The sequence below is a fragment of the Melanostigma gelatinosum genome, assembly GCF_949748355.1.
Source record: "Melanostigma gelatinosum genome assembly, chromosome: 23".
Lineage (NCBI taxonomy): Eukaryota > Metazoa > Chordata > Actinopteri > Perciformes > Zoarcidae > Melanostigma > Melanostigma gelatinosum.
The window spans coordinates 1,855,415-1,925,748 of NC_136656.1; the positions used below are offsets into that span (position 1 = coordinate 1,855,415).

General features: G+C 42.8%; 8 protein-coding genes and 1 pseudogene across 10 annotated transcripts in view; 4 read left to right on the forward strand and 5 right to left on the reverse strand.

Moving 5' to 3' along the window:
• LOC306796755 (guanine nucleotide-binding protein G(q) subunit alpha-like) overlaps positions 1-2,293 on the forward strand; it is a gene marked incomplete at both ends in the record, with an annotated part of 3,921 nt that extends 1,628 nt beyond the window's left edge. Inside the window, 5 exons of the mRNA XM_079295825.1 lie at positions 628-782; positions 970-1,098; positions 1,270-1,399; positions 1,712-1,865; positions 2,103-2,293. Coding sequence (XP_079151951.1) covers positions 628-782; positions 970-1,098; positions 1,270-1,399; positions 1,712-1,865; positions 2,103-2,293 — 759 coding nt within the window. The remainder of the gene's footprint in view (positions 1-627; positions 783-969; positions 1,099-1,269; positions 1,400-1,711; positions 1,866-2,102) is intronic.
• A 1,651-nt stretch (positions 2,294-3,944) lies between these two features.
• On the reverse strand, positions 3,945-10,200 carry LOC306796470 (myelin-oligodendrocyte glycoprotein-like). Its single transcript, XM_079295400.1, has 5 exons — positions 10,086-10,200; positions 6,001-6,378; positions 5,789-5,872; positions 5,560-5,660; positions 3,945-5,468 (listed from the first exon to the last, which is right to left on the reverse strand). The coding sequence occupies exons 1-5, from the start codon at positions 10,165-10,167 to the stop codon at positions 5,424-5,426; spliced, it is 690 nt and encodes a 229-aa protein (XP_079151526.1). The 5' UTR covers positions 10,168-10,200; the 3' UTR covers positions 3,945-5,423.
• Positions 10,201-11,691: 1,491 nt separating this feature from the next.
• On the forward strand, positions 11,692-15,442 carry LOC306796756 (low affinity immunoglobulin gamma Fc region receptor II-b-like; the record flags this gene model as incomplete). The annotated part of the gene is made up of 6 exons (XM_079295826.1): positions 11,692-11,722; positions 12,274-12,531; positions 13,254-13,496; positions 13,617-13,736; positions 14,364-14,435; positions 15,390-15,442. 6 exons carry the CDS (start codon positions 11,692-11,694, stop codon positions 15,440-15,442), a joined length of 777 nt encoding a protein of 258 aa, XP_079151952.1.
• A 2,149-nt stretch (positions 15,443-17,591) lies between these two features.
• LOC306796757 (uncharacterized protein) lies at positions 17,592-25,810 on the reverse strand. Its single transcript, XM_079295827.1, has 7 exons — positions 25,805-25,810; positions 25,061-25,689; positions 22,664-22,748; positions 21,957-22,205; positions 21,255-21,515; positions 19,052-19,228; positions 17,592-18,612 (listed from the first exon to the last, which is right to left on the reverse strand). The coding sequence occupies exons 2-7, from the start codon at positions 25,661-25,663 to the stop codon at positions 18,569-18,571; spliced, it is 1,419 nt and encodes a 472-aa protein (XP_079151953.1). The 5' UTR covers positions 25,664-25,689; positions 25,805-25,810; the 3' UTR covers positions 17,592-18,568.
• A 10,629-nt stretch (positions 25,811-36,439) lies between these two features.
• LOC306796221 (contactin-2-like) lies at positions 36,440-42,937 on the reverse strand. Its single transcript, XM_079295053.1, has 7 exons — positions 42,878-42,937; positions 42,172-42,420; positions 41,446-41,721; positions 39,106-39,447; positions 38,661-38,693; positions 37,909-37,997; positions 36,440-36,698 (listed from the first exon to the last, which is right to left on the reverse strand). Exons 1-6 carry the CDS (start codon positions 42,906-42,908, stop codon positions 37,912-37,914), a joined length of 1,017 nt encoding a protein of 338 aa, XP_079151179.1. The 5' UTR covers positions 42,909-42,937; the 3' UTR covers positions 36,440-36,698; positions 37,909-37,911.
• A 6,624-nt stretch (positions 42,938-49,561) lies between these two features.
• LOC306796758 lies at positions 49,562-50,312 on the reverse strand (annotated as a pseudogene). The gene is made up of 2 exons: positions 50,069-50,312; positions 49,562-49,651 (listed from the first exon to the last, which is right to left on the reverse strand). The product of its transcript is annotated as an uncharacterized misc_RNA (transcript).
• A 5,625-nt stretch (positions 50,313-55,937) lies between these two features.
• On the reverse strand, positions 55,938-60,936 carry LOC306796259 (uncharacterized protein). Its single transcript, XM_079295106.1, has 5 exons — positions 60,837-60,936; positions 58,665-59,006; positions 58,209-58,241; positions 57,457-57,545; positions 55,938-56,196 (listed from the first exon to the last, which is right to left on the reverse strand). The coding sequence occupies exons 1-4, from the start codon at positions 60,931-60,933 to the stop codon at positions 57,460-57,462; spliced, it is 558 nt and encodes a 185-aa protein (XP_079151232.1). The 5' UTR covers positions 60,934-60,936; the 3' UTR covers positions 55,938-56,196; positions 57,457-57,459.
• Positions 60,937-64,914: 3,978 nt separating this feature from the next.
• The window catches only part of LOC306796468 (uncharacterized protein), a 69,641-nt gene continuing 64,221 nt past the window's right edge, over positions 64,915-70,334 (forward strand). The window contains exon 1 of one of the 2 annotated variants that reach the window (XM_079295394.1): positions 64,915-64,985. The gene's annotated coding sequence lies outside the window, so the exon portion shown is untranslated. The other variant, XM_079295396.1, reaches the window with a different exon arrangement.
• The window catches only part of LOC306796373 (uncharacterized protein), a 3,324-nt gene continuing 1,264 nt past the window's right edge, over positions 68,275-70,334 (forward strand). Inside the window, exons 1-4 of the mRNA XM_079295256.1 lie at positions 68,275-68,384; positions 68,578-68,919; positions 69,332-69,364; positions 70,028-70,114. Of these exons, the coding sequence (XP_079151382.1) occupies positions 68,306-68,384; positions 68,578-68,919; positions 69,332-69,364; positions 70,028-70,114 (541 nt within the window). The 5' untranslated portion in view covers positions 68,275-68,305. The remainder of the gene's footprint in view (positions 68,385-68,577; positions 68,920-69,331; positions 69,365-70,027; positions 70,115-70,334) is intronic.

Consider the following 70,334-nt stretch of genomic DNA (forward strand, 5'->3'; position numbering starts at 1 on the left):
CTGCAGTCCTCAAACCAGCACAGGAAGCCCAACATACGTCACATCGACTGAGCCGCAGAGAGCACCGACAGCCTGATGACTCCTCATTGACCGCTCAATAACAGTGGAACTCATCCTGTCAGATCCAGATGACGGCTGCATGCAGCTTTCAGACCACGTTCAGACAGCTGAAGACGTCCCGTACGCGTCCTTCACTGTACGATGTCAGACTAATTGCCTACAATGTGGAGTTAAATATAACATCACAGACACATTCTACAAGATGTGCTGTTTGTGTTGAAACAGGAAGTGACTCATGTCTGGTTTCAGGACTCAACATGGGGTTAGGGTTACACTTCAGCCTCTTGTGGCCAAAATGAGTACTACAACAACATACACTTCTCTGTTCACGTGGCAACACTTTTCTCCTTACTCGTTTCACAGATTACATTTTTATTACACATTATCCTGCAAAACCTTGGTTTTCTCACACAAAAAAACTAATTCGTACTTCCTCTCAGGGCTTCCGTACCTTCATCATCTGTAACGTGATTTAAACCCGGTGACATCAACACGTCCCTGATCTTTCACAACACTACAATAGCACAAATATGACGTCATACATCCATCTGTATATCTGTCGTTCAGGCAAACGGCAGCATTGTCGGCGGCGTCGATGTGGTGCGGGTGACCACGTTAACCAGCCCTTACGTGGAGGCCATCCAGAGCCTGTGGACCGACCCGGGGATTCAGGAATGCTACAGTCTGAAGAGGAAATACCAGCTGTCAGACTCTGCTGAATAGTGAGTGTGAACAGAAGCCGTGACTCCTCAGACACTCAAAAATGCTCCAGTGCTTCATCTGCCTGCTGTCTGTTTAATGCACTCAGAAGGCTCAGTGTTGCTCCATTTAAGGTTGTTGACTGAAGTTTAAATTCTCCTCCCTCTGACCGCTTTCCATCTTCTTGACTCCGTCCTCCTGTTTCAACAGCTTCCTGAATGACGTACACAGAATTTCTGATGCTTCTTATCTGCCAACCCAGCAGGACGTCCTGCGGGTCAGGGTGCCCACCACGGGGATCCTAGAGTACCCCTTTGACCTGGAGAACGTGGGCTTCAGGCGAGTGTTTCAGGCCGTCGTCAGGTTTCATGAAGCAGATTTACCTTTGGGTAAAATGTGTCAGGTGTAGCATTAAAGCATGGCAGGGTTAGGGTTAGGGTTAGGCCCTAAACACCAGGAGTAATACTGTAAAGTGTTGATATGACGATGTGTTTGAATCTGTGGCTGCAGGATGGTGGATGTGGGCGGCCAGCGCTCGGAGAGGAGGAAGTGGATTCATTGTTTTGAGGCAGTCACTTCGATCATGTTCCTGGTGGCGATCAGCGAGTACGACCAGGTCCTCGTCGAGTCCACCAAAGAGGTGAGACGCCGACGAAATAAACTACCAGCTGATCTCCACCGATAAGGGATGTTGTGTCATTTAGAGCCAAAACGGTTTAGGTGGAGATGACGACCTAGAGTTCGAGTGGAGCACTCGTCTGGTTTCTCCTCCTGGACACACTGATAAACCTTTGAAGCAGTGCGCATAGTTCACCTGCAGGGGGCGCTCTTTAGTCACTCTGCTCAACAAAGTGAACCTCTCACACAGACGATCACTGCTGAAGTCCTGCTGCGTGACGCGATGTGTGACTCCATAGCTCTGCTCATGCTCAGGTGTTTGTGTGTCTCAAAGAACCGCATGGAGGAAAGCATGGCTTTGTTCCAGACCATCATAACCTCCGGGTGGTTCCACAAGTCCTCAGTCATGCTGTTCCTCAACAAGATAGATTTACTGGAGGAGAAAATCCTGCACTCGCATCTGGTCGACTACTTTCCTGAATACGATGGTGAGAGGAAGCGAAACATGCAGCCGAGCATGCTGGGACTTCTGTTTTGAGTATCTTATAGTCGTCTAATCAAACAGCTATCTGTTGTTGGTTCACTTAGAATTGATGAGTCTATAAAAGGGACACTAGGTATTATTTTTAAAGAAGAAAAGTTGAATAGTTCAGCAATAAAACAACCTGGTTTCAGAACATCAGCTGGTTTAATGTGCCGTCTCTGCCCTGGTCTCCTTCCACCAGGTCCCCAGAGGGACGTCAAGGCAGCGCAACAGTTCATCTTGGACAAGTTCGTCAGTCTCAACCCCAACGAGAAAAGAATCATCTACTCCCACTTCACCTGTGCCACCGACACCAACGACATTCGCTTCGTCTTCAGAGCGGTGAGGGACCACATCCTGTGCAGCTACCTGATGGACTACAGGTTCGCTTAAAGGAAGCCGGTGCTGCTGCTGGAGGTCATCGGCGGTGAACCTCACGCAGGACATTGAGAAGCTACAGAGCTTTCGATCAAAGGACCCTTTGAAGATGGATCGAGCTGTGATGAAGTGTCCTGATGAATTAAACTGCCTGAGTGAGGAGTCAGAGATCAAGAGGAGGATGGACATTGAACTGATTGCTGTGGTACAACAGGTAATGGCTACCGTTCATAATATATGTTGACAGCATGCATCAGTGGGGCCATTACGTGTGTCACTCCAACGATAAGGGACTTCTGTAGGTCTCAGACTACACAGCACGCCACCTTCACTACACGGAAACCCCACCTCACTACATGTGTAACATACTTTACTACCCAACACCACACTTTACTGCATTCACTCACACTTTACTGCATTCACTCACACTTTACTGCATTCACTCACACTTTACTGCATTCACTCACACTTCACTGCACCCTGTGAGATAACGTCCAGGATTAACAGTACTTTACACCAAAGTTTACAAGTACACAAAAAAAGTGTAAGTGGAGCACAATGTAGACAACAAACTTATACAATCAGCACCCTGTACCAATATCATATGATGTCATTCAATAGCAAATGAAGCTTTGAGATCAGACTTTGAGATCAGACATCGTGAATCAAAGATCCACAGATCTAAGAAAGAAAATCTGTTCTTGAATAAAAAGCATTTCCCCAAAAGGTTTGGTGTGATTTAAACATGTTTGAGGTTACCTACACAACCAACAGATGTCTAAAGAGTCGACTGTTCTGGTCGGATACACTCATCTCCAGAGTGTGCGGCTCTCTGTACAGAGATCGGCGTGTTAACACACACACACACACACACACACACACACACACACACACACACACACACACACACACACACACACACACACACACACACACACACACACACACACACACACACACACACACACACACACACACACACACACACACACACACACACACACACACACACACACACACACACACACACACACACACACACACACAGTTCCCAGCAACTGAGAAGGAAACTACGAAAACTTCCTGGATATTGAGGTGTGTTGTTGCAGTGTTTGTTCAAGTGCAAACTGTAACAGACACTGTTCATTTACTGCCACTAGACACCTTCACTCACTCTCTCCTGCAACAACTACGACGCATCAGTGATATGCATCAGTGATATGCATCAGTGATATGCATCACTGATGCATATCACTGATGCATATCACTGATGCATATCAGTGGAAACAGATCAGGAATCCAGGTTCAGGAGATGAACAATTCCCACTACAAAAAGGGAAACCAGAGTCCTTGAGCACACGGTCATACATGAGCACATGAACAGAGGTTTGTGAGATTTGCCGTGGACGGACAGACAGGCTCACAAACGCTTATTGGCGGAGATGATAAAGTAAAAACGTCGGCTTAAAAGACGAGGCACAGAGACGTTTACGCTGGTTCTTCTGTCGGCTAATATAAAGGTTGTAAATGTGTTGTATGAACTAATGCTTTGGTAAGTGTCTGACAGACCGGAGCGGTACGAGTTAAACTCCACCTTCATGCAAACAGACAGCAGATACATGAAACTCAACTCCAGTCGTTCTGTGTGTAAATAAATGTGGTTTATTCTGTTAACAGTCGAACACGAAACATTTCAGTGCAAATATTCTAAATACCTCGAGTACACTTGTTCTACATCACAGAAACAAACCACTGTTGAGTCACATTGTGTTTGGGACTCTTTATATTCAGCGTTTAAATAGAATAGTGAGGAAAAGCTGCCCTGCTTTCAGGAAGTCTTCAAACAACAGCCAGGGTGAGCTAGAGTCAGTCATCAGTCTAACATATCATCCTCAGAACAACACGTTCTAACACCATCACCTGTCTGAGCAGGCGGGGAAATAAATAACATTAAAAACACATTCTTCTTCACGCTGTGCTGCAGATGAGCAGCACCGTTAAAACAGCTCAGCTCGGGTTCAGTTACCAGGAAGTGCAGGACATGACAAGTTAGCATAACATCCAGAAATCACAATTTTAGAGGCTTAAAACAAGCTATAGATCCATCTACAGACACACGTTTGATATGTTTATATGAAGCGCTTGAAGAGATAAATAGTATGGTGAGGAAAAGGTGCCCTGCTCAGAGGCACTTTCAGGAAGTAGAGCGCTTCGTCTTCAAAAAACTGCAGTTTGAATTCTGCATTTTAAATAAGTGTCACACGTCGTCATTCTATATTTACTGGACGCATTTCTAACACACATGTCTGCATACATGAAGACGTGCAGCCTTGTGTTTCAGCGTTAGTATCAAATGAGGGATCATCAGATTATGCTAAGCTAACTGACGTTATTTACTCGTTCAGTCGAACACTAATGGCGTTACTTGTTGCATCAGGAGGTCTGTTGTTACTCTTGTGAACAGTAACCTTTAACTCTGACATCACGATTAATAAACATAAAGTCAGACAGTAATCCATCGGAGTGGTGCTTCCATCAATAGTTTGGCTTCTTTCTTCGTCTCCTGGAGGTGAAAAGTGATGGTGCTGCTGAACCGCGTGTCCACAGCTTAAAGAGGGTTTAGATCTCCGGCACAGGTTCTCTCCAGGATTCACTTCTTGTAACGTGTGCCGGAAGAAACATCCAGCAGGGGTCGCTCTTCAAATTCTCTTTTTTTAAACCCACGAAGAGCAGATTCCTCCAGCGTGTGATACAAAGTCAAACAGTCTTCTTCAAATCGGACTTACATCGTGAAGACCTCACCGATCCGGATCCATCGTGAAGACCTCACCGATCCGGATCCATCGTGAAGACCTCACCGATCCGGATCAATCGTGAAGACCTCACCGATCCGGATCCATCGTGAAGACCTCACCGATCCGGATCCATCGTGAAGACCTCACCGATCCGGATCCATCGTGAAGACCTCACCGATCCGGATCCATCGTGAAGACCTCACCGATCCGGATCCATCGTGAAGACCTCACCGATCCGGATCCATCCTGAAGACCTCACCGATCCGGATCCATCCTGAAGACCTCACCGATCCAGTCGGGTCCACGTGCTGCTCTGCATTAACTACCAACGTGCCTTTGAGCAAGGCGCCTCAGACCGTGAGTGGTTTGGTTGAAGCGACGTAATCATTCTGACGCTGTGGGAATAATTAACAAAAGTTGAATTATGAATCATAATATAAACTGATTTACTGAAGAAGAAGAAACAGAACGTTTTTGTTTTCTTACATTTTGTTTTTGACGGCGTTTCAGGAAACCGACTCCAGCGGCCAGGACCAGTGAGACGAAGACGACCAACGGGATCAGAACGTTTAGATGAAGCCGACCACCTGATGGTGAAACAAAGGAGACTCTAAATGGACATCATTTACTAAATAACTAGAGGTTGAAGTCTGGGTACCATCTCGACTCTATTAACGCTGAAGAGTCTTCATTCTCTCCTCAAAGGTTTTCTCACCTGCATCGGTCTCGTCGGTCTGATCTGGATCTGGGAGACTTTTGGTATAAAACTCCGTCGTCGAGGTTTTATCAGATTCTGGTGCTGAAAAAACACAAGATTAAAGAAAGAGGATTATAGTCGGCAGAAAGTGCTGACTAAACAATCCTTAAAGGTTCAAAGATCTTGAGCCTATAGAAAATACACAGAGAGACTCACACACACGTACTCACCAACAACGAGCTGGACCACCGACTGGTCCACTGGGCTGTTTAACTTGGGGATGAAACATCGGTATCTTCCTTGGTCGGCCAGCGTGACGTTGGAGATCTTGAGCGAGATGTTTCCGTCTTTCAGCTCGTCCGTGAACAGCGCCGTCCTCCTCACGTACGACCGGATCTTCATGTCTGGGATCTCTTGCCGCTGCCTGTAGAGGTGCACGTACTCCACCCGGCTCAGCGGATCCGCGGGGTCCGGCTTCAGGTCGGGCAACGACCACTCCACCGTCAGACCCTCCACGTTGAACTTAGGCTCCAGGTGGCACGGCAGGATGACGTCGTCGCCCAGGATGGCCACGATTGGCTGTCGTGACCCAATCACCTGAGGTTGATCTGGGAAAACACGGCGGAACGAGTTTGAACTACTTTATCTCAACTTCAGAACGACTCACCAGACTTCCAGGACTGAGAACATCAGACGCTTATTGTACTTCAGTATTTATATCACGGTTGAGTCTTTAAGAACCTTCTGGTGAGTGAGCAACAGTCCAAAACCCAAAGATACTCATTCAAATAGAGCTGCAGAGAAACAAACTACTAAGAAGCTTTTCTGCATGAATTGAAAACAGTTCAGATGATTCTCCGTCTGTTTCAGCTCTGTGTTTTTAGTGAAAATGAGGGATTGTGATTTTGCAGAGTCATGATGATTTAGTGACCACGAGTCATCACTTTGAGCAACATTGTGAGAACAACATCTGATTAAGAGGAACAAGACACATGACTGGAAAACATCAGCAGCGCGACCTTAGTGTGGTAATAAATAAATAAAAAATAAATAAAATCACAAGTTAACCCCGTGTTTCTACGGTGGCCCTGAACAGATGCTGTGTTATGGAACAATAGGAGCTTCATATATACACACACTTCCTGTTCCTGATAACAGTTTAACCGTCCTGCTTATCTGTTTGGATGAGTTCCCTAAATTTGTTTTTGAATTTGCTGACTTCCAAAACATGTCTCTACTTGTCCAATAGACAGATTTCAATACACAGACGCATATTAAAGTTATTCCTTCTGGAGAGGTCTAGACAGCTCCGTCAGGGTGCATTTCTGCTCTGAGTCACTTATTGAAGCAGCCATCATCAGTAAAAATGTTTACATCCACTTAAACATAGACAATGGCAGAAGTTCAGTCTTAGTGTTACTGGATCTCAGTGCTGCATTAGACACGGTCGGCCATGCCATACTCCTAGAAAGACTAAACATCTGGGTGGGACTCTCTGGCACAGCACTTAACTGGTTTGAATCCTACTTGAAGGACCGAGAATACTTTGTGTCTGTGGCTCATTACACATCAGAGCTGACTAAAATGACATGTGGTGTTCCCCAAGGTTCAATACTGGGGCCTCTTCTGTTCAACATCTACATGCTTCCACTAGCTCAGATTATGGAAAACAACAAAGTGTGTTATAATTATGCAGACGACACACAAATCTACATAACTATGTCACCAGGGGACTATAATCCCATACAAGGGCTGGGTAACTGCATTGAACAAACCAACATCTGGATGTGCCAGAATTTTCTTCAATTAAACAAAGATAAAACAGAAGTAATTGTTTTTGGTACCAAGGACGAACAATTGAAAATCACCGCTCAGCTTCAGTCACTGATGTTAAAACCCACAAACCAAGCCAGAAATCTAGATGTAGTTATGGATTCAGACCTCAACCTGAACAGCCATATCAAGACAATTACAAAATCAGCCTACTATCACCTGAAGAATATATCAAGGATTAGAGGACTTATGTCTCAACAGGATGTGTAAAACTTGTCCACGCATTTATCTTCAGCAGACTGGACTACTGTAACGGTGTGTTTACAGGTCTCTGTAAAAAGTCCGTCAGAAAGCTGCAGCTGATTCAGAACGCTGCAGCTCGAGTCCTCACTAAGACCAGGAGGGTGGATCACATCACTCCAGTTCTGAGGTCTTTGCACTGGCTTCCTGTCCAACAAAGAATTGACTTTAAAATCCTGCTGTTGGTTTACAAAGCACTGAATGGTTTAGGGCCAAAATACATCTCTGATCTGCTGCTACCTTATGAACCATCCCGACCCCTCAGGTCGTCTGGGACCGGTCTACTTTCTGTTCCCAGAGTCAGAACTAAACATGGAGAAGCAGCGTTCAGGTTTTCTGCTCCACATATCTGGAACAAAGTCCCAGAAAGCTGCAGGTCTGCTGAGACCCTCAGCTCATTTAAATCAAGATTGAAGACCTTTCTGTTTGCTGCTGCCTTTAATTGAACCACGTTCAATTCATATATTAATCAATTTCCTGCATTTCTGCATTTTACTACTGTATTTTATTTCTTGCACTGTTTTTTAACGTTTTAATGAATGTTCTTAATTGTTTTTAAATCTCCTTTTCTTTTGCCTTATGTTTTGATGCTTTTAATGGTTTTATGTGAAGCACTTTGAATTACCTTGTTGTTGAAATGTGCTATACAAATAAACTTGCCTTGCCTTGCCTTAAGAAAATGAAACTTAAAAACTGCAACTTTTCTCTTTCCTCGTGTTGTTCCGTTATAATGTCATTATTTAGTTTATTGTAATGCTGTTCAGCATTCCAACTGTTGTTCTTCGAATCTTTATTCAACTTCTTCTATTTCTTCCGACGCACCGCTTCTTCTCCTTCATTTTTTAAGCTACAGAAACCATTCAACGATCAAAATGTTCAGCTCTTTCACCAGAGGGGTGCTATGACTTTTCATATTTCTAACCTTTAAACTATTTGAATTATTAAGCTTTATATTGTCAATGGGATCTCTATGGAGAATATTTACAAATCCTCTTAAACTTCTTCAACTTTCAAATCCTTCAACTTCCTCATACTTTCAGCTACAGACACCATTTCAACTTTCAAATGTTGAGAAAACCCTCAACTATTGCCACGTGATTCAGCTTTTTGATATCTTTTAAACTTTTTGAACTGCAGCAATTTAACTTTTATGATTTTTCAGCCCTTTTCTGACTTTATAATGGGTGTGTATTGCGCAGCTTAGAGTGCGTGATGTCACCGCTAGAGTGAAGAGCAGCTTGAGATTCTTGTGGGAAAAACATTTGTATTTTGCCACTGTGTCCACAATCTTCACTCTTCATGCATAATGTCTGGATGGAGAAGTAGCTGATATTGTCCTTGTCGTAGAAAAATTACTGTGGAATCCCACAGATGCCAAACCAACTTTCTGCTCCATAGAGACCAATGTTAAATTTTGCATAAAAAAAACATCTTCCACAGAACACGGTACCCCATTTCTCTCTCTCTCTCTCTCTCGCCCCATGGATTAACTGTATTTACAAATGAATGCTCTTACTAATACTGAAACTACTGCTGCTGCTGATATAGCATTACTACTATAAATGTTGCTACTATTATCAATATTATTACTACCACTTTTACTTATACGACAACTGCTACTAATGCTACTAAAAGTAGTAATCCTATTACAGCTGTTACTATGACTACTGATACTACTTCTAATTACTAATACTTCTACTACTAATAATACTTCTAACTTCGACTACAAATATCACCACTACTAGTACTTATTCTAATGCTACTAATACTTCTGCTAATCATACTTCTACTACTACAAATATCAACACTGACGAATTTATTTAAGCCACAGAAACTGTTCAAATATCAAAATGTTCAGCTCTTTCAGGAGTATTCATATTTGTAACTTTTTGAATTATTAAGCTTTTTGCAATTTGTTTTTGAATTGGATATCTATTTTCAGCAATTCTAGTTATTATTGATTTCAGACGTTACGTTGCGATTAATTTAGCAAAATGTAACATTTTGCTAAATTATTCGTGGCATATCCGTGAATCAGTGGGTAAATAGTTTGTTTTATTGTAACATGCTTCATTCCGTTATTATAAATGAAATATATAGAAAGAGACAATCCCATTGATAGTCCTGTTAAGTTCTGTTGTCGGTTCGTTGCAGTTTAACGGGACTGAGAGGCTGATAAACAGACGGAAACACAGACACATGATATCTCCTAAAGAATGAAGAGAACAAACCCGGAGCTCACCTCTTAAAGCCGTGTTACCGGGAACAAAGAGCGTGAAGAGAGAACACGTCCAGAGGAGCGCGGAGCCGCGGAGGTGACGCATAAAAGCAGCCGGTAGAAGCGCGAGGAGCCGGTAGTGAGCTCCAGCGGAGCCGCGAGTCTGAGTACTGAGGCCGTGTGTGTGCGACAGCTCCTCATATTCCACTACTGACGCAGTGTGCGGTGTACGTTTTCCATGACGTCATGGCGCAAACGACGCACGTTGGACAGTTGCCAGGTTTCACCCTTTGCTTTACGATGCAACACACCTCCAAGCTCATAAAACAAAAGATGAATCTCATGAGTAATCATCACGTGACTGTTAAAAATAAACAGAACTGTGATATAAATACAAGTAGATACATACATGTGAGTACATATGAATATATTTATAAAGTATGTGAATTGTAAACAAATGAATAAGTGTTGATTGGGTAATAAAATGTGATATATTCATATATTTACGACAGAGACTTCCTCTTATTGTCTGTTTACACGATGCTTTATAAATACAGCTCGACTGTCATATGTTATTATAACCAAAGAGGTTAAATACATTTTATTGAGTTTATGTTACTTTACATGAATTAAGAGCAAACCACCAAATCAGTGAAAAATAAATAAATAAAATACATACAAATAAAATCCTGAGTAAATTATACTTATAAACCAAAATAAAAAAATACATTAAATAAAATAATAATTAAAATACTTAAAATAATGCAACTACTTTATCCCAAAGCTGTCTTTCCAGCTCTCTGTCACATGATCACATCAATGTAACGTCAGTCATATTGTCATTGCGTGGTGTATGACTCATCTATTTAGTGACTCAGCAAGAACAGTGAAAACCTAAAAACATGGAATAATAAATAAACAGAAATGTGATTTTGTATCTCCAGTGATGATGGAGGTGAAGAGCCTTAAACCTGATGTAGACTGATCATCACCCCGTCGTCGAAACAAAACAGAATATCTGCTGCGTCCCAGCAGAGAAAGTGAAATAAAGATTATTTACTTATCAGACCGAAACAGCCTGAAACCCAAAATTTAAAAGAATTAACAGAGAAAAGCAGCAAAGCCTCAGAGAAGCAGAGAATGTTTTACTGATTTTAAAAGTACATTTATATTCGTAGGAATGTCTTTTCAAAAATAATAACTTTTTATTCATAGAGCACCTTTAAAAACAGAGTTTACAAAGAGCTTTGAGAGACAAAGCAGCAAAACAATCACAATAACAGAAGCTCAGTGAGACAGAACGTCAACAAATACAAATAACACAGAAAAGCGACGACGTCACATGAAAGCCGGTCTAAAGGGTTCATATCCCTTCAGCTCTGGATGCTCTATTCTCTTAGCGTTGACCTATTTCACTCTTGGACACATTGCGCAATTTTCACGAAACACAGACGTCTTCGTCCGTCCTCGTATTTCAGCCAATCGGTGAGCTTTCATCAGTCTGACTGTTCAAGAGGAAAGAGACAGCAGCAGGAAGCGCGTGGCCTCTGTGACGTACACGTCAACTTCAGGTGTGATAGAAAGCAACGAGCCAGTCAGTCAGTCATCAGTCAGTCATCAGTCAGTCACCATGGCGATGTTAACTCTGTGCGCTGCCGTTGGTGAGTACTGAATTGAGCCTTAACGCTTCTCTGCATCCTTGTTTCTGCATCTCGTAATAACTGCATGAAACTCAAGCAACTGCTGCTGACGATCCTCACTCTTTACCTTGTTTACATTTTTAGCATTTTGCATCTTTGCAACTTGTTTTTTTCCCCACTAGTGATACACCAAATGCTAAATAATATATTTTCTGTTGGGACCACAAAGAGAACAACAACAACAACTCCGCCAGATGTTTGTCTCTCACAGTGTCTGCAGAGACGAGCAGCAGCTTCACCTTCAAAATGTAACTTGTTGTTGTGGTTTCTGCTGACAGCAGCTACTTCCACACGGTTGCTGGTGGGCAACCTGTGAAGCTCTGGTTGCATCATCGTGGAGTATTCTGTATTCTGTGTATTGTTGTTAACAAAGCTGCTGGGTTCAGAACTGACGCCTGCAGAGAAGCTTCAGTGTTTGTTGAGAAGAACATCCGTAGTGAAAGAAAGCTGCCGAGCGGGCGCTTGTTTTCTGCTGAGGTGGTGAAACGATGTAAATCTGTGTTTTCTTGCAGCCGCTCTGAGAGTTCTGCCCGACAGATCTCAGTTCTTCCAGTACGAGTCCGTCTCTCTGAGCTGTGGGCAGGAGGGCAACTCTGCTGCCTGGAGGGTGAAGAGGAACACATCCACCAGTGTACACCAAGAGTGTTCCTCAGAGAGACCCAACGACTCCCACTGCTTCATCCACGACCTGTACCCACTCGACAACGGGGCGTACTGGTGTGAGTCTGCAGCAGGAGGGTGCAGCGACGCCGTCAACATCACGGTGACCGGTGGGTTCAGACACAAAGACAGTGATTCAGACCAGAGGTCCACCTCCACACGTTCTTCTCTGACGGGCTGAACAAACAGAGGTCTCTGGTCACCATAGTTGGAGAACGCTCAGTGTCTGACATGCCAAAACAAGTCGTCAACCTCCAGGTCTGAAAAGAGAAGCCGATGCTGCATTCTCTCTAGTGTCCACCAGGGGGCGACTCCTCTGGTTGTATCGAAGTCTATAGAAAATGACTCTACTTCTCTCTTGATTTATTCCCTCAGTAAACATTGTAAACATGAGTTTATGTCTCAATCTCTAGTTTCAAGTCTTCTTCAATACAGCATGATGTTCATTTAGTACATTATGGTCCATTTAGAGTCACACAGACCATAAAGCAGGGGATGCTTTAGGGCGGGGCTTACTGTGATTGACAGGTTGCTTCCACGACGTTGTCGGGTCTGAGAGTTGCCCGTGGTTTTGTCTTACAACTTTAACTTTTAGAGTTTCTAGTTGCACAAGACCAAGATGGCGACGGCCAAAAACAAGACAACGCTACAAAACGTTGTTAATTGTCGGCGGTTTCTGTAGAACGGACTTCTGTTCGGACTCCAAGGTGCTTGGAGGAGGTAACGAGTCGAGAAGAGGAACCACGCTGGATCTTAAGTTGTTCTGTAGACTTCACGTCTTGCTGGAGCTTTGACCTCTTCAGGTGAACTGTCTCCTTGTCTCGTCTCTCAGCTGGACCTGTGATCCTGGAGATTCCCGTCCTCCCGGTGACGGAGGGAGACGACGTGAGTCTCCGCTGCAGAACCAAGCCGACCTCCAACCTCACAGCCGATTTCTATAAAGACGGCGTCCTCATCGGGAGCAGCTCCGCAGGAAACATCAGCGTCCCCGCTGTCTCTCAGGCCGATGAAGGACTCTACAGGTGTGCCGTCTCTGGAGCCGGAGGATCTTCAGAGAGCTGGCTGACTGTCAGAGGTGAGGGCAGCCAATAGTCTGAGATTTATCCAGAGTGTGTTCAGCACAAAGACAGCCAGCCGCAGAGGCAGCAGTCTGTTTGCATCGAGGCCAACCTGTGGTATTTCTGTTGTGAAGCAGGCCGCCCTGAGCCGCCGGACTCCCCCCTCGCAGGCTTTCTGCTTCCTGTGGTGGGCGCCTGCCTCTCGCTGGTGCTGCTGGTGCTGCTGGTGCTGCTCTGCCTCTGGAGGAGGCACAAAGGTCAGCAGCCTGCTTTCATGTCACCGAACGAACCCTCTCAACATTCTGCTGTTTCAGCGATGCTTCTGTCGAGGAGGTCGGAACGTGCTGAGCGATGAAGTTTGTTGTTGGACTTGGAAACAAGTGAAATCAACAGCAGATTGATTCTGCTGCAGGAGGCCACGGCGAGCAGTCAGCCGCTGCAGGAAGAGGCTTCAAACTGCAGCCAACACATTCAGATTCACTCACAGGGTGTTCTGCTTTCTGAAAAAAAGGAGAAATGATGTTTAACAATGAAACGACATCTACAAAAACAATTCTAGAACAGGTTATTCCTGTCCCTGTAGACACGGACTTGTTGAAGCTAAAGACAAGTTTTCATATTAAACGGAGCAGCTGTGCTTTGTGCTCGTGACCTCAGCCCACCAGCTGTAAACTGGGAGCAGATCTGTCAGCAGCCTTCACAGTAAAGACTTCAGTTTAAATGATGACGCTGTATGCACAGAAAAGGACAACATGCTGTCAAGTAACATCTGTCTGCCCACAGATGATGGACAGACAGATGTGGAATCAGAGACACATTCACACCATGTCAGTGTCTGTGATTTATTTATGACACGTAAACATGTTTTCAAACTGTTGCTGCAGGCAGAGTCGACCCTGATGTGTCGTACACGGACGTCACCATCACACAGGAAGCACAGACGAACAGGATCAGAGGTACAAACTCATATTTATTAATAATAATAACAACAACAATAACAACAATAACAATAACAATAACAATAACAATAATACTACTAATAATAATAACAACAATAATAATAACACCAACAATAATAATAACAACAACAACAATAATAATAATAATAATAATAATAATACTAATAATAACAATAATAATAACAATAATAATAATAATAACAACAACAATAATAATAACACCAACAATAATAATAACAACAATAATAATAATAACAATACTAATAATAACAACAATAACAATAATAATAACAATAACAGCAGCTGATAAAAAATACGTTAAAATAAACAAGCCGATGAACCTCAAATATTCATATTCCATAAATAACAGTGTAAATCTGGAACACACTGGGTCCTGTGTGTTTGTTCTTATCTGCCTGGAGACGGAAGTCCCGCCCTCTCTACGCTCCTATTGGTCCGTTTCTGTGTCCATAGATCTCGTCACCATGGTTACATAGTAAACGAAACAGTCGGCATTCCCTCATTCCTTGATCTCATCAGCTGACCCAGTTTCTATTGTCATTGCATTGAAGTGACGTCATGTGTTTAATAATAGCACAATGCATGGAAACAAAACACAGAAAGACAAATATGATGAATGTAAAACAAACCAACAGAACGTCATCTTGTCCTTTGTGTTGTTCGCTTCAAGCATCAGAGCCTCGCGCTGCCTCCTGATCTTTAGTTCTACATTTGATCATCAGAGAGGAAGATAATCGTGCTTCTGATGCAGGTGTCTGGTTTCATGACAGCATTTAAAGCATCAACGCAGACACGCCTGTTAATATCTCTCAACAACGCGTCACAGTTTAAGGGGATTCGCTCCTTTGTTCTGTTTCCTGGTTGCAACAGTGTAACGTTCATGTGTGTGGGAATCGAACACATGGTGTTTCTATTGTTCTTCCTCCACAGACGCGGCCGCTGCTCCGACCTTCTACTCAACAGTGAAACCAGGAAACACCTGAAGGAGACGCGCAGCGTGTCAATCTGTTCTGTTATGAAACAGGAGAAGCGGTGCATTGTGGGGGTTTTAAAGGAAACTGAAGGTTTGAAGTTGACTTTTCGAGTCAAACCTGCATCAAGAAGAGATTAAAGTCTTATTGGTCAAATAAACACTCAGTTTCATCGTCTAAATATAATGTGTCAGCTGTAAATTATGAAATCAATCTGTTCAATGTTAAAATATTTAAATGTCAGACGCGGATATCAGAATTCATTTTTTTAGTTTCAAACTTTGCTGAAAAAAGAAAAGCCGACTGAATAACAGCGACAGGCTTTTATCAAACACGTTTATTGTTCAAAGAAAATCACATTCATTCATCATTCATGATCAACATATCGCTGTCAGGATGATTCTCTTCTTCAGCGACAAAACACATCAAAGAGCAAACAGACACACATCACAAAGAAGTCTTTCAGGAACAAACTGTCAATAATAACCCTTTATTTCTGTTTCTATCGTCTGTATGCACATCAGTCAGGGTGCAGCTTTAAATGCGAAACATCTGTTTGAGTTTCTGTCCTGCGGTGATTAAAAAATACTTTAAGAAGGAAAGTATTTGGCCTGACATCAGAGATGACCCTGAGAAGTATTTGTGTGTAATAAAACAGGTACTTCCTGTTTCCTCTATTCACACACACTGAAACACACCTTCCCCTGAGTCAGCACTATTATATTTAAACTAGGAACCTGCTGCAGGAGGAAATAGAATAATATAACTGCTGTTCAGATAAGTTTAACACTTCAAACATCAGATCCGTGACTCTGCAATGAGCTCATCAGACATCACAAAGAAGCTGATATTTCCCTGAAAACGTTCCTGAGTCATCCAGCCGCTCGTCTCTGGTTTCATGTGAGCTGATGCAGTGAAGAGAAGTCAGACTCTGGGGAACAACAGCCATCATGTGACTGTGATGAGAAACGTCCTGCAGCATCTTCATGAAGCAGCTTAGTAAGATACTCCGTTCATACATCAGCACCAGTCCTACTGATGGATCACCGGGAAGTTCTGATGAATGTGATAATCATAAACTTATGGTTTATGACCAAACACCTCGAGAACTTATAACATACGTTTGTTTCTATGCATATTAAAAATGAATCAAACTGGACTTTACCTCCTGACAGGTGTCTCCTCTACACCAGGAGGGTGACATGTTCCCAGAGAGACGTGTGCGTTCAGTACCAAGCTCAGATCCATGAATGCAAAACGTTTCATCACAACCGATATAAAGCGTTCAAAACAACAGACGTGCGACATCTGCTGGACAATCCCTGTTATTGCATCTGTGAGGAACTAATGCGTAACCAATGTCAGGTGTAACCAAAGTTAATGATGCGTTCAGGTGTAACCAAAGTAAATGATGCGTTCAGGTGTAACCAAAGTTAATGATGCGTTCAGGTGTAACCAAAGTAAATGATGCGTTCAGGTGTAACCAAAGTAAATGATACGTTCAGGTGTAACCAAAGTAAATGATACGTTCAGGTGTAACCAAAGTTAACGATGCGTTCAGGTGTAACCAAAGTAAATGATACGTTCAGGTGTAACCAAAGTAAATGATACGTTCAGGTGTAACCAAAGTAAATGATACGTTCAGGTGTAACCAAAGTTAATGATGCGTTCAGGTGTAACCAAAGTAAATGATGCATTCAGGTGTAACCAAAGTAAATGATACGTTCAGGTGTAACCAAAGTAAATGATACGTTCAGGTGTAACCAAAGTTAACGATGCGTTCAGGTGTAACCAAAGTAAATGATACGTTCAGGTGTAACCAAAGTAAATGATACGTTCAGGTGTAACCAAAGTAAATGATGCGTTCAGGTGTAACCAAAGTTAATGATGCGTTCAGGTGTAACCACAGTTAATGATGCGTTCAGGTGTAACCAAAGTAAATGATGCGTTCAGGTGTAACCAAAGTTAATGATGCGTTCAGGTGTAACCAAAGTTAATGATGCGTTCAGGTGTAACCAAAGTAAATGATGCGTTCAGGTGTAACCAAAGTTAAAGGATTGTTCTGTTCTGCAGAGCTCGGAGTTCTCACACAACTTGACAGAATCATCAAATAAAGAGTTCAGGTGCAGACGCGTCTGTTTTTATGTTTGATTTTGTTCGTTAAGCACAATTACAATGTTCAACACGTTTATGGACATAAACCCGTTAAAGTGACCCGTCAGAAGAGACGGTCCATTTCAAAGGTCGAGTGAGTGAAAGTGAAACCTGCCCACCAGGTGGCGTGACTCGATCATTGAAGCTGCTGTTCATCAGTTCATTGAGACATTTGTGTGAATGTTTCTCAAGGAAGAAGATTCCCACAGAGCCGGTCTGAATAAACACATCCGAACATGATGCGCTGAACTGTGTTGAGGTTCACTCGTTTCACTGGAACGCTGTCAACTCAGGTGTGATGTCATTCCCAACTCTGACTTACAGAACTTACACAACCTTTCATCTTATACTTTGATTCATGATAGAATAACTGCACAAATGACATCCCATAATCCTCAAAATACAAACGAATGTACAGGTTATCAGAGTAAAGTCATAAATCATAATGCAGCCATATCTATCCATCTATTCCTATAAATCTTTACTTGTATGTATTTATTTTTACATCGATTTATTCATTTTTAAATTTAGTTCCTTACTTCTGGCTGGTAATGTAACTGTGCAGATTGTTACAGGAATAAGAAATGCAAACAATTGTAAAGATTATTGAATAAAGCATGTTTATGGAGGAGGAAAGCTGCCAAAAGAAAATAAACAAAAAATGACTTAATGAATAAATAAATATGCCAAAAGATATACCAAAAACTAATAAAATATACATGTATGCATTTATTAATTGGTAAATTTATATTTCTGATTTTATTTGCCTATTGTTTTTAATATGATTTTTTTGCATTTATTATCCATTTTGTATCTTTTAATTTATAATTTTTTTGTTTTGCCAGGTTCCCTCCTCCATACAATAAGCTAAGAAAAAATACACTATTTTAGAAAAATGGAATAATAAAAATATAAGAATATTGCCTTCGTCACACTTATATTGGCCGATATATCTGCAATGTCACAGGTTGAAGCTCTTCTTCATCATTCCAGGACGAGATCGTCTCTCCTTTTAGCATCAGCTCGAGCTGCAGAACAACCAGAGAGAGAAAGTGTTCAGGGAGTGAGCGTGGCTTCACCTTCTTCCTGCTTTCTACCCGATGTGGCTTCATGGTTGTTGCTGTGACAACCAGCTCTCACTCTTCCCGTCCAGTGAAAACCACGTACCTCCAAATGTGTTGACTTTTAAATGGTACAGTCTTCCACTGAAAACCACAGAATCAAACCCGTCATCAGCCACAAGAGAGGCCGTCGCTCACATGTCAGTGAAACAGGAAATGAAGCAGCCACATGAACAACAAAGACTGGAAACTGTCGAGCTGCTAGTTCAGTGTAATGCTAAAGTAATGCTAAAGTAATGCTAAAGTAATGCTAAAGTAATGCTAAAGGAATGCTAAAGGAATGCTCAAACAGTCCAACACTGACAGGGATTGATTTCTATGACTATATCCTCAGAGGTGTTCTTACCTCGAGCCCTCCTGCAGAACAAGTATATGCACATTATGAGCACGACAGTGTAGAGGACGAACAGCAGGCTGGTACACAGCAGCCTGGGCAGAGACAAGAGAGGAGGAGGAGGAGGAGGAGGAGGAGGAGGAGGAGGAGGAGGAGGAGGAGGAGGGACATCTGTCGGCTGAGGTCCCACTGTGAGGAAGAACAGGAGTTTCAAACATGAAACATAATCACTTCTGATCTCATTCAAATCTTAAATCAAATGTATCTGTTGTTTAATAAAGCCATATCAATACTGTCAACAGGGCGCAACAAGAGGACACAAGCAGCAGAGATCGCTCTCATCACTGTGGTTCTTCTAGTGGAGTTAACGTGATGAAGTGTCCTCTAGGATGCTCTTCTAGTGGAGTTAACGTGATGAAGTGTCCTCTAGGATGCTCTTCTAGTGGAGTTAACGTGATGAAGTGTCCTCTAGGATGCTCTTCTAGTGGAGTTAACGTGATGAAGTGTCCTCTAGGATGCTCTTCTAGTGGAGTTAACGTGATGAAGTGTCCTCTAGGATGCTCTTCTAGTGGAGTTAACATGATGAAGTGTCCTCTAGGATGCTCTTCTAGTGGAGTTAACATGATGAAGTGTCCTCTAGGATGCTCTTCTAGTGGAGACAACATGATGAAGTGTCCTCTAGGATGCTCTTCTAGAGGAGACAACATGATGAAGTGGCCTCTAGGATGCTCTTCTAGTGGAGTTAACGTGATGAAGTGTCCTCTAGGATGCTCTTCTAGAGGAGACAACATGATGAAGTGGCCTCTAGGATGCTCTTCTAGTGGAGTTAACGTGATGAAGTGTCCTCTAGGATGCTCTTCTAGTGGACTTAACGTGATGAAGTGTCCTCTAGGATGCTCTTCTAGTGGAGTTAACGTGATGAAGTGTCCTCTAGGATGCTCTTCTAGTGGACTTAACGTGATGAAGTGTCCTCTAGGATGCTCTTCTAGTGGAGTTAACGTGATGAAGTGTCGTCTAGGATGCTCTTCCAGAGGAGACAACATGATGAAGTGCCCTCTAGGATGCTCTTCTAGTGGAGTTAACTTGATGAAGTGCCCTCTAGGATGCTCTTCTAGTGGAGTTAACGTGATGAAGTGTCCTCTAGGATGCTCTTCTAGTGGAGTTAACGTGATGAAGTGCCCTCTAGGATGCTCTTCTAGTGGAGTTAACGTGATGAAGTGCCCTCTAGGATGCTCTTCTAGTGGAGTTAACGTGATGAAGTGTCCTCTAGGATGCTCTTCTAGAGGAGACAACATGATGAAGTGTCCTCTAGGATGCTCTTCTAGAGGAGACAACATGATGAAGTGTCCTCTAGGATGCTCTTCGAGTGGAGTTAATGTGATGAAGTGTCCTCTAGGATGCTCTTCTAGTGGAGTTAACGTGATGAAGTGTCCTCTAGGATGCTCTTCTATAGGAGACAACATGATGAAGTGTCCTCTAGGATGCTCTTCTAGAGGAGACAACTTGATGAAGTGCCCTCTAGGATGCTCTTCTAGAGGAGACAACATGATGAAGTGTCCTCTAGGATGCTCTTCTAGTGGAGTTAACGTGATGAAGTGTCCTCTAGGATGCTCTTCTAGTGGAGTTAACGTGATGAAGTGTCCTCTAGGATGCTCTTCTAGAGGAGACAACATGATGAAGTGTCCTCTAGGATGCTCTTCTAGAGGAGACAACATGATGAAGTGTCCTCTAGGATGCTCTTCTAGAGGAGTTAACATGATGAAGTGTCCTCTAGGATGCTCTTCTAGAGGAGACAACATGATGAAGTGTCCTCTAGGATGCTCTTCTAGAGGAGACAACATGATGAAGTGTCCTCTAGGATGCTCTTCTAGAGGAGACAACATGATGAAGTGTCCTCTAGGATGCTCTTCGAGTGGAGACAACTTGATGAAGTGTCCTCTAGGATGCTCTTCTAGTGGAGTTAACGTGATAAAGTGTCCTCTAGGATGCTCTTCGAGTGGAGTTAATGTGATGAAGTGTCCTCTAGGATGCTCTTCTAGTGGAGTTAACGTGATGACGTGTCCTCTAGGATGCTCTTCTAGTGGAGTTAACATGATGACGTTCCCTCTAGAGACAAGAAACACTGGGAGCAGCCTATAAAACGACCTACATGTCTTCAACCTAAAACATCTTAAACATCGGTAAACAGTAACGAGGAAGCAGGACATCATGTCACCTGACACAGCCAGCCAGCTCTGCGGTGACTTCCCCTTCGTGGGGTGTTCACACATGTAGAAGCCTTCGTCAGTCCTGGACACCGCTGGGAGGACCATCTTTCCTGCATCCTCAGTGCCGATGGGAACATCATTTCTGTAGAACGCAGCGGAGAAATCCGACGTCGGATTCGGTGCTTTTCTCTCCTTGTAGAAACATTGAATGGTCACGTTCACTCCCTCTGTCACGGGAAGTGCAGGGCTCTCCAGGATCACGACACCGGCTGAAATACAGTCGAGAAAACCCACTGTCATGTTCTCCACAGTGTTTGTAGATATTTGTAGTTCTTTTTTGTTGACACATGGTGTCTCCAGCTGCTTATTTCACCGAGAGACAAAGATGAACCTGTGGGCCACGATGCTGGTGTTTCTAAAAGTCTGAAGCAACTAAAGTGAATTCTATGTGTATATTTGAGCGTATTAATGCTCTCTGTACAGAGGAAGACGCTTTGACTTTACTCTCAAAATGTTTCACTTCATCTCTCCGTCTTTACCACAATTCTAAAACTGCCTCAATATTCTTCTCTTCCACCAAACAAGCGTCATGAAGTCGACCGGCTCTACGTTTGTATACTTCTCGATCTGTCACCATTTGCCCCACAACAGCTGTTGGTGTTCAACCTGTCCTCCCAGAATCCTCCCAGATAAGTTTAATGCCGACATACCAGTCACTGTGATGTTGACGGGGCTGCTGCACTCGCCCTGCTTGGACTGACACCAGTACACTCCGGTGTCCGATGGGTAGACGTTCTTCAGGGCGCAGGCGCCGCCGCCCTCGCAGGGCCGGGACCTCTTGAAGGAGTTGTTCCCCATCAACGTCCAGACGCTGGAGTTTGTCGGCGCCGCACACGTCACAGAGACGTGCTCATACCGAAAGAACTGAGACTTGTCGGGACGGATGCTCAGTGTGGCTGCTGGCAGTGCGAACAGAGAAATGACAGAAACGCTTTTTAAAAACAAACAAACATCAGTTTGACATCTGTTATCGTACAAATAAAGTTTCGTGACCATGATCCAGCAAACTTTTGCAGCTTTTACACTTTTGCAGCTCGGGTTCAAAGACCCGATGCCAAGAGGACAGCAGAACATTTTTAAGCAAACTTCATATTACCAAAACAAAAAAACTCCAGACTTCATCATCAACAATCAAATCAAGATAACTCACTAATCCGCGTTATGTAATGTAGATTTTTGGTCATCCTGTATTTATTAGAGCATATTCATATCTTACCCGTACTGTTACTCTGTAAATTACTCTGAACTTTTCTGCTTCTGGTCAGATCTCTAAACTACATTTCGTGCTGGTTGTCGAATGAACAAAGAAAAAGAAACAAGTTACATTGTAATTATTGAAAGAAGTAGATTTTCTTACACAGTATCAGGCAGAGGGAAGCAGCCTCCATCCTGTGTCGCTGCTGTTTGAGTTCATCTCGTCGAGCATCAGCTCTACCCACATCCTGAGTGAAAGGAAATGGTGACAACCGAATAATCGATTCATATCTTCTTTTTTTCTATTCAAAACGTCACAGACCAAGACTGTAAAAACAATGTTATATTTGTTGAATAACTGAAACAGTTGCCATTGTTACGACTTTATTTTCTTCTCAACCTGCTTCACACGGTACAACATGTAAAGAATTAAAACAAAGCTCTTCCTCTTCACTAATGAAAAAAAACACTTCGTGCTGGTCACAGAGGTTTGGTGCTTATGAGTCACATTTCTGTAAACACAGAACAGCCACATCATTTACCTGAATAGCCAAATAATACTAGAACAAATAAGAAATGTGTTTAAACGAGACCGATATCTCCAATATAACGGGACTATATAGCACTCAGCTTGTGGAGCACAAACAGCTAAATAAATACATTTGAATGACTGAACAGCGATGTCTCTTTCAAGAAATGGTGACCCGGTTAAAGACGAGGATTGGATGCGAGTACGAGTGAATGGCGTGAATGAGGCGAATACGCGAAATTCGCCTCATTCACGTGACGCTTAAAGCCTCTCAGGGTTGAAACTATGTGTATAACTATAAATGTATGTGTATATGTATGTGTATAATGTATGTGTATAAATGTATGTGTATAATGTATGTGTATAAATGTATGTGTATAATGTATGTGTATAAATGTATGTGTATAATGTATGTGTATAAATGTATGTGTATATGTATGTGTATAAATGTATGTGTATATGTATGTGTATAATGTATGTGTATAAATGTATGTGTATAATGTATGTGTATAATGTATGTGTATAATGTATGTGTATAATGTATGTGTATAAATGTATGTGTATAATGTATGTGTATATGTATGTGTATATGTATGTGTATGAATGTATGTGTATAATGTATGTGTATATGTATGTGTTGTAACAGCCCCCCGGGGTGGTCAGGGGTGTTACTGGACAATATGCAATACTTATAAAGACACGGAGACTTAAAGACGTGGCAATCAAATACTTTACTGGGGTATTGGTAACGACACAGCAGCCACACAGCCAATACAAGTCCGTTAAGCAAGAGAAGGGTCTAGGTGCAGTTCCGGGGTCTGATACACAAGGCGCAATTCTCGTACGGTCCAGGGATTGGGCAGGGGCGTCGTTCTCCTCCAAGCAGGGGTCAGTAGCCGGGGGCAATCCAGTTGGGGTAGTCTTCCGTTCCAGGGTCGTTTGCTAAGTAGTCTCACAATATCTCACCGTCTTGAATGGTTTCACCTAAGTTACTCTCTCGACTTCACATCTTCCTTCTCCTTTTATATCCGCCCATGAAGCTCCACTGGCCGGCTCTCTCAGGTGTGCCTTGTTGCGCTGATTGCCTGCTGGCACTAAGGGAGCGTGTGCAAAGTGCAATCCATTTCTCTCTGGTAGTCTGTAGTATCTTCCTGCCATCACTACTCCCTGGGCTCGCCCACCCCGGCTGCCACACACCCCCCCCCTTAAATCTGACCTGGGGGGAGGACTGCTCCAGGAACACCAGGCGTCCCTGCGGGACAAGGCATCGGCGTTTCCGTGAGCGGCACCGGATCTGTGGACGACAGAGAAGGCATAGGGCTGCAGAGACAGAAACCAGCGGGTGACCCGGGCGTTATTTTCTTTATTTCTCGACATCCATACCAATGGGGCATGGTCGGTGACCAGAGTGAACTTTCGTCCCAATAAGTAATATTTGAGCTCGCCCAGGGCCCACTTGATGGCTAGGCATTCTTTTTCCACTGTGGAATATTTCTGTTCCCTGGGCAAGAGTTTTCTGCTGATGTATGTTATCGGGTGTTCCTCACCATTTTGTACTTGGGCCAGGACGGCGCCTACCCCGGTCTCTGATGCGTCGGTCTGGACCACCAACGGTTTCTCAAAGTCCGGGGTCACCAACACTGGTTCTGAACACAGCACCCTCTTGAGGTTCTCGAAGGCCTCCTCTGTCTCTGCTGTCCACTGGATCCGCTCTGGCAGCCGGTTTCCTGTTAGGTCCGTCAGGGGAGCTGCAAGGGAGGAAAAGTGGGGGACAAATCGCCTGTAATAGCTCGCCAGTCCAATAAATGCCCTTACTTGTTTCTTGGTGAGGGGGCGGGGCCATTCCCGGATCGCCTCGACCTTCCCTACCTGGGGCTTGACGCAACCTCGCCCAATGGTGTACCCCAGGTAATCCGCATCTCGGAGGCCGAGGCGACACTTTTTGGGGTTAGCTGTTAGCCCCGCTCCCCTCAGGGCTCGGAGCACGGCGTCGACCCGACGCAGGTGAGTCCCCCACTCCTCCCCATGTACGACGATGTCGTCTAGGTACGCCGCGGCATACTCTCGGTGGGGCCGAAGGACTTGGTCCATCAGCCTCTGGTAGGTAGGTGGGGCCCCGTGTAGACCGAAGGGGAGCCGTTTGTACTGGTACAGCCCCTCGGGGGTGGCGAAGGCTGTCTTCTCTCTGGCCTCGGGGGCCAAGGCCACTTGCCAGTAGCCCTTCGTGAGGTCCAGGGTGGTAATGAATCTGGCACTCCCTACCCGTTCGATCATCTCGTCCACTCGTGGCATCGGGTAGGCGTCGAATTTGGAGATCTGGTTGAGCTGGCGGAAGTCATTGCAGAACCTGACTGAGCCGTCAGGTTTGGGGACGAGGACGATGGGGCTACACCAATCGCTTCTGGAGGGCTCGATTATGTCCGCCTGCAACATTTTGCGTACCTCTGTCTCAATGGCGGTCCTCCTGGCTTCTGGCACCCGATACGGCCTGAGACGTACCTTCTTCCCAGGTTCGGTATGTATGTGATGGTGGATGAGGTCGGTGTACCCCGGCTCTGGGGAGAAGACGTCCCGGAATCGGTCCACTAGCTCGCGGAGGTCTTGCTTTTGGCTGGGGGTCAGCTGCTCTCCCATGGGGACCTCTACTGCCTCCGTCTTTCCTGTGGTGGGAGGGGAAGAGAGAGAGAGGGAAAATAGGGCCTCACGGGCCACCCATTTTTTTAGCAGGTTAATGTGATACACCTTTGTTGGATGTCGTCGCCCTGGTTGTCTTACCCTGTAGTTCACTTCTCCTATTTTTTCCATTATTTCATAGGGTCCATTCCACCGAGCCAGGAATTTGCACTCAGATGTGGGGACTAATACCAGGACTCGGTCCCCCGGGCTAAATTCTCTGGGCTGGGTTCCCCTATTGTAGACCCGGGCTTGGGCAGTCTGGGCCTCGGCCATGTGTTCTCGAACCATCGGCCAAATTATTGCCATTCTCTCTCTTACCTCTTCCACGTGTTCCACCAGCGTACGGTGGGGTGATGGCTGGTGTTCCCAGGCCTCTTTGGCCAGGTCGAGGAGTCCCCGGGGCCGTCTTCCGTACAACAGCTCGAAGGGGGAAAATCCCGTGGAGGCCTGGGGAACCTCACGAATGGAGAACATGAGGAAAGGGAGCAGCTGATCCCAATTACGTCCGTCTGCCTCCATGGCTTTCCGGAGCATCCGTTTCAGGGTCTGATTAAACCTCTCTACTAGGCCGTCTGTCTGCGGGTGGTATACCGACGTTCTTAACTGGTTTACCTTCATTAGCCCGCACAGGTCCCTCATGATTCTTGACATGAAGGGGGTCCCCTGATCAGTCAAGATCTCGTCCGGGATGCCTACACGAGAAAATAACATCATTAATTCCCTGGCAATACCTTTGGTGGCCATGGTCCGAAGGGGAATGGCCTCTGGGTAGCGAGTGGCGTAATCCAGCACCACCAAGATGTACTGGAATCCCTTACTGGACCTTGGGAGGGGTCCCACCAAATCCATCGCAATCCTACTGAAGGGAATTGAAATAATGGGTAAGGGGATCAGCGGATTGCGATGGTGCGGCTGGGGGGCGACCCGCTGGCAGTCAGGACAGCTCCGGCAGTAGTCCTCCACCGTTTTTTTCACCCCGGGCCAGTAAAACCGGGCCTTGATTCTTTCCAGGGTTTTCTCCACCCCCAGGTGGGCCCCCAACAGGTGGGTGTGGGCCATCTGGAGCACCACCGACACAAAAGGGCGGGGCACCAATAACAACTCAAGGGGTGCCCCGTCCTTCATTACCACTTGATACAACAAATTAGCTTTAATGGCAAAGTGAGGGTAAATTATTTGTCTTACCCCATCCATGGGTTTGCCGTCCACCACGGACACCTGTCGCAGGGCATTTTGGAGGTTGGCGTCCTCCAGCTGGGCGGTCCCGAAGCGTCCCGCTAGAGGGGCAGGCAGGGGTTGGTCCTCGGGGTTTAGTGGGAACAAATCAGCCCAGGCGTCCTCACTGGCCTGGCTTGGATCCCTTTCTTCGGGGGCTGGAAGAGGGTCCTCCTCCCTGGCTGGACGAATGGCGGCTTCCGCGGCCCGGACGGCGGCGCTGGCGGCGCCTTCTGAGAGGGGGGACGTGGAGCTCAGGGGGTCGGCCCCCTGAAACCCACACAACTTTCCTGGCGTGCGGTGTGGTTTTCGTGGTGGGGCTTTCTTCCCGTTGGCCAGGCCTCTCCATAGCCCCGGGAAGACAGTGGAGTCCCTTCCGATCAGGAGGTCCACCGGTAGGTCGGGTACCACCCCTGCCGGTCCGGTGCTCTTCCCCTGGGTGGTGTGAAGCTCTAGGATCGCGGTGGGGTAGTCTCTGGTCTCCCCGTGAATACAGGTGACTGATACTGTACTTTTCAGGTAGGGTAGCTCGACGAAGTCGGGGCGGACGAGGGTGACGGCGCTGCCGGAGTCGACCAGGGCGGCCGCGTCATGCCCGTTCGCTCGTACTGGGGTGAGTGGGGCCGAATCGCCCTGTTGGGCCCAACAGGTGGTCAGTAGTCCACAGGGGTGACTAGTCTCGCTAGCTGTGGGCATGGGGGCGTCCCCCCGCTGTGGGCAGTTCCAGGCAATATGTCCCATCTCACCACAGTCATAACACCTGCGGGTGTCGGGGGTTAACAGGGATCTGCGCTGGGGGGTTTCCACGGGAGGGGTCCTCATGGCCGGCTCTCGTGGGGAATCTCCATGTTTCAACAGTCGGGGCCGGGTGGATATTTCCATCTTGGGCGGTCTTCCCCCACGCACCAGAGCCTGCGCCGCTTGCCAGCCCTCCATTACCTCAGTCAGTTCCTCGAGACTGCGGGGATTTTTTTGTCCTGCCAATTTTTTTGCTTCAAACGGTAATGACCTCAGTAACTTATCCATGATTACCCGATCAAGGGGGGAAAATGAGAGGGGCTCCGACATCAGCCAGGCGGTAGTGATCCGCGTGATATCATACAGTTGCGCTCTTGGAGAGAGGGTGGCATCATAATTCCACTCATGAAATCGCTGCGCTTTTGTCAGAAGAGTCACCCCGCTACGCTGAAGCACTTCCTCCTTCAGTGCTGCGTAGGTGACGGGTGAAATATTGGCTAGGTCTTGGTAAGCCCGTTGCGCGGTGCCCGTCAAAAAAGGAGCGATCAAGTCTGCCCACCGTTCCTCGGGCCATTGTTCACGTTTTGCAGTGATTTCGAAAGTCAGAAGGAAAGCTTCCACTTCGTCACTGGCTGTTTGTTTAACCAGGAAGCGCGAGGGATTCACTCGCTCCAGTCGTTTCACTTCCTGTTGGTTGGTTTGCAACTCCATATATTTTTCCATTTGCTGGTGGTGTTGGTGTTGTGTTTGCTGTTGAAGTTGCAGCATTTGTACTTGCATCTGCATTGCCTCTTCGTGCCTCCTCTGAGTCTCCGCATTGCTGGCTATGAGACCTGCGAGAAGCTCCTGCACAGGGTTGGGCGCGGACATTTTGATGTCGATACGACGCGTAATATAAATATTAGATATTGTCCAGAAGCCGGTTAGAATGCCCACATTCTCCACCAATGTAACAGCCCCCCGGGGTGGTCAGGGGTGTTACTGGACAATATGCAATACTTATAAAGACACGGAGACTTAAAGACGTGGCAATCAAATACTTTACTGGGGTATTGGTAACGACACAGCAGCCACACAGCCAATACAAGTCCGTTAAGCAAGAGAAGGGTCTAGGTGCAGTTCCGGGGTCTGATACACAAGGCGCAATTCTCGTACGGTCCAGGGATTGGGCAGGGGCGTCGTTCTCCTCCAAGCAGGGGTCAGTAGCCGGGGGCAATCCAGTTGGGGTAGTCTTCCGTTCCAGGGTCGTTTGCTAAGTAGTCTCACAATATCTCACCGTCTTGAATGGTTTCACCTAAGTTACTCTCTCGACTTCACATCTTCCTTCTCCTTTTATATCCGCCCATGAAGCTCCACTGGCCGGCTCTCTCAGGTGTGCCTTGTTGCGCTGATTGCCTGCTGGCACTAAGGGAGCGTGTGCAAAGTGCAATCCATTTCTCTCTGGTAGTCTGTAGTATCTTCCTGCCATCACTACTCCCTGGGCTCGCCCACCCCGGCTGCCACAGTGTATATGTATGTGTATAATGTATGTGTATAATGTATGTGTATAAATGTATGTGTATAATGTATGTGTATATGTATGTGTATATGTATGTGTATATGTATGTGTATGAATGTATGTGTATAATGTATGTGTATATGTATGTGTATAAATGTATGTGTATAATGTATGTGTATATGTATGTGTATAAATGTATGTGTATAATGTATGTGTATATGTATGTGTATAATGTATGTGTATAATGTATGTGTATAAATGTATGTGTATAATGTATGTGTATATGTATGTGTATATGTATGTGTATGAATGTATGTGTATAATGTATGTGTATATGTATGTGTATAAATGTATGTGTATAATGTATGTGTATATGTATGTGTATATATGTATGTGTATAAATGTATGTGTATAATGTATGTGTATAATGTTGTGTATATGTATGTGTATATGTATGTGTATATGTATGTGTATAATGTATGTGTATAATGTATGTGTATAATGTATGTGTATAATGTATGTGTATATGTATGTGTAAAAATGTATGTGTATAATGTATGTGTATAAATGTATGTGTATAATGTATGTGTATATGTATGTGTATATGTATGTGTATGAATGTACGTGTATAATGTATGTGTATATGTATGTGTATAAATGTATGTGTATAATGTATGTGTATATGTATGTGTATATATGTATGTGTATAAATGTATGTGTATAATGTATGTGTATAATGTTGTGTATATATATGTGTATAATGTATGTGTATAATGTATGTGTATAAATGTATGTGTATAAATGTATGTGTATAATGTATGTGTATATGTATGTGTATAAATATATGTGTATAATGTATGTGTATAATGTATGTGTATATGTATGTGTATAAATGTATGTGTATAATGTATGTGTATATGTATGTGTATATATGTATGTGTATAAATGTATGTGTATAATGTATGTGTATAATGTTGTGTATATGTATGTGTATATATGTATGTGTATAAATGTATGTGTATAATGTATGTGTATAATGTTGTGTATATATATGTGTATAATGTATGTGTATAATGTATGTGTATAAATGTATGTGTATAAATGTATGTGTATAATGTATGTGTATATGTATGTGTATAAATATATGTGTATAATGTATGTGTATAATGTATGTGTATATGTATGTGTATAAATGTATGTGTATAATGTATGTGTATATGTATGTGTATATATGTATGTGTATAAATGTATGTGTATAATGTATGTGTATAATGTTGTGTATATGTATGTGTATATATGTATGTGTATAAATGTATGTGTATAATGTATGTGTATAATGTTGTGTATATGTATGTGTATAATGTATGTGTATAATGTATGTGTATAAATGTATGTGTATAAATGTATGTGTATAATGTATGTGTATATGTATGTGTATAAATATGTGTATAATGTATTTGTATAAATGTATGTGTATATGTATGTGTATAATGTATGTGTATAAATGTATGTGTATAATGTATGTGTATAAATGTATGTGTATAATGTATGTGTATAAATGTATGTGTATAATTGTATGTGTATAATGTATGTGTATAAATGTATGTGTATAAATGTATGTGTATAATGTATGTGTATATGTATGTGTATGAATGTTTGTGTATAAATATATGTGTATAATGTATGTGTATAATGTATGTGTATATGTATGTGTATAATGTATGTGTATACATATAACTATACTATACATACTCGTTCCAGCCAGGTTTGATGTTATGGGTCTTATTATGATGCTTGTAGTAGGGCTTGCTGTCTTTATACAGAGCACTTACTATATCATTGTACATGAAGCAGAGATCTCTCCTATGCACCACATCCTTACAGTTAACGTCAGTACACACAGCTGCATCTCTAGCTAGATGAATATGACTGAAGGACTGGTCTGTACGAGCAGAATACACTAAGACGTCCTCTTCAGTGAGAGTTGACCAGTCAAGTTTTTCTGTGTTGACACTATTTCCATTTCTAGATAGCGCCGGCAGATGTTCAACATTTATCGACATAGCAAAAGGTATATGATGAGTTGTTGCTGCGCCATAAAGAATGCCCATACATCCCAATGAAGCATGAGCATCAGCTGTACCAATACAATGGTCCAGCCATGATGTAGTGTGCCAGGCCTCACTAATGTATGTATAGCTATCTGTAGGCAAAAGCACTTTGCTTGATAATATAAAATAATTGTCTTTACAAAACTGAGCCATGTGCTTGGCAAATACTGAGCTTGTGTCTGAGATATCTGCATTCATATCCCCAATAACATAAATACTAGAAGAAGTATTGTCTTGAATGAAGGAATTGATGAAGGCAAGCCTATTTAGATATTCATCCTCATTGTGATTGCACTCATAGGGTGTATAAACATTTAGGATAGTGAATTCCTTATCATCATGAGTAAACTGTATTGCAACACACCAGTCAACACTAAGCCTGACCACATTTATCAAAGAGTCAAGCTTCTTATTCCAGAGAATAGCCACACCCCCTGGAATCCTTCCTCTGACTATTCCCATGCCAAAGTCAGTTGTAGACTCCCCAGCACCATGAAAGTTATCATTAAAAGAGTTGAGTTTTTCCAAGTCTTGCTTCGGTAAGAATGTCTCTTGTAAACATCGTATGTCACAATTCTCCAAAAGGTTGTCAACAACCATGCGGCGAGCTTTATCCCCAACGCTCTGCCCACACGCAGGCCACGACAGTTGTACGACAAAACCCGGATCTACATTTAGCAAGGCAAGTGAGTGCCCATAGCACCAGCAGGCAAACTTATTCCCCCCACAGCAAGTGCATGGTTAGAGCCGTACTAATACAATTGCAGTACTAGCTGCTCTCACACAAATGAGCTAACACAACTTTCTGCCTTCTGCTCTGTATTTAAGGCGAGATATGTTTGGCCTTAGAATGGTAGTGACTGTCTGTTCGTGACTTATATATTATATTATATTTAAATGACGGATTGTCATGAATTTCTACTCAGAAATTTTCATCAGAATGCATTGTGATAACTGTGTTTTCCCCCTGACTTTTCATCTGGCATGCAAGCCATTACTTAAAGTAGTTACCTGTTGGCTTCTAGGAATAATTCTCAGTGTTCTGCCTGGTGTGACCTAAATGGTACCTAAATGGGACAGGTTAACAGGCCTCAGCCTCTCGCAAACTGTCTAGTCCCCTGCACAACAAGTCCCCTGTTGAGAATGAAACTCATGTTGAGGAGAAAACTCAGGGGAACAGACTTAGGTCGAGGCGTTTAGCTCAATTCAAGCAATAAGGTTTATTTGTAACAGAAGTATTATGTCCAGCAGTTAAACGTGCATGGACCTCGAAAAAAGTTCACTCTGTAGGAGCGAATGAAAAGCTAAAAGGCGCTTAGACAGAGTGCGCGAGCGGTGAATAGGTTCTTCGGATGGAAGCCTATTGGTTGAATACTAAGTAGGAGGCGGATCTGTTTCTATCTTACAGACAGCCGGTTGGAGCTCTGGGCATCTCCGCCCACACTGGCTCACGTCCGGGTCCCGCCTTCTCTGGAACGTCAGTGTGTGTGAAATGTTGATGTAACAGCATATTGTTATGTTCGGCCGACTAGATAAGCTAGGCGCTAGATATGCAAGGGCGCCTCTTTCTATCTCTAAGATGGAGCAGGCAGTTGAAGCTAGTTCTCTGTAAGACTATGTGACATTTAACTGGGGCAAAAGCTATCCTTCAGAGTTCTAGTCCTTTCCACTTTGTTCAGGCGAGCGCTAGAGTGCCCCGCCTGGAGTTTTTGACCTTCGTGCACTAGAACTCACATATCCGCGTATAAGCTGTGTTTAACATTGAATGAATGTATATTTTATTTACACATGTAATGTGGCTCTGTATAGCTTCGTGAACTGGGCATGGAAACTTTCTTCCAGCCATATTGAGGTTGGAAACGTTTCGGAAGAGTCATTCTGTAGTTAAGTGTTCACTAAAGTTAGTGTGAGTCTGTGGGAACTTTTACTTGTGACAGAGGATTAAACTGTATAATTACTAATTGTGCTGATAAATGTGAAATTTTCAACATTTAAGGCTGTAAATCAGGCCTGTTAGTCAGAGGAGGAGAAGCTGAGAATACTAAGGTGTCCCTGCTGCTTCACTCTGAGCTTAAATGATGGCCCATCAAGAGGAGGGGCTCCCCCTCTTCACCTGGACTGAGGCAGAAGTTCTCCCATCCCCCACCTCTAACGCTCTAACTTGGAAGACATGGAAAGTGAGACAGAGAGAGAGACAGAAAGAGAGAGAGAGACAGAGGGAGGGAGAGAGAGAGAGAGACAGAGGGAGGGAGGGAGGGAGAGAGAGGGAGGGCAAGAGAGACAGGGAAAGTGAGACAGGGAAAGTAAGACAGAGAGAGAGAGACAGGGAAAGAGTGAGAGGGAGTGAGAGCCAAAAGATTTTCCCATGATGCTGCCCAGAGGCTTTAATGCTGGGAGGATTTGGCATCACCTGTGACCTTTTTAACTTTGGTTAATGAAGGCGGTGGAGATGAAGAAAGAAAAGAAATGTGGATCACACAGGATTACAAATAAAAAATGATTGTGCAAAAACAGAAGTCTTTGTAAGTCTAATAGATACTGAGGGTGAGAACACTGTTAGTTTTCTAATGCAGTGTGAATGTATTAGAAAACAATTCATGCAACCTATTGTTTTATAGTAGTAATTGTTTAAATAAACCAATTCTGTACGCAGGAGACGGTATTCATTGCATCTTTGTTGGAAGGTGTACAATAATAATTTTAAATATGGTCTACTTTTGTAAAGCAATAATTATGTCGTTAAAAAGCATCTGTATCTTTATGCAGCAGTCTAATCAATGATTTACAACATGGTGACTATTTTAAAACACATACAGACCTATTTATTATTTCATAATCACAAAAAATAATAACTGCAAGCTAAAGAGAGAAAGTAGGTACATGATTCTATTGTAAAACGTTCCCAACAGCGCCCCCTATGAAATGGTCCTCACTCTTATAGTCAACTGATTTAAATAATTCTATTTTTTCTTTGGTTTTTTTAAAGAATCTGAGGTGGGAACTGGATTCAGGGCACCTCCTAGTGCTGAAATGCAGCATTCATTTTTTTCTAAGTATAGCAGAAAGGGTGGTCCTCACTCCCAATATGAAATTTCCTGGACCTCACTTCAGGGCCTTAACAGGAATGTGTGTGTCTCTGTGTGTGTGTGTGTATGTGTGTGTGTGTCTGTGTGTGTGTGTGTACGTGTGTGTCTGTGTATGTGTGTGTGTCTGTGTGTGTGTGTGTGTCTATGTGTGTGTGTGTAGTTAGTGTAGATCAGCCCGACAGAGAGAGAGCAGAGTAGAGGGGAGCAGCAGCGTAATAATAAATGACATCAAAAGGTTTTAAAAGAACGAACAAACACCAGGAACGTCGGGGCATATAAATACAACCATCATTAAAAAGTAGCATCGGGTTTGGGAACGCATCGCTACCTTCAGGGAATGTAAAAACACTGACAGCTCTCGCTAGTGTCCCTTCTGGGCTGCCGTAGAATGGAGGTGCAAGATGGTCGACTCCGAGGAAGACGACCTTTCCCCTTGTAGATATAAATTACTTTTCTAAGCTAATTCATAACCTTAAATGTTACACACTGTTCCTTTAAGTGGCCTTTGGCACATGTGCTTTCTTCGATATAATGTTCATATTTTTATCTGTACAACAGAATCATATTTACGTGACCTTTTCTATTTTCCTGGAGTGTTTTGGAAGGTGAGTCAAAGAGCAGCTACGCTGGACTCGGGTACTGAAGATGCTTCTGCCTCAGGTGCTGCTTCCGGGTCCCCGTTTCCCAGTGGTGTATAGTAACGAAGTAGAAATACTTCGTTACTGTACTTAAGTAGTTTTTTTGGGTATCTGTACTTTACTTTACTACTTATATTTCTGTTTACTTTTACTTTTACTTCACTACATTTTGCAAAGAAAAGTGATACTTTTACTCCGATACATTTCCCCTGAAACCTTCGTTACTCGCTACAAAATCAAATCTATCTTTAGAAACAAAATGAACCCTGAGAGCAGCGTCGGGGACTGTGGTGGAACACAGACTGCACGCAAGCAGGTTTGGTGAACCAGTGGTCCTAGCAGCAAGTTAAATCATTAGTTAATCACGTTAATGCACAATTGAAAACAAGTGCTCTCAAAGCTGTGGTGTTTTGATTCCCAGTGATGCCCAGGATGCTACATGCTATAAGCTAGCGGGCGACTACCTGAGTAGCATTCCACTCTACGATGACTGATTTCATGATGGAAGCAGAAATGGAAGCACCTGCTACTCCCGCAACAAACGACGGTGGTGACGAAGACCAACACCAGTGGATCGCTAGCGAGTTAGTGAGCTGAGGAAGTGTTGACAGTTGTGCAGCACTAGTTGGCTAACGTTAGCTGTAGCTATATACACGGATTGACAGGAGCCGCGAGAGCGCAGCATTAGGGAAATCCTTCGCAGCTGTGCGCAAGCTGTCTGTGACGCTGAACACACCTCTACCTGCCTCAGCGGCCTGTGAAAGGATATTGAGCATCGCAGGACGAGTCTTCAGCCCAAGAAGAGCGAGACGGAATTCTCGCAATTTTGAAAACCAACTTCTTTTGAAGATGAACAGAACATGTTTCAGTTTCAAGCAATGACTGGGTTGCTGCTTTAGTGTTGATCATGTTTTGATATTTGAGTCATGTTGTGGATGATCAGATGGAGTTATGATGGCAGCAGTCGCCCAATTGCAGATTCAGCTTCAGCAAAACCTTTGTGTTCAAATCAGCCCACAGGAGTTTACAAGGCAGGCGTCCTTTCTCACAACACTGACCTGATGCATCAAGTGAATATGTTTTGCTGAACATAATATGATGCATTGGCCTCTACATCCTCTAGTCTAATGAGCAGACTTATAAACGCACTGTTACAACTCCTTCATAGTGTCATATTGCTTTTCGGAGAATTATGATGATAAGTTCATAGTAGATGCAAAAGTATACTTATGTACAATATATTATGTTGAACATTGTTGCTCCTGAATGGATCACAGCAACCCAATTATGTTCAACACAGCTCCATGTCCTTGGTCATGATGCCACAGCACTTAAAAGAATAAACTTCATAATTCTCACAATTCTGACCCTTTGCTTTTTTATTAACAGCATTTACTTGTACTTTTACTTTCAATGAACAGGTTATGATGTTCATTTAATGTTCAGGTTATGATGTACATTTAATGTCAGAAAATTACTTTTGATACTTAAGTACCTTTGTACTTAAGTACAATAAATATCAGCTACTTTAAGACTTTTACTCAAGTAGTATTCTAATAGGTGACTTTTTACTTTTACTTGAGTAGTTTTCCAGTAAGGTATCTTTACTTTTACTCAAGTATGGCTTTTGAGTACTTTATACACCACTGCCGTTTCCTTCCAGCTCAATCCTCTCCTCTCTCGTGCCCTGGTTCACCACTGGCCTTCCTGTGAATAAATAAGGTGAGATTACTTCACAAGGCAAATAATAAAATCCCCTCAGAAAATCAAAGAAAACTGTCATTATCAATCACACATTCATTCAGAGGATTCATTGAAACACAGGCTTCTTCTACCCCGTGTTTAAACTTCATCGGCCCATCGAAGAATATGCCGAGATATTCTAGAGCAGCGGTTCCCAAACTTTTTAGGCCGCGCACCCCCTTCTACATCCCGACCGGGTTCGCGCACCCCCCCCCCCCCCCCCTTAATAATAAAACAAATTAAAAAGCAACAGAGCCTATTTACAGCCGCATAAGAATCGGACCAATGAGAGAACAGTTTGCTCGCGCGTGGCATTTGTTTACACTATTTAGTCCGCTGTTAAATGTTGCAGTGTGAACACAAACCGAACAAAGGAGCAACTGCAACAAAGCAAACGAACTGAAGGTGTGAAAACGCCCTGAAACACTGCAACAAAGTTTCAATGACTTTCAGTGACACAAGGCGTCACTTTTAAAGAGCAATACGGATGCGAGCACACACGCACAGGCTCAGAGGCAGATTATCACATTTAATTTACAATTAATGAGCGACTAATGTAGCCAGGATGTCTTCGGACAAAGCATCGATGCGGCGACACAGTGTTGTTGGACACCGGGATCATGTCCAACTTTTTTGCTTCTTTCTCTCCAATCATACATTCCACCATCTCTCTGGCAGCTGGCAAGCTCACGTCTTCAGTGATTGTGTGCGGTAGCCCCTTTCTCGCTATTCTGTAACCAGATATGAAGCCCGTAGTGCGTCGTTTCCTCTTTTTTCACCTTGACTCCGCGATGGGCCGATGTGCTCCCGATTTGTCTGTGCTATCCCTTCCTCCTTTACGGTCTCCTCCGTCTCATCTTCCTCTGACTCTAGTTCGATTTCTTCTCCCGGTCTCTCTCTCTCTCTCTCTCTCTCTCTCTCTCTCTCTCTCTCTCTCTCTCTCTCTCTCTCTCTCTCTCTCTCTCTCTCTCTCTCTCTCTCAGCTTCAGATGTCCCACCTGACAGTTTCCCCGATTTCAGCCAGTTTAGCATATTTAGCATAAAGTTCGCTGTTAGCTGCACAAGCTAGGCTGGCTAGTGTGTACGACTGGCGGCAGGCGGCAAGACTGCCTGAAGGAGCTCAAGTGCATGAAAAACCCCACTTTTATTATTACACCATCAGATGCTGATTTACTTTTTAAAGCAGGACGATGACGACGCCGATGATGACGATGCCGCCACCGATGCCGCCGCCGATGCCGCCGCCGGTGGCTGGATCCATACCTGGAAGAATGTCGGAGAGATGTTGATGTTGGTGCTTTACTGCAGACTTGTAATACAATACCAATCTCTTCATCCATCCACGCTCTCTTCCAGCTGTTCAGGGCGCTGCAGTCCGTCCCCGCACGCTTTTGGGAAAGAGGCGGGGACGCAACGACGACTCGAGCCCCACTGACGGTACGTGGAGGTAGATGCTTGCAGCTCTTCAAACACTGTGGTCGTTTCCGGTTGCACTTTTCTCCCTGTATCATTTTAAGATGATTCCACCGACATACATGCAGTACATGTTGTGTGGAGCTCCACTAACTCTGGAACAAACACATTCCACTTCTCCGTACGTGTGTCGTTAGAAAATATTACACAAATATGAAGACGTTCAGCCTGAATAATGTGTTTAACTCTTAATATTTGTGTAATATTATAGATCTGTGAATCATGCCGCTCTGCTGACAGCAGACCTGTCCATGTCTGTGATTGGTCACAGCGCTGTAAACTCCGCCCCTTTATGTGAACGCACTCACAGCCAGATGGAGAAAACAGATGTTGATAACCGGCTCCAGAGGACCGTTTAAAAGGTTCACGTTTGTTGGTGTTCGTTGAGCCGGATAACCGAAAAGACACCGAGGGTACGGTGGAGGAGCGAGTTACTTTTAGTCTTTCACTTACCTCGCTTCTCTAGGCCTTGTTCACGTGCACGAACTGTGAAGAAATGAAAAACAACAATCACGCATTATTCACATCCAGCCGCAGTGTTTTCTTTTATATCGTAGAAGTGTGTCTGTGGTCTTTATTTTATTTTATTCATTTTTAATTTAAATGTTTATTCGTCCAAACATACCAACACCACACACAGATCCAAACACTCGGCCTGCCACACAGCAAAACATTCAAAATGAAATCCATTCATCACTGAACTTAAAGGCAGCTACAAGATCCCTCTTTGTTCCCTCAATGGCGACCTCTTTGAGGTGAGAGTATGTACAGCGTGGTGTTTGTGTGTTTGCACCATCGGGGTTAACGGAGAACTGCTGTTTAACGGTGTGCAACAGCCTCTGTTGAAGCAGTTTGTCAACAGCTTTTAGTAAAATAATATGAACCTTTGTGTACTCACCAGTGAGGGTTGTAGAACAGCTGTCCTTGTTGACTTCATCTTTAACAGTGCAGCAGTATGTTCCACGATGATCTACTGTCATCTTAAGTAAGAAGTTCCCTGAAGACCGTTCTTCGAGCGAAGGAACTGTCTTTCCTTTGAACGTCTTGTCCTGACTCTTTACGTCTTCCTCTCCCTGACGGAACAGAAAGAAATCTCTGTCTGTCTCACTATCTACATCCCGATACAAACACTCTACAGTCAGGTCTTTGGAGACATCCATTCCAGGCTTCATTCCAAACCGTAGAGTCTCCGTGTCTCCTTTGCGTGCTTCCTTTGCTGCAGGGCATTGCAGCTCAGATGCTGTTAAAGAAACACAAAATATATTTGACATTAAGCCTTCGAGTCATTGAGTCTGCATGATTTTGAAAATGCTTCTTTTTTTATTCCATCCAGAAGGTCTTTGTGTTTGAGAACGCAGTGCTGTAGTTATTGCAGCTATCATTTAATAATCGGTCACTGAATCTGTAGCAGGTCCGTTTAATATGAAAAGTCATCCCTCACCTCAGACATCATGCGAAATGCAATGACTGCTTTAAAAAAAACAGGTTCAAAAATGAATTTATAGAAATGTTCCGATGTAGATCTGTGTGAACTGCACAGTATTCAGAGAGTTAAATAGCAATTTGCCTGATAATATAATCACCTTTTCTGCCTTCATATATTTATATACTTACACTATTACTGATTACAAAATGCACACCTTCCTGTGTTTTCATATTTCTAACTGTGTATCCAGTGTGAACGCAGCCTGCTCATGATGTTTAAGACGCCTTCCTGTTCTCTCTTGTCTGGTTCATAACATAACGTGAGGCGCTCCGTGGATTTCACAGATCTGTATTCACTGTGTATCTAACAAGACACGGTGGCTGTTTACTACAGCTGTATCAACGCTAAATAAACTGATTTTACTTTCATTTAACTGCAATAAACGGATAAAAAGGATGCAGAAATATACGTAGTGATGCCGATTTGTAAAAAGTCTGAATTTATGTTTTGTTAGTTCTCTCCACAAGACGACGAGTAAATCACGTTTAAAATGCTTGTTTTCTGAATGGAGTCTGGATCTATCAGTGCTATGCTAAGCTAGGACTTTGAAAGTTAGCGGAAACATTAACGTGAGACAACATCCGGTTTCTTCAGACCAACATCCGGTTTTCAGAATAAGATGCCAACAAAGTATGAATTATATTCACATTAAGTATAAAACATGCTGCATCTCGTGAGTTAAAGGGAAAATACACATAAATTGTGGGTAAAGTGTCTTTATTCTTTGATCGCTGGGTCACCATCATCACCTCTGAGTTACAGCATCATAGTGATGAAGAGTAGAGCTGCTGTCACATGCTCTGACTGTCATGAAGACAGACATTTAGCTGAAACATGTTATTCCTGTTGCACAGCAGCGGAACGTTTCACATACAGTCACACACTGAGCACAGATATAGAAGAGATAGAACTGCTGCTGTGTGAAGGAATACTGCTGCTACAAGAACCTGATGTGTTGAAAGTGTTTAAACCAAATGTTATTGCCCTTTTGTTTGTATAGCAGTACTTTTAGAATAAAAGTGCGCAATACACTACTTTTGAAGACGAAGTGTCCTCTAGGATGCTCTTCTAGAGGAGACAACATGATGAAGTGTCCTCTAGGATGCTCTTCTAGAGGAGTTAACATGATGAAGTGTCCTCTAGGATGCTCTTCTAGAGGAGACAACATGATGAAGTGTCCTCTAGGATGCTCTTCTAGAGGAGACAACATGATGAAGTGTCCTCTAGGATGCTCTTCGAGTGGAGACAACTTGATGAAGTGTCCTCTAGGATGCTCTTCGAGTGGAGACAACTTGATGAAGTGTCCTCTAGGATGCTCTTCTAGAGGAGACAACATGATGAAGTGTCCTCTAGGATGCTCTTCTAGTGGAGTTAACATGATGAAGTGTCCTCTAGGATGCTCTTCGAGTGGAGACAACTTGATGAAGTGTCCTCTAGGATGCTCTTCTAGAGGAGACAACATGATGAAGTGTCCTCTAGGATGCTCTTCTAGAGGAGACAACATGATGAAGTGTCCTCTAGGATGCTCTTCGAGTGGAGACAACTTGATGAAGTGTCCTCTAGGATGCTCTTCTAGTGGAGTTAACATGATGACGTGTCCTCTAGGATGCTCTTCTAGTGGAGTTAACATGATGACGTTCCCTCTAGAGACAAGAAACACTGGGAGCAGCCTATAAAACGACCTACATGTCTTCAACCTAAAACATCTTAAACATCGGTAAACAGTAACGAGGAAGCAGGACATCATGTCACCTGACACAGCCAGCCAGCTCTGCGGTGACTTCCCCTTCGTGGGGTGTTCACACATGTAGAAGCCTTCGTCAGTCCTGGACACCGCTGGGAGGACCATCTTTCCTCCATCTTTCCACTGAGCATCCTCAGTGCCGATGCGAAGATCATTTCTGTAGAACGCAGCGGAGAAATCCGACGTCGGATTCGGTGCGTTTCTCTCCTTGTAGAAACATTGAATGGTCACGTTCACTCCCTCTGTCACGGGAAGTGCAGGGCTCTCCAGGATCACGACACCGGCTGAAATACAGTCGAGAAAACCCACTGTCATTTTCTCCACAGTGTTTGTAGATATTTGTAGTTCTTTTTTGTTGACACATGGTGTCTCCAGCTGCTTATTTCACAGCTTATTAAAGAGACAAAGATGAACCTGTGGGCCACGATGCTGGTGTTTCTAAAAGTCTGAAGCAACTAAAGTGAATTCTATGTGTATATTTGAGCGTATTAATGCTCTCTGTACAGAGGAAGACGCTTTGACTTTACTCTCAAAATGTTTCACTTCATCTCTCCGTCTTTACCACAATTCTAAAACTGCCTCAATATTCTTCTCTTCCACCAAACAAGCGTCATGAAGTCGACCGGCTCTACGTTTGTATACTTCTCGATCTGTCACCATTTGCCCCACAACAGCTGTTGGTGTTCAACCTGTCCTCCCAGAATCCTCCCAGATAAGTTTAATGCCGACATTACCAGTCACTGTGATGTTGACGGGGCTGCTGCACTCGCCCTGCTTGGACTGACACCAGTACACTCCGGTGTCCGATGGGTAGACGTTCTTCAGGGCGCAGGCGCCGCCGCCCTCGCAGGGCCGGGACCTCTTGAAGGAGTTGTTCCCCATCAACGTCCAGACGCTGGAGTTTGTCGGCGCCGCACACGTCACAGAGACGTGCTCATACCGAAAGAACTGAGACTTGTCGGGACGGATGCTCAGTGTGGCTGCTGGCAGTGCCAACAGAGAAATGACAGAAACGCTTTTTAAAAACAAACAAACATCAGTTTGACATCTGTTATCGTACAAATAAAGTTTCGTGACCATGATCCAGCAAACTTTGCAGCTTTTACACTTTTGCAGCTCGGGTTCAAAGACCCGATGCCAAGAGGACAGCAGAACATTTTTAAGCAAACTTCATATTACCAAAACAAAAAAACTCCAGACTTCATCATCAACAATCAAATCAAGATAACTCACTAATCCGCGTTATGTAATGTAGATTTTTGGTCATCCTGTATTTATTAGAGCATATTCATATCTTACCCGTACTGTTACTCTGTAAATTACTCTGAACTTTTCTGCTTCTGGTCAGATCTCTAAACTACATTTCGTGCTGGTTGTCGAATGAACAAAGAAAAAGAAACAAGTTACATTGTAATTATTGAAAGAAGTAGATTTTCTTACACAGTATCAGGCAGAGGGAAGCAGCCTCCATCCTGTGTCGCTGCTGTTTGAGTTCATCTCGTCGAGCATCAGCTCTACCCACATCCTGAGTGAAAGGAAATGGTGACAACCGAATAATCGATTCATATCTTCTTTTTTTCTATTCAAAACGTCACAGACCAAGACTGTAAAAACAATGTTATATTTGTTGAATAACTGAAACAGTTGCCATTGTTACGACTTTATTTTCTTCTCAACCTGCTTCACACGGTACAACATGTAAAGAATTAAAACAAAGCTCTTCCTCTTCACTAATGAAAAAAAACACTTCGTGCTGGTCACAGAGGTTTGGTGCTTATGAGTCACATTTCTGTAAACACAGAACAGCCACATCATTTACCTGAATAGCCAAATAATACTAGAACAAATAAGAAATGTGTTTAAACGAGACCGATATCTCCAATATAACGGGACTATATAGCACTCAGCTTGTGGAGCACAAACAGCTAAATAAATACATTTGAATGACTGAACAGCGATGTCTCTTTCAAGAAATGGTGAGCCGGTTAAAGACGAGGATTGGATGCGAGTACGAGTGAATGGCGTGAATGAGGCGAATACGCGAAATTCGCCTCATTCACGTGACGCTTAAAGCCTCTCAGGGTTGAAACTATGTGTATAACTATAAATGTATGTGTATATGTATGTGTATAAATGTATGTGTATAATGTATGTGTATATGTATGTGTATAAATGTATGTGTATAATTGTATGTGTATATGTATGTGTATGACTGTTTGTGTATAAATGTATGTGTATAAATATATTATTTTTATATATTTTGAAATTATCATTCTTTTTTGATTATTTTTCATAATATATATGTACATATATAATATAATATAAATATTAAAAACATTTTATATTTTAACATATATGGTATATATGATATAAAATGTTTTTTAGATTTACATTCTTTTTTTATAATATCCCAGATAGCAGTCGACTCCGGGGCGGATCCGCCCTCAGGCCGCCATGATCCGCGGTACTGTCGCACCCGGTTCGGCCATGCGCGCCGGATACGCCCGGCCTACAGATCGCGCACAGTCTAACAGCGGATTCGCTGCGGGCACCGGGCGGATCCGCACATTGAACTCGCCTATTTCCCCCAGTTCACTGCAGGCAGGTAACAGGCAGCCTACCGTTAGGACCACAGGGAGGCAATAGGAAGGGCGTGGGACGCTCACCTGGGCATTTCCTCCCGAAAGCAGACCAAGCAGCTGATCAACCTCAAGGCAGGCTTTGTTTGGAGACTGATTTGGTAAGTTATCTTTCTTTCCTTTGTTAAATAAGTTTAAAAGCATGATTGTCAGAGTGAAATTGTAGAAACATGATGTATTGATTTTAGGTTATAGCATTACATCGAAGGTGTTGAGCTAATGGTTAAACATGTGTTATCTGCTAGATGAACCAGTCTCAGTGTAGTCCTGATCCTCTATCTGAACCAGTCTCAGTGTAGTCCTGATCCTCTATCTGAACCAGTCTCAGTGTAGTCCTGATCCTCTATGAACCAGTCTCAGTGTAGTCCTGATCCTCTATATGAACCAGTCTCAGTGTAGTCCTGATCCTCTATCAGACCTCCATCAGTAAACAGACCATCAGAGAGAAGATGGTCTGTTTCTATAGAGTTGTTCTTGATGCTCGTCATCGGAGCCACCGGGTCGGATTCTGGTGAAACCAGATGAACTCATGCAGGTTCACCAGAACCTCCTTCAGCTCAGACTCCAGCAGAGACCGGTCCACCGTGGACAGACCCAGATCCTCAAGCAGAGACCGGTCCACCGTGGACAGACCCAGATCCTCCAGCAGAGGATCCAGCTCCGGAGGGAGGAGCCAACACCACGCTGCTGGAGACCCAGGACGTATTGCTGGACCCGCTGGAGGGAAGGGAGTCACGGTAGAACCAGAACCAGGACTACTACTACAGCGGTAGCATGTGCTCTTGGCCAAGCTCAGATTCATTTGCATCTGAATCTGCTTTCAGGTTCACCTAACTCTGCTGATACGTGACACCCACATGGGATTACAAGACACCACCACTTGACATACATCTGATGTATGTCAAGTGGTTACAAAGCATGTGGGAACTATCAAATATCTACAGATTATTTTATATAACTGTATTATGTGTGTATTACTGAGGTAATACTTAAAGGTGGAGTTTTACTGCACTACATTATATTGAAAGGTGTTTTGTATATTTGTCTCCATATTTTACAATCTGAAGTTCTGACCATTGGTCAACAATGTTTCACTTATTGATTCAAATATATTTGTTCATAATTAGTTTATGACATGATGATTTATTTGAGTTATCTTTAAGTAGAAACTTGATTGATTGACTCTTGAAGTGTTTGATTTGGTGATGTTTGTAAACTTTGAACACATTTATGTGATCAGGTTCAACCACAAGGTGCGGCGGAACTCAACTGCTGATCTCTGCTGAGTGAACCGGTTCTGTCTTTCACTTGTACATAGTTCCGCTGTGGGGATGGGCTGCTGTGCTGTGATAGTGTGAGATTAACCAATGAAAGTCAGCCCACACCTGCGGTCAGGTGTGGGCTGACTTTAATACTCTGCGTGCTGTTCTGGTCGAGGAGAGACCAGCTCCAGTCCGTCTGTGGTTCCTGGTCTCTGGAGTCTAAGGGTCTCAGGGTCTCTCGGGTCTCTCGGGTCTGTCAGGTCTCTCGGGTCTCAGGGTCTCTTGGGTCTCTCGGGTCTAAGGGTCTAAGGTCTCGATACCTGCGGTGTAACTCCAGAGACTTCACCTACACACGTCAACGGAGCGTTGTTTTGTAATACCGAAAGTAAAAGTCTTCTTCACAATGGCGCAGTAATTATTCTCATTTCATACTTTTTAACCCTTTGTTTTACTTTTGTGTTTATTCTTCTGAAGAGACGGATTCACTTTGACACGTTGATGCAGCGATGAAGAGCAGAACTGCACTGATTGGACTCTTTATTGTTTTTCTTCGGATCGAATCAGCAGCAGGTATTATTCATTATTCTTATATTATATGAAAATGTCCCTTTATAGGCTTCATGCTCTTGTTGATCAGGGTGCTGAGTTGTTCGTTGATCGGGTCTTTGGTAGACCGCCGTCCTATCAGGGGCCACAGCGCTCACTGATTGGTTTCTGCTGACACGTGACTAATGACTGCTGTCCGGTTGTCCGTGCACCAGCAGAGCAGAGAACAGAGGAGCTTTATGAACGGGACCGTTTGTGGTCAATATATAAATGAAAACAACATGAAGGGATCAGCGCGTGATGGATTCATTACAGACGGAGATTCATCTCACTGACTTTTCTTCGTCTCGGATTTGTGTCATTTTTAAGATTTAAAGATATTTCATTTCAAATGAACTTCATGTAAGATTCTAAATGGTCGATATGAAGGACTTTCAGTGAGCGATGCTACTTTATTTCGCACGGAATGGTGATAGCGTGTTGATCCACACATTAACACTGAAGTCAATTAGAAGTTTATTTAAAATACATCCGGGACCTTTCTGACACTATGTGCTAAAAAAAACTAAAACAACCTCCATCTTCTCTCATTCGATTTATTTGTATTATAATTGATTATAATTCTAATCAAATATATTTTATTTAGAAAATATAAATATTTATAATTTAAACATTTTTTAAACTATTTATTAAAATTCATTCACTAAATGAGAAGAAAAGAGAAATCAAAGTTATTTTCAGATTGAGGTGATGATGTCATAATTACAGTAATAGGATCATCGTCATGAGAGGGATTCTTTTAGTTGTGAGAAAGGCTTCTTATGTATTTGATAAGGTCACAGGTCATCAATGTATTCAATGAGGCAGTCTGACAGCGTGACCTGATGTCACTGACTTCACTTCCTCCTTGGTTTTAAACGCTCTCAGGGTGACGTGGGTGCTGCAGAACATTGCACAACTCACTGTGCTCGTAACAGGAAGTGTAAATGCTCGTCTCTCCAGGACCATGAGAGGGTTTTTTCATGTCATGTCTCGCTAGCTGTGGGCATGGGGGCGTCCCCCCGCTGTGGGCAGTTCCAGGCAATATGTCCCATCTCACCACAGTCATAACACCTGCGGGTGTCGGGGGTTAACAGGGATCTGCGCTGGGGGGTTTCCACGGGAGGGGTCCTCATGGCCGGCTCTCGTGGGGAATCTCCATGTTTCAACAGTCGGGGCCGGGTGGATATTTCCATCTTGGGCGGTCTTCCCCCACGCACCAGAGCCTGCGCCGCTTGCCAGCCCTCCATTACCTCAGTCAGTTCCTCGAGACTGCGGGGATTTTTTTGTCCTGCCAATTTTTTTGCTTCAAACGGTAATGACCTCAGTAACTTATCCATGATTACCCGATCAAGGGGGGAAAATGAGAGGGGCTCCGACATCAGCCAGGCGGTAGTGATCCGCGTGATATCATACAGTTGCGCTCTTGGAGAGAGGGTGGCATCATAATTCCACTCATGAAATCGCTGCGCTTTTGTCAGAAGAGTCACCCCGCTACGCTGAAGCACTTCCTCCTTCAGTGCTGCGTAGGTGACGGGTGAAATATTGGCTAGGTCTTGGTAAGCCCGTTGCGCGGTGCCCGTCAAAAAAGGAGCGATCAAGTCTGCCCACCGTTCCTCGGGCCATTGTTCACGTTTTGCAGTGATTTCGAAAGTCAGAAGGAAAGCTTCCACTTCGTCACTGGCTGTTTGTTTAACCAGGAAGCGCGAGGGATTCACTCGCTCCAGTCGTTTCACTTCCTGTTGGTTGGTTTGCAACTCCATATATTTTTCCATTTGCTGGTGGTGTTGGTGTTGTGTTTGCTGTTGAAGTTGCAGCATTTGTACTTGCATCTGCATTGCCTCTTCGTGCCTCCTCTGAGTCTCCGCATTGCTGGCTATGAGACCTGCGAGAAGCTCCTGCACAGGGTTGGGCGCGGACATTTTGATGTCGATACGACGCGTAATATAAATATTAGATATTGTCCAGAAGCCGGTTAGAATGCCCACATTCTCCACCAATGTAACAGCCCCCCGGGGTGGTCAGGGGTGTTACTGGACAATATGCAATACTTATAAAGACACGGAGACTTAAAGACGTGGCAATCAAATACTTTACTGGGGTATTGGTAACGACACAGCAGCCACACAGCCAATACAAGTCCGTTAAGCAAGAGAAGGGTCTAGGTGCAGTTCCGGGGTCTGATACACAAGGCGCAATTCTCGTACGGTCCAGGGATTGGGCAGGGGCGTCGTTCTCCTCCAAGCAGGGGTCAGTAGCCGGGGGCAATCCAGTTGGGGTAGTCTTCCGTTCCAGGGTCGTTTGCTAAGTAGTCTCACAATATCTCACCGTCTTGAATGGTTTCACCTAAGTTACTCTCTCGACTTCACATCTTCCTTCTCCTTTTATATCCGCCCATGAAGCTCCACTGGCCGGCTCTCTCAGGTGTGCCTTGTTGCGCTGATTGCCTGCTGGCACTAAGGGAGCGTGTGCAAAGTGCAATCCATTTCTCTCTGGTAGTCTGTAGTATCTTCCTGCCATCACTACTCCCTGGGCTCGCCCACCCCGGCTGCCACAGTGTATATGTATGTGTATAATGTATGTGTATAATGTATGTGTATAAATGTATGTGTATAATGTATGTGTATATGTATGTGTATATGTATGTGTATATGTATGTGTATGAATGTATGTGTATAATGTATGTGTATATGTATGTGTATAAATGTATGTGTATAATGTATGTGTATATGTATGTGTATAAATGTATGTGTATAATGTATGTGTATATGTATGTGTATAATGTATGTGTATAATGTATGTGTATAAATGTATGTGTATAATGTATGTGTATATGTATGTGTATATGTATGTGTATGAATGTATGTGTATAATGTATGTGTATATGTATGTGTATAAATGTATGTGTATAATGTATGTGTATATGTATGTGTATATATGTATGTGTATAAATGTATGTGTATAATGTATGTGTATAATGTTGTGTATATGTATGTGTATATGTATGTGTATATGTATGTGTATAATGTATGTGTATAATGTATGTGTATAATGTATGTGTATAATGTATGTGTATATGTATGTGTAAAAATGTATGTGTATAATGTATGTGTATAAATGTATGTGTATAATGTATGTGTATATGTATGTGTATATGTATGTGTATGAATGTACGTGTATAATGTATGTGTATATGTATGTGTATAAATGAATGTGTATAATGTATGTGTATATGTATGTGTATATATGTATGTGTATAAATGTATGTGTATAATGTATGTGTATAATGTTGTGTATATATATGTGTATAATGTATGTGTATAATGTATGTGTATAAATGTATGTGTATAAATGTATGTGTATAATGTATGTGTATATGTATGTGTATAAATATATGTGTATAATGTATGTGTATAATGTATGTGTATATGTATGTGTATAAATGTATGTGTATAATGTATGTGTATATGTATGTGTATATATGTATGTGTATAAATGTATGTGTATAATGTATGTGTATAATGTTGTGTATATGTATGTGTATATATGTATGTGTATAAATGTATGTGTATAATGTATGTGTATAATGTTGTGTATATATATGTGTATAATGTATGTGTATAATGTATGTGTATAAATGTATGTGTATAAATGTATGTGTATAATGTATGTGTATATGTATGTGTATAAATATATGTGTATAATGTATGTGTATAATGTATGTGTATATGTATGTGTATAAATGTATGTGTATAATGTATGTGTATATGTATGTGTATATATGTATGTGTATAAATGTATGTGTATAATGTATGTGTATAATGTTGTGTATATGTATGTGTATATATGTATGTGTATAAATGTATGTGTATAATGTATGTGTATAATGTTGTGTATATGTATGTGTATAATGTATGTGTATAATGTATGTGTATAAATGTATGTGTATAAATGTATGTGTATAATGTATGTGTATATGTATGTGTATAAATATGTGTATAATGTATTTGTATAAATGTATGTGTATATGTATGTGTATAATGTATGTGTATAAATGTATGTGTATAATGTATGTGTATAAATGTATGTGTATAATGTATGTGTATAAATGTATGTGTATAATTGTATGTGTATAATGTATGTGTATAATGTATGTGTATATGTATGTGTATGAATGTTTGTGTATAATGTATGTGTATATGTATGTGTATGAATGTATGTGTATAATGTATGTGTATATGTATGTGTATATGTATGTGTATGAATGTATGTGTATAATGTATGTGTATATGTATGTGTATAATGTATGTGTATATGTATGTGTATAAATGTATGTGTATAAATGTATGTGTATAATGTATGTGTATATGTATGTGTATGAATGTTTGTGTATAAATATATGTGTATAATGTATGTGTATAATGTATGTGTATATGTATGTGTATAATGTATGTGTATACATATAACTATACTATACATACTCGTTCCAGCCAGGTTTGATGTTATGGGTCTTATTATGATGCTTGTAGTAGGGCTTGCTGTCTTTATACAGAGCACTTACTATATCATTGTACATGAAGCAGAGATCTCTCCTATGCACCACATCCTTACAGTTAACGTCAGTACACACAGCTGCATCTCTAGCTAGATGAATATTACTGAAGGACTGGTCTGTACGAGCAGAATACACTAAGACGTCCTCTTCAGTGAGAGTTGACCAGTCAAGTTTTTCTGTGTTGACACTATTTCCATTTCTAGATAGCGCCGGCAGATGTTCAACATTTATCGACATAGCAAAAGGTATATGATGAGTTGTTGCTGCGCCATAAAGAATGCCCATACATCCCAATGAAGCATGAGCATCAGCTGTACCAATACAATGGTCCAGCCATGATGTAGTGTGCCAGGCCTCACTAATGTATGTATAGCTATCTGTAGGCAAAAGCACTTTGCTTGATAATATAAAATAATTGTCTTTACAAAACTGAGCCATGTGCTTGGCAAATACTGAGCTTGTGTCTGAGATATCTGCATTCATATCCCCAATAACATAAATACTAGAAGAAGTATTGTCTTGAATGAAGGAATTGATGAAGGCAAGCCTATTTAGATATTCATCCTCATTGTGATTGCACTCATAGGGTGTATAAACATTTAGGATAGTGAATTCCTTATCATCATGAGTAAACTGTATTGCAACACACCAGTCAACACTAAGCCTGACCACATTTATCAAAGAGTCAAGCTTCTTATTCCAGAGAATAGCCACACCCCCTGGAATCCTTCCTCTGACTATTCCCATGCCAAAGTCAGTTGTAGACTCCCCAGCACCATGAAAGTTATCATTAAAAGAGTTGAGTTTTTCCAAGTCTTGCTTCGGTAAGAATGTCTCTTGTAAACATCGTATGTCACAATTCTCCAAAAGGTTGTCAACAACCATGCGGCGAGCTTTATCCCCAACGCTCTGCCCACACGCAGGCCACGACAGTTGTACGACAAAACCCGGATCTACATTTAGCAAGGCAAGTGAGTGCCCATAGCACCAGCAGGCAAACTTATTCCCCCCACAGCAAGTGCATGGTTAGAGCCGTACTAATACAATTGCAGTACTAGCTGCTCTCACACAAATGAGCTAACACAACTTTCTGCCTTCTGCTCTGTATTTAAGGCGAGATATGTTTGGCCTTAGAATGGTAGTGACTGTCTGTTCGTGACTTATATATTATATTATATTTAAATGACGGATTGTCATGAATTTCTACTCAGAAATTTTCATCAGAATGCATTGTGATAACTGTGTTTTCCCCCTGACTTTTCATCTGGCATGCAAGCCATTACTTAAAGTAGTTACCTGATGGCTTCTAGGAATAATTCTCAGTGTTCTGCCTGGTGTGACCTAAATGGTACCTAAATGGGACAGGTTAACAGGCCTCAGCCTCTCGCAAACTGTCTAGTCCCCTGCACAACAAGTCCCCTGTTGAGAATGAAACTCATGTTGAGGAGAAAACTCAGGGGAACAGACTTAGGTCGAGGCGTTTAGCTCAATTCAAGCAATAAGGTTTATTTGTAACAGAAGTATTATGTCCAGCAGTTAAACGTGCATGGACCTCGAAAAAAGTTCACTCTGTAGGAGCGAATGAAAAGCTAAAAGGCGCTTAGACAGAGTGCGCGAGCGGTGAATAGGTTCTTCGGATGGAAGCCTATTGGTTGAATACTAAGTAGGAGGCGGATCTGTTTCTATCTTACAGACAGCCGGTTGGAGCTCTGGGCATCTCCGCCCACACTGGCTCACGTCCGGGTCCCGCCTTCTCTGGAACGTCAGTGTGTGTGAAATGTTGATGTAACAGCATATTGTTATGTTCGGCCGACTAGATAAGCTAGGCGCTAGATATGCAAGGGCGCCTCTTTCTATCTCTAAGATGGAGCAGGCAGTTGAAGCTAGTTCTCTGTAAGACTATGTGACATTTAACTGGGGCAAAAGCTATCCTTCAGAGTTCTAGTCCTTTCCACTTTGTTCAGGCGAGCGCTAGAGTGCCCCGCCTGGAGTTTTTGACCTTCGTGCACTAGAACTCACATATCCGCGTATAAGCTGTGTTTAACATTGAATGAATGTATATTTTATTTACACATGTAATGTGGCTCTGTATAGCTTCGTGAACTGGGCATGGAAACTTTCTTCCAGCCATATTGAGGTTGGAAACGTTTCGGAAGAGTCATTCTGTAGTTAAGTGTTCACTAAAGTTAGTGTGAGTCTGTGGGAACTTTTACTTGTGACAGAGGATTAAACTGTATAATTACTAATTGTGCTGATAAATGTGAAATTTTCAACATTTAAGGCTGTAAATCAGGCCTGTTAGTCAGAGGAGGAGAAGCTGAGAATACTAAGGTGTCCCTGCTGCTTCACTCTGAGCTTAAATGATGGCCCATCAAGAGGAGGGGCTCCCCCTCTTCACCTGGACTGAGGCAGAAGTTCTCCCATCCCCCACCTCTAACGCTCTAACTTGGAAGACATGGAAAGTGAGACAGAGAGAGAGACAGAAAGAGAGAGAGAGACAGAGGGAGGGAGAGAGAGAGAGAGACAGAGGGAGGGAGGGAGGGAGAGAGAGGGAGGGCAAGAGAGACAGGGAAAGTGAGACAGGGAAAGTAAGACAGAGAGAGAGAGACAGGGAAAGAGTGAGAGGGAGTGAGAGCCAAAAGATTTTCCCATGATGCTGCCCAGAGGCTTTAATGCTGGGAGGATTTGGCATCACCTGTGACCTTTTTAACTTTGGTTAATGAAGGCGGTGGAGATGAAGAAAGAAAAGAAATGTGGATCACACAGGATTACAAATAAAAAATGATTGTGCAAAAACAGAAGTCTTTGTAAGTCTAATAGATACTGAGGGTGAGAACACTGTTAGTTTTCTAATGCAGTGTGAATGTATTAGAAAACAATTCATGCAACCTATTGTTTTATAGTAGTAATTGTTTAAATAAACCAATTCTGTACGCAGGAGACGGTATTCATTGTATCTTTGTTGGAAGGTGTACAATAATAATTTTAAATATGGTCTACTTTTGTAAAGCAATAATTATGTCGTTAAAAAGCATCTGTATCTTTATGCAGCAGTCTAATCAATGATTTACAACATGGTGACTATTTTAAAACACATACAGACCTATTTATTATTTCATAATCACAAAAAATAATAACTGCAAGCTAAAGAGAGAAAGTAGGTACATGATTCTATTGTAAAACGTTCCCAACAGCGCCCCCTATGAAATGGTCCTCACTCTTATAGTCAACTGATTTAAATAATTCTATTTTTTCTTTGGTTTTTTTAAAGAATCTGAGGTGGGAACTGGATTCAGGGCACCTCCTAGTGCTGAAATGCAGCATTCATTTTTTTCTAAGTATAGCAGAAAGGGTGGTCCTCACTCCCAATATGAAATTTCCTGGACCTCACTTCAGGGCCTTAACAGGAATGTGTGTGTCTCTGTGTGTGTGTGTGTATGTGTGTGTGTGTCTGTGTGTGTGTGTGTGTACGTGTGTGTCTGTGTATGTGTGTGTGTCTGTGTGTGTGTGTGTGTCTATGTGTGTGTGTGTAGTTAGTGTAGATCAGCCCGACAGAGAGAGAGCAGAGTAGAGGGGAGCAGCAGCGTAATAATAAATGACATCAAAAGGTTTTAAAAGAACGAACAAACACCAGGAACGTCGGGGCATATAAATACAACCATCATTAAAAAGTAGCATCGGGTTTGGGAACGCATCGCTACCTTCAGGGAATGTAAAAACACTGACAGCTCTCGCTAGTGTCCCTTCTGGGCTGCCGTAGAATGGAGGTGCAAGATGGTCGACTCCGAGGAAGACGACCTTTCCCCTTGTAGATATAAATTACTTTTCTAAGCTAATTCATAACCTTAAATGTTACACACTGTTCCTTTAAGTGGCCTTTGGCACATGTGCTTTCTTCGATATAATGTTCATATTTTTATCTGTACAACAGAATCATATTTACGTGACCTTTTCTATTTTCCTGGAGTGTTTTGGAAGGTGAGTCAAAGAGCAGCTACGCTGGACTCGGGTACTGAAGATGCTTCTGCCTCAGGTGCTGCTTCCGGGTCCCCGTTTCCCAGTGGTGTATAGTAACGAAGTAGAAATACTTCGTTACTGTACTTAAGTAGTTTTTTTGGGTATCTGTACTTTACTTTACTACTTATATTTCTGTTTACTTTTACTTTTACTTCACTACATTTTGCAAAGAAAAGTGATACTTTTACTCCGATACATTTCCCCTGAAACCTTCGTTACTCGCTACAAAATCAAATCTATCTTTAGAAACAAAATGAACCCTGAGAGCAGCGTCGGGGACTGTGGTGGAACACAGACTGCACGCAAGCAGGTTTGGTGAACCAGTGGTCCTAGCAGCAAGTTAAATCATTAGTTAATCACGTTAATGCACAATTGAAAACAAGTGCTCTCAAAGCTGTGGTGTTTTGATTCCCAGTGATGCCCAGGATGCTACATGCTATAAGCTAGCGGGCGACTACCTGAGTAGCATTCCACTCTACGATGACTGATTTCATGATGGAAGCAGAAATGGAAGCACCTGCTGCTCCCGCAACAAACGACGGTGGTGACGAAGACCAACACCAGTGGATCGCTAGCGAGTTAGTGAGCTGAGGAAGTGTTGACAGTTGTGCAGCACTAGTTGGCTAACGTTAGCTGTAGCTATATACACGGATTGACAGGAGCCGCGAGAGCGCAGCATTAGGGAAATCCTTCGCAGCTGTGCGCAAGCTGTCTGTGACGCTGAACACACCTCTACCTGCCTCAGCGGCCTGTGAAAGGATATTGAGCATCGCAGGACGAGTCTTCAGCCCAAGAAGAGCGAGACGGAATTCTCGCAATTTTGAAAACCAACTTCTTTTGAAGATGAACAGAACATGTTTCAGTTTCAAGCAATGACTGGGTTGCTGCTTTAGTGTTGATCATGTTTTGATATTTGAGTCATGTTGTGGATGATCAGATGGAGTTATGATGGCAGCAGTCGCCCAATTGCAGATTCAGCTTCAGCAAAACCTTTGTGTTCAAATCAGCCCACAGGAGTTTACAAGGCAGGCGTCCTTTCTCTAAACACTGACCTGATGCATCAAGTGAATATGTTTTGCTGAACATAATATGATGCATTGGCCTCTACATCCTCTAGTCTAATGAGCAGACTTATAAACGCACTGTTACAACTCCTTCATAGTGTCATATTGCTTTTCGGAGAATTATGATGATAAGTTCATAGTAGATGCAAAAGTATACTTATGTACAATATATTATGTTGAACATTGTTGCTCCTGAATGGATCACAGCAACCCAATTATGTTCAACACAGCTCCATGTCCTTGGTCATGATGCCACAGCACTTAAAAGAATAAACTTCATAATTCTCACAATTCTGACCCTTTGCTTTTTTATTAACAGCATTTACTTGTACTTTTACTTTCAATGAACAGGTTATGATGTTCATTTAATGTTCAGGTTATGATGTACATTTAATGTCAGAAAATTACTTTTGATACTTAAGTACCTTTGTACTTAAGTACAATAAATATCAGCTACTTTAAGACTTTTACTCAAGTAGTATTCTAATAGGTGACTTTTTACTTTTACTTGAGTAGTTTTCCAGTAAGGTATCTTTACTTTTACTCAAGTATGGCTTTTGAGTACTTTATACACCACTGCCGTTTCCTTCCAGCTCAATCCTCTCCTCTCTCGTGCCCTGGTTCACCACTGGCCTTCCTGTGAATAAATAAGGTGAGATTACTTCACAAGGCAAATAATAAAATCCCCTCAGAAAATCAAAGAAAACTGTCATTATCAATCACACATTCATTCAGAGGATTCATTGAAACACAGGCTTCTTCTACCCCGTGTTTAAACTTCATCGGCCCATCGAAGAATATGCCGAGATATTCTAGAGCAGCGGTTCCCAAACTTTTTAGGCCGCGCACCCCCTTCTACATCCCGACCGGGTTCGCGCACCCCCCCCCCCCCCCCCTTAATAATAAAACAAATTAAAAAGCAACAGAGCCTATTTACAGCCGCATAAGAATCGGACCAATGAGAGAACAGTTTGCTCGCGCGTGGCATTTGTTTACACTATTTAGTCCGCTGTTAAATGTTGCAGTGTGAACACAAACCGAACAAAGGAGCAACTGCAACAAAGCAAACGAACTGAAGGTGTGAAAACGCCCTGAAACACTGCAACAAAGTTTCAATGACTTTCAGTGACACAAGGCGTCACTTTTAAAGAGCAATACGGATGCGAGCACACACGCACAGGCTCAGAGGCAGATTATCACATTTAATTTACAATTAATGAGCGACTAATGTAGCCAGGATGTCTTCGGACAAAGCATCGATGCGGCGACACAGTGTTGTTGGACACCGGGATCATGTCCAACTTTTTTGCTTCTTTCTCTCCAATCATACATTCCACCATCTCTCTGGCAGCTGGCAAGCTCACGTCTTCAGTGATTGTGTGCGGTAGCCCCTTTTTCGCTATTCTGTAACCAGATATGAAGCCCGTAGTGCGTCGTTTCCTCTTTTTTCACCTTGACTCCGCGATGGGCCGATGTGCTCCCGATTTGTCTGTGCTATCCCTTCCTCCTTTACGGTCTCCTCCGTCTCATCTTCCTCTGACTCTAGTTCGATTTCTTCTCCCGGTCTCTCTCTCTCTCTCTCTCTCTCTCTCTCTCTCTCTCTCTCTCTCTCTCTCTCTCTCTCTCTCTCTCTCTCTCTCTCTCTCTCTCTCTCTCTCTCTCTCTCTCTCAGCTTCAGATGTCCCACCTGACAGTTTCCCCGATTTCAGCCAGTTTAGCATATTTAGCATAAAGTTCGCTGTTAGCTGCACAAGCTAGGCTGGCTAGTGTGTACGACTGGCGGCAGGCGGCAAGACTGCCTGAAGGAGCTCAAGTGCATGAAAAACCCCACTTTTAAAATAAATATATATATTTTTTTAAATATTTAATATTATTACACCATCAGATGCTGATTTACTTTTTAAAGCAGGACGATGACGACGCCGATGATGACGATGCCGCCACCGATGCCGCCGCCGATGCCGCCGCCGGTGGCTGGATCCATACCTGGAAGAATGTCGGAGAGATGTTGATGATGGTGCTTTACTGCAGACTTGTAATACAATACCAATCTCTTCATCCATCCACGCTCTCTTCCAGCTGTTCAGGGCGCTGCAGTCCGTCCCCGCACGCTTTTGGGAAAGAGGCGGGGACGCAACGACGACTCGAGCCCCACTGACGGTACGTGGAGGTAGATGCTTGCAGCTCTTCAAACACTGTGGTCGTTTCCGGTTGCACTTTTCTCCCTGTATCATTTTAAGATGATTCCACCGACATACATGCAGTACATGTTGTGTGGAGCTCCACTAACTCTGGAACAAACACATTCCACTTCTCCGTACGTGTGTCGTTAGAAAATATTACACAAATATGAAGACGTTCAGCCTGAATAATGTGTTTAACTCTTAATATTTGTGTAATATTATAGATCTGTGAATCATGCCGCTCTGCTGACAGCAGACCTGTCCATGTCTGTGATTGGTCACAGCGCTGTAAACTCCGCCCCTTTATGTGAACGCACTCACAGCCAGATGGAGAAAACAGATGTTGATAACCGGCTCCAGAGGACCGTTTAAAAGGTTCACGTTTGTTGGTGTTCGTTGAGCCGGATAACCGAAAAGACACCGAGGGTACGGTGGAGGAGCGAGTTACTTTTAGTCTTTCACTTACCTCGCCCCTCTGGGTCTTGTTCACGTGCACGAACTGTGAAGAAATGAAAAACAACAATCACGCATTATTCACATCCAGCCGCATCGAAGTGTTTTCTTTTATATCGTAGAAGTGTGTCTGTGGTCTTTATTTTATTTTATTCATTTTTAATTTAAATGTTTATTCGTCCAAACATACCAACACCACACACAGATCCAAACACTCGGCCTGCCACACAGCAAAACATTCAAATTCAAAATGAAATCCATTCATCACTGAACTTAAAGGCAGCTACAAGATCCCTCTTTGTTCCCTCAATGGCGACCTCTTTGAGGTGAGAGTATGTACAGCGTGGTGTTTGTGTGTTTGCACCATCGGGGTTAACGGAGAACTGCTGTTTAACGGTGTGCAACAGCCTCTGTTGAAGCAGTTTGTCAACAGCTTTTAGTAAAATAATATGAACCTTTGTGTACTCACCAGTGAGGGTTGTAGAACAGCTGTCCTTGTTGACTTCATCTTTAACAGTGCAGCAGTATGTTCCACGATGATCTACTGTCATCTTAAGTAAGAAGTTCCCTGAAGACCGTTCTTCGAGCGAAGGAACTGTCTTTCCTTTGAACGTCTTGTCCTGACTCTTTACGTCTTCCTCTCCCTGACGGAACAGAAAGAAATCTCTGTCTGTCTCACTATCTACATCCCGATACAAACACTCTACAGTCAGGTCTTTGGAGACATCCATTCCAGGCTTCATTCCAAACCGTAGGGTCTCCGTGTCTCCTTTGCGTGCTTCCTTTGCTGCAGGGCATTGCAGCTCAGATGCTGTTAAAGAAACACAAAATATATTTGACATTAAGCCTTCGAGTCATTGAGTCTGCATGATTTTGAAAATGCTTCTTTTTTTATTCCATCCAGAAGGTCTTTGTGTTTGAGAACGCAGTGCTGTAGTTATTGCAGCTATCATTTAATAATCGGTCACTGAATCTGTAGCAGGTCCGTTTAATATGAAAAGTCATCCCTCACCTCAGACATCATGCGAAATGCAATGACTGCTTTAAAAAAAACAGGTTCAAAAATGAATTTATAGAAATGTTCCGATGTAGATCTGTGTGAACTGCACAGTATTCAGAGAGTTAAATAGCAATTTGCCTGATAATATAATCACCTTTTCTGCCTTCATATATTTATATACTTACACTATTACTGATTACAAAATGCACACCTTCCTGTGTTTTCATATTTCTAACTGTGTATCCAGTGTGAACGCAGCCTGCTCATGATGTTTAAGACGCCTTCCTGTTCTCTCTTGTCTGGTTCATAACATAACGTGAGGCGCTCCGTGGATTTCACAGATCTGTATTCACTGTGTATCTAACAAGACACGGTGGCTGTTTACTACAGCTGTATCAACGCTAAATAAACTGATTTTACTTTCATTTAACTGCAATAAACGGATAAAAAGGATGCAGAAATATACGTAGTGATGCCGATTTGTAAAAAGTCTGAATTTATGTTTTGTTAGTTCTCTCCACAAGACGACGAGTAAATCACGTTTAAAATGCTTGTTTTCTGAATGGAGTCTGGATCTATCAGTGCTATGCTAAGCTAGGACTTTGAAAGTTAGCGGAAACATTAACGTGAGACAACATCCGGTTTCTTCAGACCAACATCCGGTTTTCAGAATAAGATGCCAACAAAGTATGAATTATATTCACATTAAGTATAAAACATGCTGCATCTCGTGAGTTAAAGGGAAAATACACATAAATTGTGGGTAAAGTGTCTTTATTCTTTGATCGCTGGGTCACCATCATCACCTCTGAGTTACAGCATCATAGTGATGAAGAGTAGAGCTGCTGTCACATGCTCTGACTGTCATGAAGACAGACATTTAGCTGAAACATGTTATTCCTGTTGCACAGCAGCGGAACGTTTCACATACAGTCACACACTGAGCACAGATATAGAAGAGATAGAACTGCTGCTGTGTGAAGGAATACTGCTGCTACAAGAACCTGATGTGTTGAAAGTGTTTAAACCAAATGTTATTGCCCTTTTGTTTGTATAGCAGTACTTTTAGAATAAAAGTGCGCAATACACTACTTTTGAAGACGAAGTGTCCTCTAGGATGCTCTTCTAGAGGAGACAACATGATGAAGTGTCCTCTAGGATGCTCTTCTAGAGGAGTTAACATGATGAAGTGTCCTCTAGGATGCTCTTCTAGAGGAGACAACATGATGAAGTGTCCTCTAGGATGCTCTTCTAGAGGAGACAACATGATGAAGTGTCCTCTAGGATGCTCTTCGAGTGGAGACAACTTGATGAAGTGTCCTCTAGGATGCTCTTCTAGAGGAGACAACATGATGAAGTGTCCTCTAGGATGCTCTTCTAGAGGAGACAACATGATGAAGTGTCCTCTAGGATGCTCTTCGAGTGGAGACAACTTGATGAAGTGTCCTCTAGGATGCTCTTCTAGTGGAGTTAACATGATGACGTGTCCTCTAGGATGCTCTTCTAGTGGAGTTAACATGATGACGTTCCCTCTAGAGACAAGAAACACTGGGAGCAGCCTATAAAACGACCTACATGTCTTCAACCTAAAACATCTTAAACATCGGTAAACAGTAACGAGGAAGCAGGACATCATGTCACCTGACACAGCCAGCCAGCTCTGCGGTGACTTCCCCTTCGTGGGGTGTTCACACATGTAGAAGCCTTCGTCAGTCCTGGACACCGCTGGGAGGACCATCTTTCCTCCATCTTTCCACTGAGCATCCTCAGTGCCGATGGGAACATCATTTCTGTAGAACGCAGCGGAGAAATCCGACGTCGGATTCGGTGCGTTTCTCTCCTTGTAGAAACATTGAATGGTCACGTTCACTCCCTCTGTCACGGGAAGTGCAGGGCTCTCCAGGATCACGACACCGGCTGAAATACAGTCGAGAAAACCCACTGTCATTTTCTCCACAGTGTTTGTAGATATTTGTAGTTCTTTTTTGTTGACACATGGTGTCTCCAGCTGCTTATTTCACAGCTTATTAAAGAGACAAAGATGAACCTGTGGGCCACGATGCTGGTGTTTCTAAAAGTCTGAAGCAACTAAAGTGAATTCTATGTGTATATTTGAGCGTATTAATGCTCTCTGTACAGAGGAAGACGCTTTGACTTTACTCTCAAAATGTTTCACTTCATCTCTCCGTCTTTACCACAATTCTAAAACTGCCTCAATATTCTTCTCTTCCACCAAACAAGCGTCATGAAGTCGACCGGCTCTACGTTTGTATACTTCTCGATCTGTCACCATTTGCCCCACAACAGCTGTTGGTGTTCAACCTGTCCTCCCAGAATCCTCCCAGATAAGTTTAATGCCGACATACCAGTCACTGTGATGTTGACGGGGCTGCTGCACTCGCCCTGCTTGGACTGACACCAGTACACTCCGGTGTCCGATGGGTAGACGTTCTTCAGGGCGCAGGCGCCGCCGCCCTCGCAGGGCCGGGACCTCTTGAAGGAGTTGTTCCCCATCAACGTCCAGACGCTGGAGTTTGTCGGCGCCGCACACGTCACAGAGACGTGCTCATACCGAAAGAACTGAGACTTGTCGGGACGGATGCTCAGTGTGGCTGCTGGCAGTGCCAACAGAGAAATGACAGAAACGCTTTTTAAAAACAAACAAACATCAGTTTGACATCTGTTATCGTACAAATAAAGTTTCGTGACCATGATCCAGCAAACTTTGCAGCTTTTACACTTTTGCAGCTCGGGTTCAAAGACCCGATGCCAAGAGGACAGCAGAACATTTTTAAGCAAACTTCATATTACCAAAACAAAAAAACTCCAGACTTCATCATCAACAATCAAATCAAGATAACTCACTAATCCGCGTTATGTAATGTAGATTTTTGGTCATCCTGTATTTATTAGAGCATATTCATATCTTACCCGTACTGTTACTCTGTAAATTACTCTGAACTTTTCTGCTTCTGGTCAGATCTCTAAACTACATTTCGTGCTGGTTGTCGAATGAACAAAGAAAAAGAAACAAGTTACATTGTAATTATTGAAAGAAGTAGATTTTCTTACACAGTATCAGGCAGAGGGAAGCAGCCTCCATCGTGTGTCGCTGCTGTTTGAGTTCATCTCGTCGAGCATCAGCGGACAGTCTACCCACATCCTGAGTTAAAGGAAATGGTGACAACAGAATAATCGATTCATATCTTCTTTTTTTCTATTCAAAACGTCACAGACCAAGACTGTAAAAACAATGTTATATTTGTTGAATAACTGAAACAGTTGCCATTGTTACGACTTTATTTTATTCTCAACCTGCTTCACACGGTACAACATGTAAAGAATTAAAACAAAGCTCTTCCTCTTCACTAATGAAAAAAAACACTTCGTGCTGGTCACAGAGGTTTGGTGCTTATGAGTCACATTTCTGTAAACACAGAACAGCCACATCATTTACCTGAATAGCCAAATAATACTAGAACAAATAAGAAATGTGTTTAAACGAGACCGATATCTCCAATATAACGGGACTATATAGCACTCAGCTTGTGGAGCACAAACAGCTAAAAAAATACATTTGAATGACTGAACAGCGATGTCTCTTTCAAGAAATGGTGAGCCGGTTAAAGACGAGGATTGGATGCGAGTACGAGTGAATGGCGTGAATGAGGCGAATACGCGAAATTCGCCTCATTCACGTGACGCTTAAAGCCTCTCAGGGTTGAAACTATGTGTATAACTATAAATGTATGTGTATATGTATGTGTATAAATGTATGTGTATAATGTATGTGTATATGTATGTGTATAAATGTATGTGTATAATTGTATGTGTATATGTATGTGTATGACTGTTTGTGTATAAATGTATGTGTATAAATATATTATTTTTATATATTTTGAAATTATCATTCTTTTTTGATTATTTTTCATAATATATATGTACATATATAATATAATATAAATATTAAAAACATTTTATATTTTAACATATATGGTATATATGATATAAAATGTTTTTTAGATTTACATTCTTTTTTTATAATATCCCAGATAGCAGTCGACTCCGGGGCGGATCCGCCCTCAGGCCGCCATGATCCGCGGTACTGTCGCACCCGGTTCGGCCATGCGCGCCGGATACGCCCGGCCTACAGATCGCGCACAGTCTAACAGCGGATTCGCTGCGGGCACCGGGCGGATCCGCACATTGAACTCGCCTATTTCCCCCAGTTCACTGCAGGCAGGTAACAGGCAGCCTACCGTTAGGACCACAGGGAGGCAATAGGAAGGGCGTGGGACGCTCACCTGGGCATTTCCTCCCGAAAGCAGACCAAGCAGCTGATCAACCTCAAGGCAGGCTTTGTTTGGAGACTGATTTGGTAAGTTATCTTTCTTTCCTTTGTTAAATAAGTTTAAAAGCATGATTGTCAGAGTGAAATTGTAGAAACATGATGTATTGATTTTAGGTTATAGCATTACATCGAAGGTGTTGAGCTAATGGTTAAACATGTGTTATCTGCTAGATGAACCAGTCTCAGTGTAGTCCTGATCCTCTATCTGAACCAGTCTCAGTGTAGTCCTGATCCTCTATCTGAACCAGTCTCAGTGTAGTCCTGATCCTCTATGAACCAGTCTCAGTGTAGTCCTGATCCTCTATATGAACCAGTCTCAGTGTAGTCCTGATCCTCTATCAGACCTCCATCAGTAAACAGACCATCAGAGAGAAGATGGTCTGTTTCTATAGAGTTGTTCTTGATGCTCGTCATCGGAGCCACCGGGTCGGATTCTGGTGAAACCAGATGAACTCATGCAGGTTCACCAGAACCTCCTTCAGCTCAGACTCCAGCAGAGACCGGTCCACCGTGGACAGACCCAGATCCTCAAGCAGAGACCGGTCCACCGTGGACAGACCCAGATCCTCCAGCAGAGGATCCAGCTCCGGAGGGAGGAGCCAACACCACGCTGCTGGAGACCCAGGACGTATTGCTGGACCCGCTGGAGGGAAGGGAGTCACGGTAGAACCAGAACCAGGACTACTACTACAGCGGTAGCATGTGCTCTTGGCCAAGCTCAGATTCATTTGCATCTGAATCTGCTTTCAGGTTCACCTAACTCTGCTGATACGTGACACCCACATGGGATTACAAGACACCACCACTTGACATACATCTGATGTATGTCAAGTGGTTACAAAGCATGTGGGAACTATCAAATATCTACAGATTATTTTATATAACTGTATTATGTGTGTATTACTGAGGTAATACTTAAAGGTGGAGTTTTACTGCACTACATTATATTGAAAGGTGTTTTGTATATTTGTCTCCATATTTTACAATCTGAAGTTCTGACCATTGGTCAACAATGTTTCACTTATTGATTCAAATATATTTGTTCATAATTAGTTTATGACATGATGATTTATTTGAGTTATCTTTAAGTAGAAACTTGATTGATTGACTCTTGAAGTGTTTGATTTGGTGATGTTTGTAAACTTTGAACACATTTATGTGATCAGGTTCAACCACAAGGTGCGGCGGAACTCAACTGCTGATCTCTGCTGAGTGAACCGGTTCTGTCTTTCACTTGTACATAGTTCCGCTGTGGGGATGGGCTGCTGTGCTGTGATAGTGTGAGATTAACCAATGAAAGTCAGCCCACACCTGCGGTCAGGTGTGGGCTGACTTTAATACTCTGCGTGCTGTTCTGGTCGAGGAGAGACCAGCTCCAGTCCGTCTGTGGTTCCTGGTCTCTGGAGTCTAAGGGTCTCAGGGTCTCTCGGGTCTCTCGGGTCTGTCAGGTCTCTCGGGTCTCAGGGTCTCTCGGGTCTCTCGGGTCTAAGGGTCTAAGGTCTCGATACCTGCGGTGTAACTCCAGAGACTTCACCTACACACGTCAACGGAGCGTTGTTTTGTAATACCGAAAGTAAAAGTCTTCTTCACAATGGCGCAGTAATTATTCTCATTTCATACTTTTTAACCCTTTGTTTTACTTTTGTGTTTATTCTTCTGAAGAGACGGATTCACTTTGACACGTTGATGCAGCGATGAAGAGCAGAACTGCACTGATTGGACTCTTTATTGTTTTTCTTCTGATCGAAGCAGCAGCAGGTATTATTCATTATTCTTATATTATATGAAAATGTCCCTTTATAGGCTTCATGCTCTTGTTGATCAGGGTGCTGAGTTGTTCGTTGATCGGGTCTTTGGTAGACCGCCGTCCTATCAGGGGCCACAGCGCTCACTGATTGGTTTCTGCTGACACGTGACTAATGACTGCTGTCCGGTTGTCCGTGCACCAGCAGAGCAGAGAACAGAGGAGCTTTATGAACGGGACCGTTTGTGGTCAATATATGAATGAAAACAACATGAAGGGATCAGCGCGTGATGGATTCATTACAGACGGAGATTCATCTCACTGACTTTTCTTCGTCTCGGATTTGTGTCATTTTTAAGATTTAAAGATATTTCATTTCAAATGAACTTCATGTAAGATTCTAAATGGTCGATATGAAGGACTTTCAGTGATCGATGCTACTTTATTTCGCACGGAATGGTGATAGCGTGTTGATCCACACATTAACACTGAAGTCAATTAGAAGTTTATTTAAAATACATCCGGGACCTTTCTGACACGATGTGCTAAAAAAAACTAAAGTAACCTCCATCTTCTCTCATTCGATTTATTTGTATTATAATTGATTATAATTCTAATCAAATATATTTTATTTAGAAAATATAAATATTTATAATTTAAACATTTTTTAAACTATTTATTAAAATTCATTCACTAAATGAGAAGAAAATAGAAATAAAAGTTATTTTCAGATTGAGGTGATGATGTCATAATTACAGTAATAGGATCATCGTCATGAGAGGGATTCTTTTAGTTGTGAGAAAGGCTTCTTATGTATTTGATAAGGTCACAGGTCATCAATGTATTCAATGAGGCAGTCTGACAGCGTGACCTGATGTCACTGACTTCACTTCCTCCTTGGTTTTAAACGCTCTCAGGGTGACGTGGGTGCTGCAGAACATTGCACAACTCACTGTGCTCGTAACAGGAAGTGTAAATGCTCGTCTCTCCAGGACCATGAGAGGGTTTTTTCATGTCATGTTTTTGTCCCCCCCCCCCCCCCCCCACCACCACCACACACACACACACAGGACCAGATGGAAGAGAGAAGCGCGGTAAGTCAAACAACGTCTTTACCTTGTAATGTTTGTTTACATATGAATCTCTAGGTTAAACATATTCAAGTTCAAGAATGTTTTTTACATATTCTTAGTGCTACGAAGCCTGTTAATAAAAGAAGAACACGCAGTGCAAATGAGAACCTGAGACATAGAACTTACAATAGTTTACAATAGTTCAAATATGGGAATAAAATGGAAATATAGAAGGCGAATAAACGAAATCCGCCTCATTCACGAGACGTCGTTAAAGCCTCTCAGCGTTGAAACTCGTGTATATATTAGTGCTCGGCAACGATTGCAATATTTAATCGCATGGATTTTTTGCCATTAACCGCGATTAATCGCGATTGTTATGGCAAAGTTCAATAATGAATTCAAAAGTAGTGTATTGCGCACTTTTATTCTAAAAGTACTGCTATACAAACAAAAGGGCAATAACATTTGGTTTAAACACTTTCAACACATCAGGTTCTTGTAGCAGCAGTATTCCTTCACACAGCAGCAGTTCTATCTCTTCTATATCTGTGCTCAGTGTGTGACTGTATGTGAAACGTTCCACTGCTGTGCAACAGGAATAACATGTTTCAGCAAAATGTCTGTCTTCATGACAGTCAGAGCGTGTGACAGCAGCTCTACTCTTCATCACTATGATGCTGTAACTCAGAGGTGATGATGGTGACCCAGCGATCAAAGAATAAAGACACTTTACCCACAATTTAGGTGCATTTTCCCTTTAACTCACGAGATGCAGCATGTTTTATACTTAATGTGAATATAATTCATACTTTGTTGGCATCTTATTCTGAAAACCGGATGTTGGTCTGAAGAAACCGGATGTTGTCTCACGTTAATGTTTCCGCTAACTTTCAAAGTCCTAGCTTAGCATAGCACTGATAGATCCAGACTCCATTCAGAAAACAAGCATTTTAAACGTGATTTACTCGTCGTCTTGTGGAGAGAACTAACAAAACATAAATTCAGACTTTTTACAAATCGGCATCACTACGTATATTTCTGCATCCTTTTTATCCGTTTATTGCAGTTAAATGAAAGTAAAATCTGTTTATTTAGCGTTGATACAGCTGTAGTAAACAGCCACCGTGTCTTGTTAGATACACAGTGAATACAGATCTGTGAAATCCACGGAGCGCCTCACGTTATGTTATGAACCAGACAAGAGAGAACAGGAAGGCGTCTTAAACATCATGAGCAGGCTGCGTTCACACTGGATACACAGTTAGAAATATGAAAACACAGGAAGGTGTGCATTTTGTAATCAGTAATAGTGTAAGTATATAAATATATGAAGGCAGAAAAGGTGATTATATTATCAGGCAAATTGCTATTTAACTCTCTGAATACTGTGCAGTTCACACAGATCTACATCGGAACATTTCTATAAATTCATTTTTGAACCTGTTTTTTTTAAAGCAGTCATTGCATTTAGCATGATGTCTGAGGTGAGGGATGACTTTTCATATTAAACGGACCTGCTACAGATTCAGTGACCGATTATTAAATGATAGCTGCAATAACTACAGCACTGCGTTCTCAAACACAAAGACCTTCTGGATGGAATAAAAAAAGAAGCATTTTCAAAATCATGCAGACTCAATGACTCGAAGGCTTAATGTCAAATATATTTTGTGTTTCTTCAACAACAATTCAATTCTCTCCAGAAGTGGAAGCCCACCCTTGTGACACCGTGACTCTACAGTGTTCAATAAAGACCGGAACGGATGTCAACAAAGACCTGGCTGTGGAGTGTTCGTATCAGGATGCAGTTAATCAGACACATGTAGATGTGTTTGTGTTCCGTGAGGGAAAAGTAGACGTTCACAGTCAGGACGAGACGTTCAAAGAATTCACAGATTGTTTGTCCCAAGAACTGTCTTCAGGGCACTTCTCACTTCTGATGACATTCGATTATTCTCGTAGTGGAACACGCAACTACACTGTTGACGTCAAGAAGAACTGTTCTACAAACCTCACTGGTAAGTACACAAAGGAGGGCTCTTGTAGCTGTCTGTAAGTTAAGGGATGAAAGTATTTTCTTTTTAATTTCTTATTATTATTCATTTTATTTTTATTTTTCTGCTTTTTATTTTTTGTATTGCTTTGTTTTGCTGTGTGGCAGGCCTAGTTTTTGTATCTGTGTATCAAATATATTTTGTGTTTCTTTAATAGGAATTGAGCTGCAATGCCCTCCAGCAGTGGAAGCCCACCCTGGTGACAATGTGACTCTACCATGTTCAACAAAGTCCCAAATGGATGGCTGCAAAGCCCTGACTGTGGATTGGTTGTATGATGATGCAGTTAATAAGACATATGTAGATGTGTTGTTGTTCCGTGAGGGAAAAGTAGACTTTCACACTCAGGACGAGAGGTTCAAAGGGAACACGGCTCTTTTGCACAAAGAACTGCGGAACTTCTCCCTTCAGATGACAGTAGATTCTTCTCATAGTGGAACATACTACTGCACCGTTGACAATGGAATCGAGAAGAGCAACTGTTCTACAACCCTCACTGGTGAGTACACAAAGGTTCATATTATTTTACTAAAAGCTGTTGACAAACTGCTTCAACAGAGGCTGTTGCACACCGTTAAACAGCAGTTCTCCGTTAACCCCGATGGTGCAAACACACAAACACCACGCTGTACATACTCTCACCTCAAAGAGGTCGCCATTGAGGGAACAAAGAGGGATCTTGTAGCTGCCTTTAAGTTCAGTGATGAATGGATTTCATTTTGAATGTTTTGCTGTGTGGCAGGCCGAGTGTTTGGATCTGTGTGTGGTGTTGGTATGTTTGGACGAATAAACATTTAAATTAAAAATGAATAAAATAAAATAAAGACCACAGACACACTTCTACGATATAAAAGAAAACACTGCGGCTGGATGTGAATAATGCGTGATTGTTGTTTTTCATTTCTTCACAGTTCGTGCACGTGAACAAGACCCAGAGGGGCGAGGTAAGTGAAAGACTAAAAGTAACTCGCTCCTCCACCGTACCCTCGGTGTCTTTTCGGTTATCCGGCTCAACGAACACCAACAAACGTGAACCTTTTAAACGGTCCTCTGGAGCCGGTTATCAACATCTGTTTTCTCCATCTGGCTGTGAGTGCGTTCACATAAAGGGGCGGAGTTTACAGCGCTGTGACCAATCACAGACATGGACAGGTCTGCTGTCAGCAGAGCGGCATGATTCACAGATCTATAATATTACACAAATATTAAGAGTTAAACACATTATTCAGGCTGAACGTCTTCATATTTGTGTAATATTTTCTAACGACACACGTACGGAGAAGTGGAATGTGTTTGTTCCAGAGTTAGTGGAGCTCCACACAACATGTACTGCATGTATGTCGGTGGAATCATCTTAAAATGATACAGGGAGAAAAGTGCAACCGGAAACGACCACAGTGTTTGAAGAGCTGCAAGCATCTACCTCCACGTACCGTCAGTGGGGCTCGAGTCGTCGTTGCGTCCCCGCCTCTTTCCCAAAAGCGTGCGGGGACGGACTGCAGCGCCCTGAACAGCTGGAAGAGAGCGTGGATGGATGAAGAGATTGGTATTGTATTACAAGTCTGCAGTAAAGCACCAACATCAACATCTCTCCGACATTCTTCCAGGTATGGATCCAGCCACCGGCGGCGGCATCGTCATCATCGGTGTCATCATCGGCGTCATCATCGGTGTCGTCATCGTCTACATCAAGCGTAAGTCATATATTGCTCAACTTTTATATAATTGATCCTAAACCTGTTAACCTTCCTGTGACAGAGACTCTCTGCACCACGTTGGATGAAGGGACCGAGGCCTCAGAAAGGCTGCTGAGTAACAACTTAAAGAATACATTTATCAATCAGAGCGTCCACTGAAGAACAGAGAACTTCTGAAGCACGTAGTGTGTTTTGAATCGACGAACGATTCTCTGCA

Excerpts from the sequence above, each read along its gene's own strand:
- LOC306796757 (XM_079295827.1), bottom strand. The coding sequence starts at position 25,663 with ATGGGAGAGCAGCTGACCCCCAGCCAAAAGCAAGACCTCCGCGAGCTA. Across the intron at positions 22,749-25,060 it reads CGTACCTAGACGACATCGTC|GATGTGGGTAGAGCTGATGC; the intron begins GTACATGGGGAG and ends CCTTTCACTCAG. Across the intron at positions 21,516-21,956 it reads CGTCAACATCACAGTGACTG|CCGGTGTCGTGATCCTGGAG; the intron begins GTATGTCGGCAT and ends ACTGTATTTCAG.
- LOC306796259 (XM_079295106.1), bottom strand. The coding sequence starts at position 60,933 with ATGGTCCTCCCAGCGGTGTCCAGGACTGACGAAGGCTTCTACATGTGT. Across the intron at positions 59,007-60,836 it reads GAGCTGGCTGGCTGTGTCAG|CATCTGAGCTGCAATGCCCT; the intron begins GTGACATGATGT and ends TTTCTTTAACAG. Across the intron at positions 58,242-58,664 it reads CTGTTCTACAACCCTCACTG|TTCGTGCACGTGAACAAGAC; the intron begins GTGAGTACACAA and ends ATTTCTTCACAG.
- LOC306796221 (XM_079295053.1), bottom strand. The coding sequence starts at position 42,908 with ATGGAGGCTGCTTCCCTCTGCCTGATACTGT. Across the intron at positions 42,421-42,877 it reads TTCCCTCTGCCTGATACTGT|CAGCCACACTGAGCATCCGT; the intron begins GTAAGAAAATCT and ends TGGCACTGCCAG. Across the intron at positions 41,722-42,171 it reads CGTCAACATCACAGTGACTG|CCGGTGTCGTGATCCTGGAG; the intron begins GTAATGTCGGCA and ends ACTGTATTTCAG.
- LOC306796470 (XM_079295400.1), bottom strand. The coding sequence starts at position 10,167 with ATGCGTCACCTCCGCGGCTCCGCGCTCCTCTGGACGTGTTCTCTCTTC. Across the intron at positions 5,873-6,000 it reads GGTGGTCCAGCTCGTTGTTG|CACCAGAATCTGATAAAACC; the intron begins GTGAGTACGTGT and ends GTGTTTTTTCAG. Across the intron at positions 5,661-5,788 it reads GACCGACGAGACCGATGCAG|GTGGTCGGCTTCATCTAAAC; the intron begins GTGAGAAAACCT and ends TTTCACCATCAG.